Source organism: Arvicanthis niloticus, chromosome 3 (genome assembly GCF_011762505.2).
Source record: "Arvicanthis niloticus isolate mArvNil1 chromosome 3, mArvNil1.pat.X, whole genome shotgun sequence".
NCBI lineage: Eukaryota > Metazoa > Chordata > Mammalia > Rodentia > Muridae > Arvicanthis > Arvicanthis niloticus.
This window is the reverse complement of record NC_047660.1, coordinates 107,100,031-107,172,119: the sequence shown is the minus strand read 5'-3', so window position 1 is coordinate 107,172,119 and position 72,089 is coordinate 107,100,031.

Below are 72,089 nucleotides of genomic sequence, written 5' to 3'. Positions count from 1 at the left end.
TAGGCACTCAGCACATTGTAGTTGCTCAATAAAGCCTCGTTGAAAGGAATTAAGATTTACCAGTGGCTTAGTGCCAAGAAAAACATCTGTGAGGATGGGGCATGCTCAAGTTCAGGTGCTCCCTGTGTGGCTTATTTGGGCCAGGTGTTGAGTAAAGGGACCTTGAACCTCAGTGCTACAGAGAAGTGTAGAAAGATTTTAAAGTTAAACCAAGCACAGTTCTGTCCTACATTTTTTCCTTAAACCACATTGCTAGCTTTCCATCATGCTGGGAAGAAGGCCCCGAAGACAGTTGTCATTTGGCAGTTTAGATCCACAAGACTCAGGACAATAACAGTGACAAGTTACACCTGCAAGATTCACCAGTTGGAGCGTGACAGAAATGGCTAGGTGTTGGAAGAGCCGGAGCTGCAAGAAGCTGGCTATGCTGTGATTCAAACACGAACTCTCTTGAAACTAGACAGCATTGTTCCTGTGCCAGATCTATTTACACCACCTCCACAGAGCTCTCCTTCCCACAAGACTTAATCACTCACTGGAGTACCACGCACATTCAGAAGTCATGTGTGTGGCATTCATTAGGAGAGAAAAACAACAGAAAATAGCTCAGCAATATATCTGCTTCCCCCAGGAAGGGTGGAATGACTCCCACAGACAGCAAAGCCTTAGGGTACAGATGATGGAAATGAGTGAGAGGGAGTAGTGGCCAGGCCAGAGTCTCTCAGTAGGTGGGGTGTGGACTTGCACAAGCTCCTTGCCTCACCCTGTCAACCTCATTACTCACTGTACTCCTCAACGACAACTCCTCCTCTCTTTCTTTTCTGGGCCCAGTTGGCTCATTATGCTGTATGGGGATGTTCGTAAGCTTTGGGGGAAAAGGATGTCCCTAAATACTAGATACATTTCTGTTAGAATGGGATCTGCCTAATCCCTCCAGCACGAATTAAGCATAACTCTCAGTATTCTAGCTGGTCTGTTCACTGGTGTGTGGTGACTGAATTTCTTTTAAGAACAGAGGCTTTTTAGTATTGTACTGGGACAATCAGGAGCCTTTCAGGAGCTCCCTGAAGGCTCCAGTTTTTCTGCAGTTCAACAAAATAATGACAATAATAAAAACCTCAGACCCTAACACACGTGAACTGAACTCCTGAGTTTCCAATATCAATAGGACCTCTATTTACTAGGTGAGGAGAAGAAGACAAACTGGAATTGTGGGAATTCAGCTGTGTCTGAAAACAAGAAACCTTGAAAATGAAGTTGAGCATATTTGGAAACCATCTACCCTGCTTTAGATGTGTAAATAACAACAAAATCCATACCTAGGTTGTCTCTGGAGTTAAGTTTTCTCAGTGCAAGTCTTTCCCTGCATAGGCATCCTAAGACAGATTCCCTCAGCTTCTAAGAGATGGACCCCAGAATCTGGGACCTAAAATAATGATATCATATGAAATGTTCACATGAACAGTCATTAATGTTGTTGACTCCCTTTTATGTAAAGATTTTGACACTCTTTCCAAGGATGGGGTCCTCCTCCCTTAGTTTTGGCAATAACCATGCACTGAAATCATTTGATCTGCATTGCTAGCCACAGGGTTGGCAAGCAAAATAGCATAGGTTATCCAGAGACAGCTAAGGGCAATGATGTGATCTCACACTGAAGCTCTACATCAGGCCATTTCCCAACATTTTTCCAAAGATAAGTGTCAGGAAGTATTGTTTATCTGCTTATCAAATTAGCTATGAGTTACTGTGGCTGTTAGTAACCAGCAAGGACTCACATGCAGCTCTGTGATTGAAAAGGACCAGAAGATAATAATGAAGCTTATCTGAATAAAATCATACTGATCTATTTTGATATCTTTTAGCAGAAAATATAGATTGGGAAGTTGGTAATGTAAGGTGCACTTGAATACTTTCGTTCAGACATAAATCTTATTTTCACTGTAAATAACTCACCATAAATACTCCTAATGAATGTCAGAAAGTAATACATTTAAAAAGGGTAGTAACAGTTGTGCTATGTCAGCTCAAAGGAGTCTACAATCACTGAGGACAGGGCGGAGTATAGTGAGGCTTTTGAGCCAGAATAGAGGAAATAGTGGGGTTCCTTTAGACAGTTCTGAACAGGAGGCATGTCTGTATATGTTAAGAGCTATTTATTAAAACAAATCACACTAATGTAGGTGCAAACATGAGAATGTTATCTGGACTTCAAAGTACTTGCTGGACTAAAAGGATATAGTGAAAACCAAAGTTGTTCTCAGGCCTTATTTGGGATTATTATCAGAGACTGTGATGGCAGGGACTGCCATCAGGATTAAAGTGACAGCTGTGTGCACTTACATGAAGAGACGTATAGAGCCATGATTTCTGCCGTTTTAATCGAGACTTTAAGCAGGACAGCCACTTGCATCATGGTCCTAGAAAATAAAAAAGGATGATGACAAAAAGAACTACAGGCATATTGTCTCCCAAATCAAGTGGCACCAGTAACAGAGTTGGTTACTGAAGTAACAGAAAGAAGAAAGCTTTGCAAGAGGAAATGAATGAGCTTAGCTCCAGGTAATGCCTTAGCGATCACAACTCAGATAATATAACTCCAACAGGAGTTAGAAATCCAATCTTGAAACCCAGGAGAGAGACCAAGATGGCAAATATAGATTTGAGAGTCAGGCACTGCCCAGATGCAATCACTGAACTGACAGATTACATCAGAGTGATAGGGGAATGATCGCCAGGGGGATGAGGAAAAGCAAAGCCCCGGATGCTTTCCTTTGGGGGACAAAAATGCTGGACTTCTAAGTAGTCACTGCTTTTCCAAGGGCAGGCCTGCTTTCATGCCCATGTTGCATGCTTCTAAAAACATCTTACAACTGTTTGTAATATCCTTAGGACGGAAGTCATCAGTAAGTTGCCTAGTGAGAGTTAACACATTTCCTTAGACACCCGAGTTTCTAAGACATCCCAAATATGTTGCATCTGATGGTAGTGGAGTAAATGAGGGTGTTGTGGTTATAGATGTATATGTGTATGTGGGAGCAATACAGATAACCAGGTTTTTCTTAGATAGGAATATCTAGGTAGAGATATGTGTATCATCCTTCACGCCCTGTTGAGGATGTCAGTAGCTGGGCAGCTGGCATTAGCATTTACCAGCACGGCAGCTCTCTGATGTGGCTACTGTCTTCAGTAACTTGAGAGATAAATGCAGGGAACTCTGGCCACTTCAGTGCTTCATCCTTTGAAAACTGATAATTCGCAGAAAAAGATTGTAATTGCAAATACTAAAACCGAGATCTTAATGATCATATTTATGCTTTGAGGCTTTCCTGGGTAATGACTGGACCACAGCGTAAAGATATCTTGCTATATTTAGTTATTCATTTATCCATTGCTCAGTTTAATTATTAAATTAATATGTAGTGAAACTGAAAGGTTTTTTTGTACAGTACTGTTGATTTTTGACACATGTATAGGCATACAGATTATTCACTGCAAACTGGATATAAAATAGTTCCATCATTCCAAGGCCCTCCTGGTATTCTTCATCTGTACTTCAACCCCATCCCTACTGCACAAATCTCTTGCAAATGCAGTTCAGCCACATCTGTCCTCCACTGGCATGCCAGCTCTTATCTGGAGTGGCTCATCTAAATGGAAGGTAAATACAATCTTTAAATGTGACCTCTGCCAGTTGAATCTTTCTCAAAAGGGAAAATAAAATTGATACCGAAGGTGAATGGAGTGAGGGAACTGCATGGAAGAGGAGTTAGAGAAAGGTGCAAACAAGGCAGTGAGGGAAGAGATATGGTGTAGGGACAGCAAGGGAAAGAGAACAGAAATTGATGCAGGCAGGGGTATCTCTAGGATATACCAGAGACCTAGGATGGGGGAGGCTTCAGGGTGACTATACGGGTGATTCTAGCTGAAACTTGTAGCAGTGGAGGATATGGATCCTGAAGTGACCACTTCCTGTGGCCAGGCAGGATAAGGACAGCAGCCCATACTCAAAACCTTTGACCTAAAGTGTGCCTTGCCTACAAATTGTGCATGGACAAAGGTAGAGCAGAGATGGAGGGAATGGCCAACCAATGACTGGCCCAAACTGAGACACCCCATGGGCAGGAAACGGTCCCTGACACTATTAATGATACTCTGATATGCTTGCAGACATGATCCTAGCATTACTGTCCTCTGAGAGGATCCACCCAGCAGCTGACAGAAACTGATACAGAAACCCACAGCCAAACATGGGGGAAGAGAGACGGGTCTTGTAGAGGACTCGGAGAGAAGATTAGGGGACCTGAAGAAGATAGGGACTCCACAGGAAGACCAACAGAGTCAACTATCTTGGAGCCTCCCAGAGACTGGACCACCAACCAAAGAGCAAGCATGGATTGGACCGAGCTCCCTCCACCCATATGTAACAGATGTCAAGATTGGTCTTCATGCAGGTCCCCCAACAACTAGAACATAGGCTGTTTCTAAATCTGTTGCCTGCCTATGGATATCATTCCACTAACTGAGCCTCCTGGTCTGGCCTTACTGAGAGAGGATGTGCCTAGTCCTGCAGTGACTGATGAAGGTAGAATGTAAGGGTCATAGGGGGTATATGGGGTAGAGTAATACCTAGAAAAAAGGGAAATTGGGGAAGAGATGAAAGAGGTGGGGCTGGTATTAGGGTGTAAAGTGAATAAATAGATAAATTATTTAAAAAAAAAGAGTGACCTCTGTGTCAGCATGAGGTCTTTGAGAGCCATTCAAGTATATGTTCATATCACGATATTGTTGCATTGTTTATAATTCATTGATTTAATTCAGTCCATTTGTGTGACCAGTAGTGGGTGGGTAGACATTTGTTTCTCCTACCCAACTTTTTAAAATTATGAATATAGGCATTATAAGCCACCCCATAATGGTTCTCAGATGCATGTAAGTTTTTACCTTCCTAATGTGAATACCCAGGAGTACAATTGCTGGACCCTGCAATAAATGTACTTCTGTTATTTTTTAAAGTATTTAAGTTCAGCCTGTTGATACACCTATGCAAGCCATCTTGGTGATCTCTGAAGAAACACTTTAGAAACTATACTATTGATAAAGGAAAAAGTGGGCCTGCCAGGGCTAGAGAGATGAATCATCCGTAAAGAACATTTGTTCTTCCAAACGACACAAGTTCAGTTCTCAGAACCCATGTCTGGTGGCTCACAACCACCTGTAATTCCATCTCCAGGGAATTCCACACCTCTGGCCTCCATGGGCACCCATACTCACACACACAAACACACACACACAAACACACACACACACACACACACACACACACACACACACACACACAACTAAAATAAAATGTAAACTTTAAAAAGTAAAGAAAAGACAGGGCCTATTAACGGAAGGCTGTGGCAGATGGGAAGTCTAGAGAAGTATCAGTTCCAGAAGAACATTGAAACTGTGCTGCCCAGTCTCCACACTCAACATGGAAGGCAACAGATGCCCACCCCACTATGACCTGTCAAACTGTGAGTTTTCACATTAACAAATTCAAACCAAGTCCTTTGGCTCTTACCACAGTAAAGAACTCTTGTGGAAAACAAAGTCAAACTCTTCCCTCAGGGAAAAGCTCTACCCTTATTGTGAGGAAAGCCAACTAGCTCATGTTTTCAAGATGGAAAATATATGATGTCCAAGTTTAGACTTCTTGGATTTTCCCAACTGCCTCCCCAAGCATGTTTGGCAGAACATTTCCTATTTCAGTGTCCCGAAGTTATAAACACAAATGTAAAGCCTACCATAAATATTTGAGATATAAAAGCAGGTCAAGGAGCTGTGATGAGTTGTTTCCATGCTGGGTATTTGGAGGTCATGAAACGTAAGACAAATGTTTAATGCTAACCAAATACCCTACTGTGTAAATAGCTATGCATTAGGCTATAGTAAACTCAACGAGCTATAATAGCTTATGAAATGTGTATGTTTTAGAACCATGTTCATTTACCATACATAGACTAATTATCATATATATTTCCTATTCGTTGATCTCTTCATGAAGGGCTTTAGTTTAAGGTCTATGGATTTGGAAAGATAACGAAACACACACAAAATACAGTAGAACTTCAGAATAATAGCACATGGTGTTTTGCATGCTTCATAACATATACATATTTTTACTAACTTAATAACTAAAAGTAGTAGTGCTATTTTAAAGAGGAACACATTTTTACAATTCAGAAATAAAACTAAAAGTGATTTGTTTTTTAAAATATAGAGAATCAGCATGCTTCCTGCAGCGGAGAGTAATCCATGTTACTCACAGCCTAAAACAACGCCACAGAGTTAGTGACCTGGCAACTTTCTAACCTCTCTAAGTAATCTGCATTGTTTCAGGATTTTTGCTATTTATGAACAGTGCATCGACCTAATGCTGGATGCAAACGTTATTGAAAATAAAACTCATGCCAATGGCCAGAGGAGGCCCTGAGTTTTCTCTTATCTTCTCTCTAAATTCCAGCATCTTAATCATGTCCCAGATAACTATGTCACTGAGAATAATAACTTGAACAGTCACGATCAATGATGACCTGCTTTTCCTACTGACATCTGTCCACAGCTCACTTGTGCAAAGAGAATACAGAAAGATGCCTTTGCTTGAGGGTTGCACAATATAATGGGTGATGATGATACCAAAGCGGAAACTTTTCAAGGAAGGAAAACAGAGAGGAAATCGTCAAAGTCAATAGGTAACACAGGTACTGCTGACAAGATGCTGGAGTCCTGTGTGCTAGGTACATATACTAGCTCTGGACTTCATAGGATTGTTATTTCCTATTATTTTCCCTATAGAAAGTACTACATAAATACACATTAAGGAGACCAGAAGCTAGTTGGTCTCACTTAGGAAGTTGTGTGTGAAGACCAACAGACCTTGTCTAGAATGCAGTCAAGATGAAGTGTTACACCAGCAAAGATCAGGAAGAATGATTGATGTACATGAGAGGCTCAGAGCAAAAAATCAAAATCAGGTGTCAGAACAAGTACCCATAAAGTGGAAGCTAGTGGCAAATGTTAGCATTAATATTGATGTTGGTAATGATAGTAGACTGTATCTGATTCTTTTTCCCACCTGGCCCTAATTACATAAATCATCTTTAAGCCATATGTTCTTGGAATGGATGCCTGGTTTCAATTCACAGATTAACTGTGGGGTAAGGTTTGTTAACACGGTTAGAACAAAGCACTCTACATGGGCTGGGAGATGTAGGAGTAGGACATTTGGTGGTAAAAATGACTCTCTTCCCTTCCAGCTCTAGAGGCTCAGTGGTAAGTATGGATGCTTATTGTCTAAGGTTCAGATCAGGCATGCTGTGTTCATTTGGATTCTGTTGCTTCAACAAACACAACAATCAAAAAACACTTTAAGGGACGAAAGGGTTTATTTCATTCTACAAGTTACAGTCCATCATCAACAGAAGCTAACAAAGGAACATGAAGCTGAGACCATGGAGGGTGGCTGATGCTGGCTTTCTCCTTTGGCCTTGCTCACTTCCATTCTTATTCAAACCTTGCCTCACCTGCACTAGAGATGGCAACATCCACAGTGCATCAACCCCCTTGTACATCAGTGAGCAACTAAGCAAATTCCTCATAGATATGGCCACAGACAAATCTTATTCAAGCAGTTCTTCCAGTAAGGTTTCCTCTTTCTTGGCCCCTGTATTTGGGTCAAATTGACATCTACAGCTAACTATGACGCGTGCCACATGGTATCAATTGGTCAAAAAGACCTCGCTTTTTTCAAGGATTTTTGTCAGTAGGAAGGAATTGTACTGGCTTTAAGAGATATATCACCTTATATAAGGTGAAACACATGAGGAACAATTGAAATGGCACACACAAACAATGTGTGCACATGTTCACATTCATACTATTTATTCTACAGACACAAAGTAACATGGATAGGCTGAGAACAGATGTATATACAACCAAATTTATGAATGCTGGTCTACAATGCATGAGTATGTTGTTCAAGTGTGGAACTGAGCTGAAGAAGAAAAGAACGTTTTCATCTATTCTCCTGATCATTTTCCACAAATCCTTCCTAAAGGAAGAGGGAGCTAACTTGACTCCAACATTTCTGAAAGGCATCATGTAACATTTTTTAAAAGAAATAATGCTGATCAAATTGAAGACATTCAGACAGTAAAGTATCAACACCATTGAACCCCAAAATATTATTTTATAGTATTTCCTTATCATTGCCTGGGTGGGTAGTTTTCAACTTGTGGGTTGTAATCCCTTTGGGAGTCATACAGCACCTTTCATGGGGGTCACTTAGGAACCTCAGAAATCACAGATATTTACATCACATTTCATAACAGAAGCAAAATTACAGTTATGAAGTCAAAACAAAAATAATTTTATGGTTAGGAATCCCAACAACATGAGCAACTATGTTAAATGGTCACAACATTAGGAAGGTTGAGAACAATGGGCCTAGGTGAATGTATATTTTCATAGACATGACTACTATACATTATACTTTGCCACAGGATAGCAATATTTTTCTATGTTTTTCTTTATTTCATTTTCAGATGTATACTTTTGAGCATAATCAGTAAATAAAGTTAACAATTTCCCACTACTTGAGCAAGAGTCAGGGTACTTATGTATACATGGAGAATAAAATATACAGCTATAAAATAACCATAGCTATCTGCAGCTAAGGCCATTTGCAATGGTAGAAGTCTTTACTGGGATCAATGTTATCACTAGAGTTAACGCTTTGATCCAGGTTTTGGAAATTGATACTACTTATTTTGTACAAATAAGACATTCTGGCTACAGTTCTAATAAGGTGTGAGTCTAATAATGTTAGATATGTCTAAAAGGATTCAGTAATTAATCAGAACCATCCCCAATGTCTAAGAAAAATTACACCTCAACATGTTCGCAATTTGCCCATCTCTGACATCCTCTATGCTTCCTTGTGAGACACCTTTGAGTGCTTGGAGCAATGTTTCAACAGTCAGTAGGCCTTTGTACTTGACTCCTTGGCTGAACTATGGCTGGGTTGATGACAGCTGCTCTTGCAATTAGCCCTTCCGTTGACCTCATGGTCAACCACAACAACCTTGGAGATTTTAAGAAGGCAAACTATGACTTTTAAGGTATCTGGGAAAAACCTGCATGTGTGCAAATAAATAGGAGAACTGTTTTTCTGTGCTTTAGTCTTTTTATTTTCTTGCCTAAAGATTGCCCCCCATCCACATGTGACAGGCACATCTGGTTACCTACTCTAGTGAGTGAAGAAATGGATCCAGCAGGAAGAGGAAGCCATATAATACTCCCCAGGAATGCTTAACAGTGGATTTCTCTGCCTTTCGTGGAAAATAGGAGTCTTGGGGGAGCATCCTGAGCAAATTAAGAAGAATAATTTGCTTGCTTGAGTTGACTCTTTTACTTCAGTAGGTGGAAATATGTAGAATAAGGATAACAAGATGGGTCAAGAGTTGAAGAAGACAATACAAGAAGCAATTGAAATCGTTAACTGATTGTAATGGTGGGTCTATAATAAACTACACTTCTTTCTCTGCTCATCCTCTAGCAGTATCTCATGTAGCAGATGGAGGCCATGAACATCCATGCAAGACCACAGCTGCTGAGTCCAGAAGCAGACTAGGGTTTAGAATCTGGTTTGAAGTCAGAAGGGGATAGGCTGAATGACTCTATGCGATTGAACTTAGCACCCTGCTCTTGGTACAGCCTTTTCACTTCAGCCAGGAAGAGTTAGATAAACTCTGTGAAAATGAGATTGAATTTGAGACCAGTCGGCCAATGATTCACATGATGTACATAGGTTCGGCAAATAAGAAACCTAAGTCATCAAATGCTATCTGGGTGTCAAGAAGAGAAAGATTGCTTTATATCTGTTTAAGTGATGTTGGCACATAAGCAAATCGACCCTTAAGGCCAAGGAAAGAGGTATGACAGAGTTAAATGATATCCTCAGAGGGAGCAGGAAAGTATGCTCAGAGACCTCCCCAAAGGCCTACAAAAACATTTAGAAGAATTGCTCACCATAGTTCTGGTCAAATTCCCAGAATTTCCCACCAGGAAGAGAACTACACATCTAACTTCCTTGATTATATTTGGTATATAAGAACATTCTGGACTAAAGTACTTTCTAGAAAAAGACAACAGTATAACTAAATGTGCTGGCTAGTTCTAAGTCAACTCGACACAAGCTAAAGTCACTTCAGAGGAAGGCACCTCTATTGAGAAAATCTCTCCATAAAATTGGGCTGTAGAGCATTTTGGTAATTAATGATCAATGGCAGCAGGCCCAGCCACTGTGGGTGGTGCTATGCCTGGGCTGATGATGACCCTAGGTTCCAGAAGAAAGCAGTCTGAGCAAGCTGTAAAGAGCAAGATAGTAAGCATCACTCCTCCACAGCCTCTGCATCAGCTCCTGCCTCCAGGTTCCTACCCTGTTTGAGCTGTCCCAACTCTCCCTCAGTGTTGAATGACGGGTGCATCAGTTGAGGCCAAGTAAATCCTTCCTCCCCAACTTGCTCATGGTCATGGTGCTTTAACACAGCAATAGTAACTCTAACTAGAACACTAAACAACTAAACAACCACATCAAGTTGATAAATGAGGGAGGTCTTATGTAGCATTGGAAAAGTCACCCAGTGACCTGCTATAATGATTAAGGCAAGAACATTCTTTGATGTTATAACCATTATCTATTTCAACCCATTATGGCCACTTCACCATGTGTGACAATATAGGAGATTTTTCATATTTGTTTTTTGAGATTGCTTAGTTTCTAAGACACGTAGAATAATATGTGACATGAATAGTATGAATAGTATGACATGAATAGTATGTCTATACCTTACTAAGTACTTATAAAAATATGACAATGGTAACATTCGTATTATTCATATGAAATACTTCAGAAACATTTGATAAAGGAGTCAAGTAAAAGTGAAAAATATTTGTACAACTATTTAAGGATTGCACTTGACGCTCAAAGGAAAAAAATCTAAAAAATAATTCTAGGAAGGGAAAATGCACACCCTGCCTCATCCAGGGGCTTCATGAGGAAACCCCAGCATAGATGGACAAAGTGCAAGTCATTAATGATAGCAGTCATTCCAGGAATTCTTGAAGAAGTTACCATTTAAAAACAGTTCCAGTCAAATTTAAATTTCAATTCTCCTGTGTAACATCATTTAGCAATAGACTGAGAGCCCTTTAACCATGGGGGTCAGAGAGCATTCCAGCAGTCAGAAAGAATAGATAACTCTTTTATCTGGAGTCTTACAAGCACATGGCCAAGGCTTCAGCAGCTGACTCTGTTTAAGCTGCATTAGAGCCATGCCTGAGAGATTTTGAATTAGTCCGAGGGAGCTGTTTTGGCTGTATTAGTGAGATTAAGTCAGTAAGTACATGGCTTATTCAAATTGGTGTCCTTAAATGATCTCCAGACCTTTGACAGGTAATTTCTGAGAACCAAGAAATCAGACTTAATTCATGTTGATGGCATGGCTCCTTAATGAGAGTTTTCCTGTAAATCAATTAATTATTGATTTCTATGAGGCAGAGAGTGAGGTGGGCCACAGCCCTTCTCTGTAAGAGTGAGTTGTGCTCCTTGACACCAAAGGACATATGTCAAGGTCTGGTAGATTTTGTGTTGTCTTACGTCAAGAAAAAAAAAAGTGGTATCTATCAGCTGAGATCACAGTGATGGTCAGCATCCCCTCCCAATAAAACATAAATTGCCCCAGAAGATTTGTAGGGTCACTACTGATAAATGATACAGTGTAAGGATAAAGGTAATCACACAATTTGAAAAGCATCAACCTAAAGACATTTTAAGATTTTGATTTATGGTCATGAAAAATTTCGACATAGTACATTTCCCCTGTGCCTAAGTTACTGTCTAGCAATAAATTAGGTTTCTATGACACCGCATTAACTGCCTGAAGTCACAAGGGAACTGAACTAACAGATACTGCTCTGGTGCCTTAACCACAGCCTGAGGGTGTTTAAGAAGTTACGGGAACTTGCAAAAGTTGCTAATTCACAAGTAGCAACTTTTTAAAAACACATTTAAAAGGATGTAAATGCACTGAAAGGGGAACACATAAACACATAAACAAGTTTATATCTTCAGGGAGACTACAAGACACAGTTCTCAACTTGTGGGTCATGACCCTTCTGTGGATTGGATGACCTTTTTCATGTTAACTAAGACCATCTAAAAACACTGATATTTACATTAAGATTCATAACAGTAGAAATTACGGTTATGAAGTAGCAACAAAAACACAAAAATAATTGTATGGTGGGGTGTCACCCCAACATGAGGAACTATATTAAAGGGTCACACCATTAGAAAGGTAGAGTAGTACTGGTCTAAGATATCTCTCTCTCTCTCTCTCTCTCTCTCTCTCTCTCTCTCTCTCTCTCTCTCTGTGTGTGTGTTAAAGGGTAGGAGTTCATGAGTTAGCAGTGGACCATGATGGAATTTGATTTGGTCTTTATAAAGAAAAATAAAACAGGAGATTAATTAGGACAGTAGTTTTCAATCTTTGTAACGCTGTGACCCTTTAATACAGTTTCTCATGTTGTGGTGACTCCTATTCATAGAATTATTTTGTTGCTGCTTCATATCTGTAATTCTGTTACTGTTATGAATCATAATGTAAACATCTGATATGGAAGCTCAAATTTGACAACTATTCTTTTAGAAAGACCCTGAAGGCTACCCATAACTTCATAATTAAATAATACTTAAAGGCCATGGGGGTGGGGGATTACAATGCTACTTCCTGTGACAGAGTGTGGGGCAGTAAGATGTGGGAAGCAGCTGGGGGCCTGGTCGAGCAGAGGCCTCGAACCCCAAACCCTGGCAGGCTTTCAGCTCTGCTCCAGGCTCCTGGTTCCTTTCACTCAGCTTCAACTCCACAGCCCCTCCCACAGAGAGGTCTACGGCCATCAGTCATGAGGAACAGTCCCACATGCAGATGAGGTATCTCCAAGCTCTCAGACCAAGCCAATAGGCATTATCTGCTGCCAGACCCTGACCCATCCCAAAACTATATAAAAGAACTCTATTCAGAAATAAAGGTGTGTGAGAATCATCCTGTTGTCCGAGAGCTTCTGTCTCAAGAGCTGTAACAATTGGGAATAGATCTGCTCTCCCGAAGCACCTTCAGGACCCTCCCCTCCTGGCCAGCTATCCAACTTCTTACTGGCCCAGCCCAGGCCAGCTCAGCTCAGAGAGACAGGGGCAGCACCAGGGAGTAACTGGGTAGTGACAGCAGAGACACAGATGGAGGTAGCAGAGGAGGCAGCCGAGGCAATTCCCCCTCCCTACTTGCACTCTGTCCCCTTGGCCTGGACTACCCGCACCAGGCAGGGCTGGAGATCGAGTCATGGGATGCCCTCCTGAACAGGGACCCACAACAGGGCCTTCCGAGCTTTCACCTCCATGGTGACTAGAACCCAAAAAATAATAAAGCACTATAACAGTAACCAACAAGCCTATGAGGCTCGGTTTACTGTGCCTACTTAGTTAGATCTAAATGACCAGGTCAAGCACTATTTTAAACGCTTCTGTTGGGAGGTGTTCTTTAATGAGATCGATTTTAAGTGAGCACATTGAATAAAGCATATTGTTCTCCACAATAAGAGTGACTTCATCTAATGAATCGAAGCACTTAGTGGGACAAGGCTGTACTCCCTGGAAGAATAAAGAATTCTGCCAGGGCCGTTTCCAGTCTTGAGACTTGAGACTCAAGCTGTCACTTCTTTCTAAGCTCCTGGCTGCCAATTTGGATATTCTCTCTCTCTCTCTCTCTCTCTCTCTCTCTCTCTCTCTCTCTCTCTCTCTTCTCTCTCTCTGTTTCTCATACACACGCACATTCGCATACACACTAATAAATAAAATAAAAAATGAAAACAGCATTTAAAGTGATAGTAAATAATAAACTCTAGTAAAATTGATAAAATTTTAAGTTGTGAATATCAACATTAAAAAGGACATCACACTTAAACAGTTAAAATACACTAGGGGCTTGATAGGAATCCAAGAATTTGCAGTAAATTATATTTTTATTATTATTTTATTTTATGCATACGACCAATTGGCTTGGCTAAATGACTGTGTACTACCCATATTCCTGATACCCATGAAGGCCAAACAAGGGATTAGATGCCCTGGGACTAGAGTTCTGTATAGTTGTCAGCTGCCATGTGGACACTATGAATCAAGTCCAGATTCTCTGAAAGAGCAGCCAATGCTTGTAACTGCCAAGCCATCACTCTAGATTCTAATTTCATTTATTTTTTAATAGTATAAAGTATAAACATGAGATTTATTCACTATAGTCACATTAGGATGAGAGACAGAAAGGAATCCTAAAAGGACATTAAATTTAAAACCCAAGGCTAACAACGAGTACTAAGCAACCCCAGTCAAGATGTGGCTCTGTCCATTGAACCATCACGGTCTTCACTTCTGTCTCATCTGATAAAGTGCCTGACAAGTTAGAAATGTGTGAGACCTTTCAGACAAGCTCACACACTGTCTGGCACCTTTCCTTCCTCCCAGCATGAGATTCTTGGGAAAACTCCCATTTCTTTTATGTCCAATGTTTGGATATTATGATAGATGGAGAGACTAAGTGTCTCTTTAAAATGTCTTCATTTCTCCCAGGATTGTTATTACAATTCTCACCTCCTATTTCAATGCCTCAATCTTGAGGTGAAATATGTCTAAAACAAATATAATAAATAGATTGCTGGTCGGAATGAAGATTAGAACAGAGTTAGTGCCAGGTAGACATGAACAAAACTCATTCTACGTAAACTCTTGGCCCTTAGTTATTTTGGTGAGGGCTGACATGAGCAACTCCATCTTATTAGGTTGAGAGAAGATCGCATCATGTAGCCAATTCTGGCGTCAAAACTACAATCCACCTGTTTGAACTTCTCCAGTGACTGGATGACAGGAAAACACTGCCACTCCCAGTGTGACTTTATTTCCATTCTGACAATTTCCTTGCATGTCTCTGAACAACATGCTCTAAAGACATTATTTATTACCCATCTTGTGCTTCATTTTTCATGGTTCCAGGATAAGAGGAATAGATTCATGTTGGTTGGTCAAATTTTCAGCCCCTGCTGGGGTAGTGGGAGATGGTAAGTGACAAATATAAGAAAATCAGTGATGATATATCCTTTTTGCCCAATATAAGCAACTAAAACATGGAAAAGGTGACTCCTGGGATCAGGCCTTCCCAGATCCCATTCTTCTTTCCCTTTAGGTAATGTCCTAGCATGTTAAAATTTAGGTTTTTTTTTTTCCCGGTTTCTCTGGTCTTCTTCACTACAAGCTTTATGTCAAGGGTCAGGTTTCCAGAAGAGTTAAAAAAAAAAAAGTCAAAATTCCTTTTTCTCTCTCACAGAGTAGAGGTGAAAAGCAGCTGATGCTGAAAGTGGAAAGAGCTTCGATGTGTCCTTGGAGTGAAAGGACTTGGCAGCTGCTGTGAATTTCCATCTCTCTTTCCCCCTCAGGGACATCTTCCTGAGAATGGCAGAAGACCACAAATGCCAGTTATCATTTTAACATTGAACTTTGCGTCACAATCTGTACTCTGGGTGAGATCTAGCCACCCATCCTTAATAGCCAATAAATAGAGCCAAATTAACAATGGAAAACAGAAAAAAGAGATGTGGGCTTTGGGGAGGGAGACAGTGGATGATTCAGTAGATAAAGGTGCTTGTTGCCAAATCTTACCACATGAGTTCAAGCCTCAGGCTTGACATGATAGAAGAAAATCAATTGATCCTTGCAAGTTGTCTCCAGAACACACACACAAATAAACAACAACAATAATAATTAGTAAATTATAAAAATTTGGATGTATTTTTCTGTTTACTAATACTTCAAAACAAGTATTTAATAATGATAATACTATATGCAAAAGTGGACATGTGTTCAAAATATTTGCACCACAAAATCAAGACATTAGTGACAAATAAACAAAGGTTTTATCACAAGAGTTTGAACTACTCAAAAACATAAAAAGTTTAATTTTTCCAGAATGAATCTATAGCTATGATAAGATATTAATAAATGTCAGAACTTCAAGATGTAAATGGAATTGAAAAAGTTCTTTTAAAGGTAATTACAAATCTGGACATCTGTAATTTCTTTGGAATGAGATCCTGAGGTCTTGGGGTCAGGCAGTATTGGAGCAGGGACAGGGAGACTGAGGCATACAAATCAAAATTACTATCATGATGTAGAATTCAATAGAGAAGATGGTGTTTTCAGTAAACAATGCTAAGGCAACTTGTTCTCCATATGGACTCTAAAAGTGTGTCTGGACCCCATTTCATAGCACACAGGAAAAGTGGTTCCAGCTGGATGACAGAAACACGTATGAATGAGAAACCACCAAGCTCTCAGAGGAAAACTCAAGGGGACATTCCTGTGACCTTGGCAGTGGCAAAAATTTTTAGAAGCAGAACAAACAGGACCTAAGTGAACAGAGGAAAAAAAATGCATTTTAAAAACTGAGAGGTTGGGGTTGGGGATTTAGCTCAGTGGTAGAGTGCTTGCCTAGCAAGTGCAAGGCCCTGGGTTCGGTCCTCAGCTCTAAACAAAAAAGCAAAACAAAAACAAAACAAAAAAAACCCTGAGAGGTTGTAAGACAGCATCAAGAGAGTAGATACCAAATAAAAATTGGCACAAATTATTTATAGTAAATAAATTTGGCAATCTATCACATACCGAGTATGTAAATAATAATCACAACTTTAAAAGGTTTTCAACTAGGGGACAAATCAGACAACTTAAAAAGACTTTTAACAATGCAGAATAATAAACTGCTTATGAGTTTATGAAGAGGTCAGATAGCTCCTGTCTGTAAGAGAAATAGTCCTACGTCCACCACGTGATAAAACTATCCACGCACAGTAATAGCCAAATAGCTCTTCAACAGCAGTGTTAACAAGGCAGAGGACGTCCCATAGGCTTTTATGGGATTGTAAGAGACTTGTCTCCTACTGAGCATGCACAGATTCTAGAATGATGCAAATCTACTCCTAGATACATTTGCAAAAGAAGATTGTCCACAGATTTACAAGCTCCAAGGTGGAAGTGTCTAACAAGAGAAAGTGGGTGATGAAATGATTATACAGTCAAGTTGGACAGCAATGAGAATAACCTGTATGTAAGATATAAATGATCTTTAGCAATATAATGTTATACACACACACACACACACACACCACAAAAGTACACATGCTCTATGCTTTGGTTTTATTTCAGAAGGTACAAAACAAGAGGCTGAGGGAATAGCTCAGTCAGCGAAGTGTTTGCCTCATGGCATAAGGCCTGGACTTGATCTCCTGATTCTATGTAAAAGACTGAGTGTGAAAAGTATACACTAGTATTATTATGCTGGGGAGTTGGAGACAAGAAGATCCTTGGACCCTGTTAACCAGCCTGAATAGTCTATTTGGCAAGCTACAGGCCAGTGTGAGACACTTAAAAGACAAGTTAGAGGGTACTCCAGATTGACTTCTGGTCTCCATATGCATGCACACACACAAGTACACACAGGCATGCACACACATGTACAGGCAAAGGTAGGAGTCACCGCACAGTGATAATTACTTACATCAGCATATTGTTTTCTCCTTACAGAACTGGAGTGGCAAAATCAGGTAGAAAAAGCACTTCTGGATGCTGATGATGTCATGTTTCTCCAAAGGCAACCAGCTCATGTTGTATACAGACTATTCTTCAATTTAAAACAAAACAAAAAATAAACAAAGAGAGAGAGAGAGAGAGAGAGAGAGAGAGAGAGAGAGAGAGAGAGACCTGAGCTCTGCTCAGTAGAGGGTATGCGTGAAAGTTTGACACTTTCCAACTATGTCAGTCACTTGGGACTGTTCTATTGCTATGAAGAGACACCATAATAGAGGCTACCCATAGAAGAAAGCATTTAATTGGGGGCTTGCTTACAGTTTTAGAGGTTAGTCCATTATCATCATGGTGGAAGCATGGCAGCACAGATGTCACTGGAGCAGTAGTAGTTAAAAGTTAATTTTGATCTGCAAGTGGTGGTGGTGGTAGTGGTGGTGATGACATTGATGGTGATAGTATGATATTGGTCCTGACATGGGTTTTGAAACCTCAGAGTCCAGCCCCAGTGGCACATTTCCTCCATAAGGCCACACCCACTCCAACAAAGCCACACGTCCTAATCCTTCTCAAATAGAGCTATTCCCTGACAGCTAATCATCGAAATATATAACCCTATGCAGTGAGGATGTCATTCTTATTCAAACCAAACACTAAGAACTTGGGCAGGTCACTTACCATACTGTGCCTGTCTCTTCATATGATAAACTGCCATAAAACAGCCCCTGGGTTTCAAAGTTGTAGAGATCAATGGATTCAATGATTTCTACACATATGGACTAAATAAAAAGAATGACTCAGTTAGAGATTACCAAAGACTGGCTTCTATGCACATTGAGCTAGAATATAGGTGGAGTCTGTTTAGGCACCCAAATGGTTCTCTGAATAACAAGGTCTGAAGATGGTCTGTATGGCAAACTAGGTTCATTTTCTCCTAGGGACAGTTGATAGACATAACATCAAGGAAAGTGATTTTTTTCCCTTGTCCTGACTTAAGAGACACTAGGGAAAGACAAACAATTATGAACTGATTTTCAATCTCTCCTGCTTTTATAAATGGAAGGCTGGACAGGCTCTTCAGTGAACGTACTCTTTTAAGGCTACATAGGAAGCATCTTTTTCCAGATTCTCTGTGTCCTCTTTCAGTCAACCTCAGTTTCCAAAGTAACTAAGTTAACCATAAGGCTATACATCATTGTGTGTGTTTATAGTATTAGAAAGGGGATGAGTTGAAGACCTGGCACATGCTAGATACTTCTACACTAGAGTACTAACTCTACAACTAACCCACACCTCTTAAGTTATCATTCTGGCTGATTTGGAAATCACTATGTAGCTCAAGCCTCACACCTGTAGCTATCCTTCTGCCTTCTAAAAGATGAAGTTATAGTTCGCCATTTTTAGTCTAGCATCCATATTTGATCTATTTGATGTACTGTCAGAATTTCCCTCAAGATAACTGCTGTACCCTATCTTAAAGCATCCAAAAGTCAAATAGAGAAAGGCAAACAATATGAAGGGCATCATGAGAAATGTTTAAGACTTTCTTTGTTTCCTGCCTTTTGTTGTTGTTGACTTACCCCTAACTAGAATAATAGTCCCTATGATCCCTTTGGCTGACCTTAGGTAAGTAGGTGACTTTTTATCTCAATTGATTAATTGATTACTCTACTTCTTGGATTGGTTTCCCTGAAGAAACGAGATATTTCCGTAATTGCACAGATGCCATCTTTGATGGCCATTAATGATTGAGAGCAACTCTTCTTCTGTTTAGAGCCATTTTAATTGATTAGTATGTCTAGTCTATTAGGACTCCTTGTTCTATGCTGCTGTTTTTGGTTTTTTTTTTTTTTTTTTAAATCTGGGCCACAATCAGGAATAAATCAGAGAACATGTAGTTTACTTTGAAAAGTCCTAATTAAGGTAAAATTTTGTGAAAGTCAATATAGTCAGTGTTACATGAAATAACTAACATGGCTTTATGTTAATAAAATGTAAGCTACCTGCTCCAGGCTAGTGAACATGCTCACATACCATGATGGTGGTGCATCCCAATCTAATGAGGACAGAAGCTCAGAAACATCCAGCTTTGTGTCACATGCTTCACCTGTTCGTCTGTAACTTACACACCATTCTTTAAAGTGATTCCCTGAGTCCCTTGAGTCACCAAAACAAATTATCAGATTCAACATGGCAGTTTATGGGGACCCTTGATTGTAGCTACTTAGAATAACAGGACCAAATCTTGGATTTACAGTTGGCCTCTTTCTTAGTTGAAGACTGTATTATGGAACAGATCCTTTAACCTGCTAATCTGATGTTTTTGGTGTAGATAATACAGATAATAACTAATTACCTGTTGGTAAGGAGAATAAGACAGAGATTTAGTCACACAGCCATTCCTTGCTGTGTTGACTGGGTGTAGAAAAAAACAGTTTGGGATTTCATACCTCATACTCAGTAGAGAAATAAAATAAGAAAATGCAAGAGAAAGAGAATAGAAAAGCAAATAATATTATCATGGTCATGAATTTTGATCCATGTGTGATCTTGATTTACAAATAGTCATAACAACTGTTTCCATCTGTAATGGAACACTCTGCGGCATTTTAATGAGCCTTGAAGCTAGATTTTCAGTAAGGACAAATATTCAATTGTAAGATCTGTAGTAACTCATACTGGTAACCATGGATTCTGAGAAGGTAGCCCCAGACTTGAAGAATTGGTCACACTCATTAAAATCTTTATTTCCAATGTAGTGTTCAGATGGACTTCAATGTGTCTCTTGCTCTACACCGCCAAATCTTCCAATTGACTACCTTGTATGGATGAGTCCAGCTGCAGCCCTCTAGAAGGGCATTTGTATTTACTGAGCATGAGGATTATTTCATCATTTACCGATGTATCTAACTATATCACTTCAGAAGGCAAGTTTGCACATATTGAGAATGAGACTGGGTACATTTTTGGGTGTTTTCAGTTGTGTCCATCTAGAAGGACAGCCTATACTTGTTGAGCTAGATGTCGAGTGTAGCTGGGTGTATCCTGTATGCATATGTCCAATTTGTGCAGCATCTCTATAGAAGAATATTTTATAATTATTGAACATGAAGCAGAGTTGCAGTGAAGTCCTGAGAATGCACTTGGTTTGACATGACCATGAACATGTCAAGAACTCTAATTTCTCACCCCATGCCAGTGGCAAAGTCTTCTCTAGGTAAGGCTTAGAGGGATGGCAAAATCTTTTTAAGGCCAACAAACAAATGTTGACAGCATGTGCATAATGTCCTTTGTAGCTTTCTTCCTCTAGACATTTACAGCCTGAAGATTTCTCCCTTACAGTAATGGCTTCTACCAAGGTTAGCTGAACTTGTCTCATTGTTCAGCTGTGTACAGTACTCCTGCCTCCCTGTTCAACTGTACATAACAAATACATGGAGATTCCAGGGTGCTTCAGCCTCTCTATTGAGAGAATAACCCTCCCAATCACAGCTTTTCTGTGTACCTACTATTTCTTCATTCCATTGCCACCCAAGGTAGTTCAATCCCTAGAACCATGTAGAGCACGACACTGAGTTTATCATGTATGGATATGGACAATTGTATCTCTCTATATAGAAAGATAGCTTATAGTTGTTGAGTGTGAAGCTAGGTACATATTATTTTGTAATGTCTAACAAAATAAAATAAGAGAAGTTTTGACAGAGAGAAATTCTTCAGTTGTTACTGCTGATGACAATCAAGAAAATGGTCGTAGTTACTGTATTCATGTCTATGACCTGATAGAAGAAACTGAAATAATGAGGGGTTTATTTGTCACTAAGGCAGGGAATGCATGGTGGCAGAAACATCCTGGGTTGTGGGAGAGAGAGCCTGCTGCTGGTCATGTTGTGGGCATAGAGGGGAAGCAAGAGAAAGCTACATTTGAACCCTTGAACCAGAGGTTGGCTACAATACTCCTTGGTATCCTATGTCCAGCAACTAGGCCTTACTTCCTGAAAGTTCCATAGTCTTTTAAAGCAGCACCACCAGCTGGGAACCTTATGAGTCTCTATATGGGGACCAACTGGGGACATATGTGCCTATGAGGAACATTATGAAGGCAAATCACAACATCAGTTTACTACATAAAGCTGTCTTATTCTCATGTTGGAGCAGGAATTCATTTTTCCATAAACTTTCCTTTAATGTAACTGTCCTTCCAGATGAGCAAGGTGAAGATAGCTTAAGTAGCCATTTTCCCCTGATATTATGGGCATCATGAGCTAGACTAAGAGGATGTTCAGAGCTGTCCATTCTCACCACATCAGACAACTAGAGCCATGTTTCTTTGACCTTGATGGTTTCTCTTTGTGGCTTTGTCTACTGCGAGGTTCAACCTCCCTACCAACAGGAAGCATGATTGCCAACTGCTCTGGTTAACTTAATCAGGAAAAAACTACATTCAGAGTGTGATGGGTAGCTTATAGAATCAACAGGAAACTAAGGAACTTGGCTCCAAAAGTGTGCTGAAATGAAAGGCAGCCACAAATGCTGACAAGAACCTATAAAAACAGACCAGCTGTAGCTCGGGGATGAATTCCACACTGAAACTAATGCTGCAGCAAGTGACCAAGACTCCATCCCTGTTGATAGTTGTAACCTCTGCCACAAAGTCCTTGGGTACAAGATGCTTCTTTTTGTCTGTGCAATTGAATATCATTTAGTCACATTTCAAAGTTTGGGCTGGGAATGCTGGAGTGGCTGAACGGAGATTTTACATTTCTATCTGCATGTCTCTTGTTTGGGAAACAGCATGAGAGAAAATTTTCACAAATATCAGAAGAAAATTCATATCTTAGTAGGGAAAAACAGTATGACAAATTTCTATTGCGCAACCCACAAGCATTTATGATAGAAAGATGAAGATACATAAATAGAATTATGCATGAGTGCATACATATATTGCAAAGAAGAATGATTTCTGTGTTTTGAAGAAGAGCCCTAGAAAGGAAACACGCTTCTTTTATTTATGTGGCTTGAATTATTTTCTTCTTCTCCTAGCTTTTATGGGTTTATTACAACAAACAGTCCTAGTAGCATTGCAATGTCTAAAGAAAAGAGAATGTGTTGTAAAAATCCAGTGTCCTCTATAACTTCACATAGATGGTATTGGAAAAAATATGTTCTCAAAAAGTAGCTACTGATTTATTGACCTTGCTGGTCAATATCTTCTTGAGTACTAATTGATTCATGAACAAAAGGAAAGGCTAAGATGTCAGCGGTGACCCACAGCTATGACAACAAGTGGCTATCAGACAAATTCAGTGTGTGGCATTGGACCTAGTAATAACAAAAAGGAATGGTGGACTTCTTTTCTCAGCATTTAAGGCAAACATTGGTGGAAATTATTATCATTAAGTCTAATATTCACCCAGAATATTTAATTCCTTCAAAAACATGTTCAAAGAATATTGTCTACTGAAGATTATACTATATTTGGGCTATCTTAATAATTCTAGCTTTTTCTCAAGAGCAAATTTTTTAATGATACTACTTTTTTTCAAAAGCTTGTAACAGATTCACTTCCTGGTATATATGTATTCATTTACTTACTAAACCTTCTAAGTAGAACAGTCTTGTTTTACCTTGCTGCATGGTCCCTTTTTGGTGCTTAGAATTTGGGATTAAACAATATCAAAATTATGCAGTCCACTGATCATAAGAAAAGTTTTACTCACCCAACTAGAGCAAAACAATAGTGAGTTATTTCAGGAGCATGTCCAATTACATTTTTCTAGACCATTCTGAGGGGACAAACTCTCATAAATGTATTGAACTCTTAAAAGCCCGAGAACACTTCTTAATTAAAATGTCATTGCTGAAAAATTCAATTATGCTTTAATGTTTACTCAGCTGACTATATTGACATATAGAGATGTATTTCATCATAACGGCAATGTCGAATGGTCCAGAATTTTAATATGCAGAACTTATTAGTTATTAGGTGCAATAAAAAAAGCTCATTCATGATCTCAGTAACCTAAGTCATGAATAAAAATTTTCAATATGAAAATGTTAAGATAAAATGAATCTGGTTTTTGTTGTTGCAATTACCTTTATTGGTAAAGGACAAATGAACAGGGCAGTGTTACAACATTCATTCTATTATTTACACCCCTGGAGATCCATGTGCATATGTATTCAAAGCTGGTTAAAAGTTGAACCTGGTGTGTAGAGATGAGATGTGTACATAAAACCAAGCACTAGTCTAGCACCACCAACCAACTGTGTCTTTAGGAAGGATCTTCTTGTGTTACCATGGAGATGGAAATAATGCTTCCTGTAGTCAGTGGTGGTAACTCTCAGGATAAGAGGCTCATTTTCTGTTCCTTATTCCAATACTATATCTCTCTAGGACAGATGGAGAGGATGCTTCACGAACATAAGATATCACTGACTACTAGATAACATTGTACAGAATATGTTCCTGATATAATTATCTTCTGTCAATATCTCATTCAGTACCAATTCATTCATGAGCAAAAAAGAAAGGCTGAGATGTTAGTTGTAACACACAACTGAGAAGACAACTGTGGGTATAAGTTGGTTGGCAAGATCAGAGTATGGCATTGGAGCTACTAGGTATGAAAAGGACCATAGACTCTTTCTTTGAAATCTAAAGAAGACATACAGGGGGCATTAAATAACTGAGACTAAGAATCAAACCAAGATGTTTAAACATTCAGTGTTTAAATTGTTTTATTGAAAGTTCTAGATCAGAAACAGGTTTGACTACCTCTTATCCAAACCAGTATCTGGGTAATATATTAGTTCTCTGTATCTCTACACTGGGAGAGCTTAAAAGCAAAAGAAGCAGTCTGAGCACTTGAGCTCAGACCTGAGACAAGAGTAGTCCTTGTCACTTGTTTCCCACAGACCTTCCTATTGTTTACTCTGTCTGCTGGGAGTTTGAGATTCTGGATAATCTATATAACTGTTTCTCCAGGTAACTGTATGCCACCTGGGGAGACTTTCTAAAACTGCTGATGCCTGCCTTTCCCTTCCAAAGACTTTTGTTTTATCCGGTCTCAGTCATAAGCTCAGCCATTCTTAAGCATCAGTAGATAGATCTGTAGGTGGTACAGCTAAACCATTCATGGCAAGGAAAATGGATCTAGGCCACTGTTCAAATAGTAGTCAGACAATGGAATGACCATTGAGGATAGAAAAGATGAACATGAGGAAGGCAGGAATTGCAGGAGGTGGTAAAGATCTTTGGTTTGTAGTATCAAGATCTAACCCTGGTAATTCAAACACTTATGACATCTGGATAGGAACTCCACTGGAACATTTAAATGAGCCTCAGAACTGGATGTCCAGTGGGAATGAGTATTCAGTGGCTAAAATATTTTTAGCAATTCATCGAGAGAACTATGGATCCAGGGAAGGCATGTCCCAAAATTGAAAAACTTATTTAAGTAACCAAAATGTTTCAAGACAGATTTCAATTTGTATCTTTTTTAGGCCACCAATCTTATGATTTCTAAACCCCTCTTCAAATAATAAATAGATATTTCTACTATCCTCAGATTTAGATATTTATATATTTAAGTGCTCCATTGTTGACCATTTTGGATTTATTTAAAAAACAACAAAAATGTTAATTTGCTACCATTGTTTTTTACAATAAAACCGAGGCCCAGTTAACCTAAATAATAAGAGAAAGTCCTATTGTAGAAGACTGATTTTCAGCAATTATGGTGGAACTTCAGAACCTTCCAGAACAAAACTGTATTAGACAATTTCTAGTCCATCCAACAGGACCCAAGCTCTGTAGAGAAGCCATGGCTACATACCATGGAACTGTAAGGACAGGAAGGAATGTTCAAACTTTGAGTGGCGAGGAAAAAAATGCAATCCCAGTCTAATCAATAGAGAATATGTGTTGGCTTCTATCTGTGGAAAAACTTGAAGGAAGTTTTTAGTCGTGGCTTTATGGATTACACATCAATTTATCTGCTGTTTTCTGAGTTCTGGCTACTTTTATCTTGGTTGGTGGTTTTCACTTGCAGGAAATCTTACATTCTAGGCTTATTCTTCTGAAAAAAGAGTCAGCTTATATTTATATTTATGGTTTCTAGCAAACAGAATCAAAAGCACTAGATGGGTTCTGAACCAAATGCCCATCCTTGATCCTATCACTAAGGTGGGTAGAGTGGCATAGGACCACTGAATATAAGGCTGGAGCAGCCCCTGGACAATCAAAATAAGTCACAGATGCAAAAGAAAGAACAGAAGAAGGAAGAGAAGGGGGACAGAAAATGGGGACAGAAGAGTAGTGGGAGAGAGGAAGGGAAGCTGATGCAGGGCACAGGTAGGTAAAATAGAAATTTCTACACAAGAATCAGTATAGTCGAGTTCTAGTTTAAATTCTCCCAAGGACATGTGTGTCCCTGGTTAACAAGTCACTTTCATCATTGCCACAAGCATAGCAGAGAAAGTGATTTCTGATGCTAAAATTCTGAACTTCAGATCTCTCAAGTACCTCATGCCCGAACTATCTGGCTTCCAGCCCTTTTTTTTTTTTTTTTTTTTTTTGAGAATCATTTAAATGAACAGAACTGATTTATGGTTATGGGCAAAATTGTTCAAGGAAATTAGAAGAATGTTTCCACTTTCCTCTGCTAATATGGGAACTGTTGGTCCTTGTAGTGAGCAATCATGGTACCAACGCCTGACTTCTTTTCTGCTGGTTCCCTGGGCGACAGATAAATCTGCACAATTCCTCCAGCTTGTTTAACAATGGATTTTCTTGTATTTGTTTTAAAACTTTCTTGAATGATTCACTTTGCTCCCAACATCCTCTCGCACCTTCAGAGTGTTATATGACACCAGAATGGCAAATTTACTGAGGCTTTCGATTTTAATTAGTTTTTTTCTCATATTTTCCCTGAAAAGTTAATCCTCTTTTAATGAAATTGTAAAATATAAGCAAATCTTACATGACACTTTTATCACTTGCTCATTTGAGATCAAAAGTCTAACTGTACAGCCTTCTAAAGTTAGACTAAATTCTAAGTGTGTATTAAAATAGTAGTTTTTATCTCTGATCAATGGCTGAGCTTTAATTTGTTTGAGCAAAATAAAACAACACAGATAATGGTTCAGAGTTGTATTTCAATGTGTTTTAGAGAATGATGCTATTGCTATAGTGATTTTTACTACTGTTTGAAGTATGGTAAGAAGCAGATTCTTAGATTAGAAACTTAATAGGTTTATACTTTTTATCAGAAGAGAACTTGCTATAGAACTTCTCCATAAGGAAAAGGATTCACTCTTATATTTTTTGCTATGCTTTATGAAGTAAAATAGCACCTACTGTTACCTCTGGGTGATCGTAAAAAACTAGTGCATGTGTGCATGTGTGAGCTCCCAGACTTGTGATTACCTCTGCTTGGGGATAAAGAAAATTACTGATCTTTTATTTCTATTCTGAGTTTTCTAACCAACTCTTTTAAGGGCTGAAATGTCTTTTTTTTTTTTTTTTTCATTTTCTTTATCATTGTAAGACAGTACTCTCCATTTAATTTAGGTGCCTTGGTTTATACTGGTTTAGATCTAGTCTTTATTTATGATCAAAGTATAGGCACACTTTGTAGCCTTATGCTGAGAATTTACAACCAGCTTATAAATGTCCTTTGTCCCTTGATTTATGAGAGGGCTCCTTCTAGGAGCTCATGACCTCTTTATCCAAGGTCTGTACTCATTGCTCATCTCAGGCACCAGTTAAAATCCATTAACCTGGGTACCTGTGGAAATAAGCAAACCAACATGGGGACAATGTCAGCATTATCTTCAGCTTCCCTGGTCCAGTATGTCAACACAGTGAGAGGCAACAACGTATCCTGCACAAGTCTCAGCCTTGCTTAGACTAGAATTAAATTTTGTCCTGGAGTTGAGAGATAGAGATAGAGATAGAGAGAGAGAGAGAGAGAGAGAGAGAGAGAGAGAGAGAGAGAGAGAAACACTAGTTTTGAGTAATGAAATTAATTGAGAAAAAGCCAGTCTAGCTGTCAAAAGAGAAGAACCTTGGGAAGAAAAGCAGCTTCTAAAGGTCAGTGCTCAGCAAGTTGTAATCTTTACCATCTGTGCTCGGGCTGGTCGGATTCTGAGGCTGTCATCTGCAGTCTTCTTGGAAAAGAACAGACAAGGGAAAAACCGGCTTGCCCAACAGGGAGCCTGGATGTACTTAGCTGGATGGAAAATGAAAACACTGCATGGTATAAACTCAGGGTGACCCATACCTTCCCTTCTCCTTGACCTACGCTGGTCCACAGTTTCCACCAAACACTGTGACAGCAAATTGAAGGGACTCAGACTCCAACAAAATGCACTCATCTATTTACAAGGCTAGTTTCTGGGTGGCTGGACTCAGGGTGGACATTCTTCCTGTCTGACTCTGTGTTCTCATGCCAGCAAACATGGCTGGCTTCCTTTGTGTCTAACAGGAACTATTTTAAAAGAGACAGGAGCAGGCGGTTGGGTTCTCTTTGTCGGAAGGTTTGGCAGGCATCATGCAATCGAGAGCGCTGTGAATCTGTTTGGTTTCCCTTTATTCTATTCTAGGCTGTAATAGAGACTTTGCTGTAATTGTAGATTTCATGCTTCTAAGACTTTTACCCAATATACAATAGCTTTTGATTACCGAACACGGTAATTACTTTTACATACATTACTTCTGAACAATGAAAAATGAAAACTAAAAAAGTATTTATATATGTGTATATATCTATACATGTGTTATACATTCATAAACATTGTGTATAATATTATGAATATACTCAATGAGTTCCCCTATGTAAACTTCAAATGACTACTAGAATAATGTGAATTATGATTAATTTTTTAAAAAGTGCAAGACATGCTATTTTATCTACTATAATAATTTACAAAAACAAGTGTTTTCAATATTAGTGTAACAATATCAGTATCTGGGTTTTTGTTGTTGTCATTTGTAAAATTTCAATTTATGACAGGTTCTTAGGACTTGCTAATGCAAATCGTTCCCACAGTAGTAACCTCGGTTATGACAGTCCTCTTTGGAAGCATCTGCACATGCTCATTAGCTCCTGTTCTCTTTTTCTCTCTTCCCTCTTTCTCACTCCCTTCCTTTCTCCTCTCACTCCTTTCCTCTGCCTTTCTTCCCCCTGTTCTTCCATTCCTCCCACTTTTCCTCTTACACACTCTTCCTTCTCTCCCTCCCTTCTCTCTGTTTATCCTTCCTGTTGGTTACTAATGTCTTAAGAGATAGAATATGTATCTTTGAAAAAAAGCTTCAGTCACTGGATTCTCTAAGGGAGGGTAAAAGATTTTATCCTTCAAGGAAGCATTTACTTTCAGGAAGTAGACAAATCAAGGGCTTTAGGAAGTCCCTGAAAGTGACCAGGTTTACTAGTTTTTACCCTGAAAGCACATATAAGCAATAATGACTTCTGAGAGACCCTCTCAGGGAATGTGAACTTCATGGAAAATTTCAGATAAGCTGGGCTGCCTAAAAGAGGCTCAGACATTCTCCAATCTGGTGAGTTGTCTGCAAGTTGTTCTTTCTAGGTCCCATATATGTGTGTGTTTATGCATATATATAGATATATATGGATATATTATACACACATATATATGTAACCTGTGCTGGCTGGAGTTTGGGTGATGCAGCTGCTTTTAAGTCATTTCTGTTCCTGTAATCATCTGCTCCTCCTTATTCCTGTAAGAATCTCCAATAGCACTCAGGTTCACCAAGTTAGACTTTGGTCCGTCACCAATTTCCCATCTAGGGTGAGAACCATTTATTATATCCCCAGAGGCATGGTATCACATAATACCTCCTTTTACCCTTCCTTCTCTGTTTCTTACTTAACTCTCTCCTTCTCTTGTCTCTCCTCATTTCCCTTTCTTCTTCTCCCTTCCTCACGGTCTCATCCACATCTTCCAACCTCCCTCAGGTTACCTTGTTCCCCCTCCCATCCTCCTTTCTTCCCTCCCCTTTGTCTTTTGTTTTACCTTTCTTATATGTACAATATCTGAAAAATTAATGAACACACATGATTTCAATGACCCAGCATACTTACATACTGCTGGATAATTAAGCTTCTTCTTGCTACTTTAACTATGGTAGGAGCAGAAGGTTTTATGAAGTGTTCTAATATCTGAAGTGTAAGGCCAAAACTCTTTGACTTATTTTTCTCATGATTTCTTTGTTATGTTTCAGAAACACCAAGCAGGAATTTCTTGTCTCTGAAATGTTTGTTTGGGCTTCTACAGCCTCCCAGGAACAGGGACCATAAAGCCTTTGGCATAAAACATAATAACACTCTCCAAATGCTAGTTAATAAAACGTTCTACCTCTTTAGGGGAAAGAGATATTTTATTTGCTTTCATTAGGGTGACCTAACCAGTCGCTGGTAGCCTTCATTTTGTTTCTCCTGGATGGTGCCGTGGATTGGAAAGAAAACCTGGGCACTGGGCTAGGCTTCCTCGCATCTTTTAGGATGTCCTAAACACAACTATGGCTTGTTTCCCTCTCTCCACTTTTACCTCTTGTTTTTCTTCTGATCTGCCTCCTCTCCTTCTTCCTTCCCTTGCCTCCTTGCTCAGCCCGTGTATTATTCTCCCCTAGCAATCTAAAGGCAATCTGACAGTTAAAGGTCCTGTGAGATTTTTGTGTGGGACTTGGTTTTTACACTGTTGTTTGGACATTTCACATTAATTATTGTATACCTCAACTGATTCATGTTGTTCTAACATAAACAAACAAACAAACAAAACAACAAAACAAAACACCTCTTTCTTTTTTGGAAGGATGTGTCATTGTTGAGTTAATAAGTTAATAAAAATTATTTTTAAATATTTACTGTTATTAAGGCTAGAAATTTAAAGTAGTGATAGAGTGCTTCCCCCCAAAAGCCAAGGCCCTGGGTTTGGCTTTTGGGTCTGGAAGAAGAAAAGAGATTTACTATTATGTTTTATTGTGTGTTGGAAGAGGGATTGACAGGTGTGCGTGCGTGTGTGTGTGTGTGTGTGTGTGTGTGTGTGTGTGTACCTGAGGAGCTTAAAGACATTGGGTCCTACAGGAGCTGGAGTCTTAGGCAATTTGTGAACCACCAAATGTGGATGGTGGGAACTGAACACTGAACTCAGGCCCTCCATACAAGCAATACAAGCACATAATCATGGAGCCATCTCTTCTGTCCAAGGAAGGAGAAGAGTAAAAGCTGGCCAGAGAGAAAGAGAGAGAGAGAGAGAGAGAGAGAGAGAGAGAGAGAGAGAGAGAGAGAGAGAGAGAGAAAAGCTTTGAAATTTAGGATGGTGAGCGAAAGTCCCTGTCTCTGACTTTGGGGGAAAGGACAATGACCATTAATGACACTGCTCCAAGCCAGTTGTAAGGAATATCACATGTTCCAGCCAACAACCATGCAGTCCATAGGACAATAATTCTCCACAATAACTGCCAGCTCCAGCTAATATATTTGCATCACTTTACTTCAGAGGCTTATGAAATGCAAATGAAAACTCTATTAATAATGTCTCTCATTTAATTAGTTCTACCTGGTGAATGTTCTCTTCCTTTGATGAAGACTTCAGAATCAGAATTTCTGTTCCAAGGCTGACAGAGCCACCTGTCCATTCTTTGTAAGAATGGCCTCTTTGCTTCAAACTTGTTGACCAAAGAGATGAATCAGTGACATATGAGATTAAACTCTTCTTTGAAAAGTATACTATATGGGAATATTCATTCGGCATTATTATTTTGATGCTCAGAGTAAAGCATTACCCCATCATATTTTATACCAATTTTTTAAAGTGTGTTCAAAAACAAATATTATTTTCTATTTTCCATCGCAGATGCATCTACTGTGAATGTGTGGCTAGGCCAGGCCATTCTACTACATGTGTTTGACATGTTTGCTCAAGATCCCTCACCTTAGGGAAACACTACTTTTCTTACTCCAAGTTAATTCATTGTGGAGCTTTGTTTCTTCTCCCTTTTTTATTGTTGCTTTATGACAGGATCTCACTCACTCACTCACACACACACACACTCATTCACTCCTGTCTCTGCTCTCTCTAGTGCTAGGATTATGGTGTGTACCACTGCCACCTGAACTCCAGGTTAATTCTACTTGTAGTTTTTTTTTTTTTTTTTTTTTCCTTTGTACTAACATCAAGTGTAATGCCGCATAGTATATCTATGGCACAAGCCTGGCCAATCAGAACATCTCTGCATTCTGAGTACAGTTAGGAATGGAACCTGCTCATCAGGTAGTACGTGAGCTCTTAAGACCATTCTCAAGAACTGCCCTCCTCTCTGAAAAGGAGAATCTCACTTACTAGCCTGCCATCATTTTGCCCAACTTTTAGCTCTGTGGAGCATGACTTCACATCGGCCTTGCCAGTGACTCAAGGCAGCTGAATTGCGCTTCAAAAACCTAAGCTTTAAATCATGAGGCTGATGTGTTCACAGACAATTGGGAACAATGTGTTTCACACACATGTGCTGTTCACGAGTGTTTTATAAGACATTCCAATCTATCTTCACCACTGCTGTGCCATAGTATTAACCTGATTTATTTCTTTGGATTAAGGTAGTGACATTCTTTCTTTTATGACTCCTCTATAACTTCAAATCTCACATGAATTCTAGGATATACTTTATAAATAAGCCAAGCTGCTGTTACACAATAGACAAGATTTTCTCTTTTTCTTTTTGCTCGACCTCCCCATTCTGTAATATCTTGCACTTTAAGTGTATCTGAAGTGTATTCTACAGAGACCTACGTACCTGTAGGAAAACAAAAGGCTTGAAAATGCCAAGACACTGAATTATTCAGTATATAAGCAACCGTCCCTTCAGGCTGTATCAGTTCTTGTCATATTTGCCTATGTCCTCAGAAGTACATGCATTATTGATTTCAGTTCCTATGGATTGATTCCAGTTATACATATTGTGGTGGTTTAAAGGTTCTTGTGTACCCAGTTGGTGGCACTGTTTGGGGAGATTTAGAAGCCGAGGCCTTGTTAGAGGAAGTATGTTGCTGTGGGGAAAAGGCTTTGAGATTAAAAGTATCATGCCACTTCCAGTTTGTTTTCTCTGTTTCAAGGTGTGAGTGTTCAGCTTTCTGCTCCTGCTGCTTACCGCTATGCCTGCTGCTTACCGCCATGCCTGCTGCTTACTGCTATGCCTGCTGCTTGCTGTCCTGCCTCTCTACAATGATGGATTCTTAGCCCTCTGGAGCTGTAAGCCCACATACACTCTTTCTTCTTTTAAGTTTCATGATCAAAATGTCTTGTGGCAGCAACAAAAATGTAACTAATGCATACATATATGCATGCACATGTGTGCGTGTGTGTGCAGATACACTGATAAAAGTGGGAAGGGGGTTACAGCAGCCTAGAGGCTTGAGCAGAGAAGAGGTACTCATTCCACAGTTAAATGAAACACCGACCTGGTAGGTTGGCACCATGAGAGTACATTCCTGAAACGAAGACAGGAAGGTTAAGAAAAAGTAGGGATTGCAGGTAGAGTTAGGGATGCCCCTTAATGTACCGCCTAGCTTCACTAAGGGATGGGTCCATCACAACCGATTTCCTCCCTGACTTGGTATTATACAGCTATTACCATTGCTGAAAATAAGAGTGTATCCATTTTGGGCATTAAGACACTGCCACCCACACCCATATGTGCTAATTTGTTTCCTGCCAAAACATGTCTTTTGAATCATGTAGGCTTGTGCAAAGGGAAAAGAGACTGGGCGGCATGCTCAGTGGAATGTAGAAAAACATTCATGAAGTCATGGCTCTGTGACTTCCCACAGGAAGTTTTGGCTCTTGCTTTTAAATTAACCTGTCCAGGTGCTGCTTGGACACTGTTAGATTATAGACATCAAGTCAAAATGCCCATGGGGATGGCTTTTGTAGTTGAGATTTTGAGTAAGAGCAGATTTCTATGTGGTTAGCAGAAGAGGCAGAAACTATGTATCTCAGCGAGCCATTTGTTTATGAGACACGGGAGTCTAAAGTCATTGCTCAGACAGGGACAAACAAAACAAGAATGAACCCTGCAGATCACACCTGAACCTTCTGGGTAAATCTGAACAAAGCACAGACTATATTCTTTTTTTTCCTAATGCATCAGGGTGTAAACCTTCCCTCCACTTTGCCAGAAACCATCATGTTTATAGGCACGTTTTACTGGGAATCCGCTGCTTCTCACAATGTTTCCTGAACAACTGCTGGAGCAAAACTACATCTGGAAGTGACAAGCACACAGTTGTAGATCTGGAAGTCGGTATGTTGTAATAGCTTGCAGCTACAATATGGCTGTCTTGCTGAATGCCAGAGAGTTCTAAAGACACAACCCAGCTGTATTCCTCTGAAAAGAGTGCTATTTTCCCCACAGGGTAAAGGATGGATTTTAAGAGGTTTACTGTATCTCCTGACAACCAAATAGACCAGGATAGATTGAACTCATTGCATCTTGAACAAACCAGTTATCTTAGAAACTTTGAGAACTGGCTTGGAGCTACCAACACTGATACATGGTCTGAAAACAAAGAAATCTGATGAATATCGGTCTTCCAGAATATGACTGAGTATTGGGCCTGAGTCAAGTGACTCCCTGGATGATGAACCACCCACCCAAAGATTCACAAAATGCCATCCTTGGGAATTATCTTGCACATCTCTGTTTTTGAGCCCAGGATGGGTGAGGTGACACCCATGTGGATTCCAAAGGGAGTGATCCATGCAGCAAGAATGTTGTCGTCCAATGTTCTTGTTTCACTGGGTTTCTTCCAAAATTCATGCATTAGAGCCTTGTGGCCAGTGCACTGGGGCCTTTGAAAGGTGGGGTTTCTAAAAGAGGATGAGGTCTTGAGGTCATGATGGGGTCTTTCTCTCTTTTTAATGGAATTAAGGCCCTTTATAAGAGGGTCTACACAGCATTTAGTCCTTTTTACCTTTGGTCCGTTGTACTGTGAGAAGACACAGTGGATGCCCCCCCAGAAGATGAAGTTTCAAGGTGCTCCTTTAGAAGGAGAGACTGACTCTCTCTCTCACTAGACATTAAATCTGCTAGAGCAGAGGTTCCTAACACTGTGTCCCTTTAATTCAGTTCCTCATGTTGTGGTGACCCCCCCAACCATAAACTTATTTTGTTTTTATTTCATAACTGTATTATGAATAGCTGCTATTGTAATGTAAATATCTGACATGCAGGTTTTCTGATATGTATCCTCCCCCTACCCCCAAAGTCATCGTGACCCATAGGTTGAAAACCACTGCAGAAGAGCTTTGATTTCTCCAGCCTCTGGTCCCATGCAACATTGTTATGTTCTTTATGAATTGCCTAATCTATGATATTTCTTTATTGTGGTGTAGATAAACTAAGATATTCCACAAGTGTTTCTTTGAGTCTTTTGAGTGAATGTGAGGAGAAAAAAAAACCAGCAACAGTGAGTCATTAAATCTACTATGCAGCAAATCCATCCACCAGCAACAGCAGCAATAGGTGGATAAACATCATTTTATAGAGCATAAAAATAAAACTAAAAAATCAGTAAAGTCTATATTTATTATTTAAATCACATATTATTTATTTATTTATTTATTATTCAGGGCATGTCTCTAAGTTTGTGTTTATCAACAGGGATATTTGAAATAAAAAAAGTATCTTACCTCTTCATTCTTGCCTCTCTCCTCTGCATGTTTCTTTTTTCTTAGAGGCAGCACGATGTGTCCATTACAAAGTCAACTACCTTAGCCTTTCCTTCCCTTTCTTCTCATTCACATTTCCAAAGGGAACTCTGTCTTCTATCATCCCAATGTTCTTGTATCTTTATTGCTTGGATTTCCTTTGTAAGCATTTTCCTCCTTGTTTTCAATCATGCACAAATATCTCTATGAATGAATTTTTAAAAGAACTATCCAGGTTCTGAATCTATTCAATTGGCAGGGTGTGGAGTTGATTAAACATGGTTCCCTATAAGATCTGAGAGGGTGGGAGTACTATCTTTGGATAATAGTGACCCCAAGTTTCTCAACAAATGCCCATCCACTTAAGGACTCAATATGTATTTGTAAAATAAATAAATAAAAACAAAGAATGAATAAACAAACAATAGATGTATGTATATTTTACTTCAACCCCCTCACAATTTATTGGTTATTTTTCTTTTCCTCACACCAGAATCCTCAAAATCACCCTAATCTGCTGGTTTGTCATTATCCTTCAGTTTATCTTTCTATAGATTTTAAACATGTGGACTACCTTCCTAACAGCATCAGTAACAGAATGCACACAGGCACATAGACACACATGCACAGACACACGTCACAGATACACACATACACAGATACACACATACACATACACACACGAGAGAGGGAGGAAGAGAGTTTTCTTTTGTAACTTTCATGACCAGATACTAATGTCATTCTTGTCCAATTTCATTATCTATGTGTTTGGTTTCTTCAATGTTTCTCAGTTTTCCAGGATGTATTTTCCCTCTCAGTTCCAGGATTTGGATTTGTCTCATTTTTCCTCTTAGTGACTTAATGGTCTCTTTTTGAGTAAATACAAACAAGCAGGGGAGAAAGAGGAAAGGGATGAAAGCTTTAATTAAGAGTTGTAAGTTGGAGATCATCTTTTTAAATGAAGCCAGTGGACTCCTTTTTCTCTGACCACCACCCGTTTCTCAGTTTGTAGCCTTAATGCCGCCATTTTGTAGTTGTTCATGTTGCTCTTCAGACTACTTTAGTTTCTTACTCCTAGTAAAGTAGAATCTGGGGATTAGGTCACCCAGGACTATAGTAGGAAACAAAAGACTCAGAAAAGGATTTGGAGCATTTTCATCATGAAGAAATGCTAACTGCTTTTAGACATAGGTAAATTTACCTTAATTTCAAGTTTATACAAGTATTCAAATACTTATATACAAGTATAAAAACTACTATATGTGTCTAGCCACATCTGTTTATTTTATAGTTTAGTTAAGAATTACATATATAGTAATGGGCTAATTTCTAATCTTTCACATAATAGATGATATTTCTGTATAACTAGATGTCTATGGTAGAAAGAAAGGGAAAGATGAATTGATTAATAAGTAACACGAGCTCATTAGTCTTTGTTTCACTAATACATTAATTTTCTTCTGCCACAGTCCTTAGAAACACAGTATTCACAGACTCCATGGTCCCACTTCCAACCCACTTTCCAAGTGCCCTCTTCTTCGTTGTTCAGCAGTGAAAGTTCACTTTAGGGACTGTGCTGTGTCGTAACTTCCATGCATTTGTTGGGGGAGGATTTGCAAAGGGCACCAAACCAGCATTGAGGACTGTCTGTCATCAAATCTACCTCTTGGTCAGGATGCCAGAGCTCTAGTTACAGACAACTGTATCCTTCATGCTTTTGACTGTGCATATTGCTTGTTGTTTGTTTTATGATTTTTTTAAAAAATTTTTCTAAGTTCCTTCTCTTTGGGAGGCCCTTTGCTGATAACTGGTCTTAGACATCTGAAGATAGAAATGATCATCCCAAAATATAGAATGGATAACAAAGGAGAGATGGATAACAAAGACTGAAAATCCTAGGAAGCTCACAGGCCAGCTGGCTTCGTGTATATAGCAAGACAATGGCTATCCAGTCTGAAATACAGTGGGAGGTGCAAGCCAACACCCAAGGTTGTTCTCTGACCTTCATGTGCACTCTAGTACCCATGAACCTCCATTCGCACATGTAAGTATATGGGCTTTGTGTAGATAAAGATGCAGATGTATATGTAGATATAGACATATATATATATGTGTGTATATATACATATATATGTATATACATATACACACACATAATTTTAAAATATTTTTGAAACCTTCACATTTTATAGAGCTTATTTTATGTGCATGAGTATTTCACTTGCATGTATGTGTGTGCAACATGTGTGTGCCTGCTGCCCACAGAAGTCAAAAGAAGTCATTAAATGTATTGGAATTTAGGTCTAGATTGTTGTGAGCTACCACATGGGTGCTAGAAATAAAACCCAGGTCCTCTGCAAGAACAAGTGCCCTTAACTCTGATTCAGTTCTCCCACCCAAACTTTTAATCACCCTGTTCCAACCAGGATAACAGGAGTGTGCTACCACTCTTCCTATGCAGTACTGAGGCCTCATGAATGCAAAACTACTTTGCCACCTGAGGTACATCCCCAGCCCCTGTGACTATGATTTTAAATGCAGATTTTAAGGAAGAAATCCATACCTGATATTGTAACCCTCATCAATAGGACCTGGATGTGTATGGGGAGGACTTAACATACTGTTTAGTTAAATTAAAATAGCATCAAACCTCCTAAGTACATATATTTAGGCACATAGATAATTACTATTCTCAGCCTTAATCAGAAAACTCCCTTTTCCAGTGAGGATGAAGGCAGGGACACAGTTGCACAAGGTATGAGCATAAGTCCCATTTAAGCATCTCTATGGTCTCTTGTATGGCTCATGGAATATTGTAGATGGGCGGCCCAAAAGTCTGTAAAAACCAAAAGATACAATGATAGATGGTAAAATGGTATATTTTGGAGAGAGCAATTGCAACAGTGAACTTTCATCAACTATGGAGGAGTACACAAGAACTGTGTTCCAATTAGTTGGAACATTAATAGCCATACAGGGATGAAAAGGCACTCATGGACCCCATTCCTCACTATTGAACTATTTTCTGTAGATAGATTCATGAAAAGGAGGAGTCATTGCCTTCTATTGCATTCTTCTTGTGATCCCACCACATTCCAGTGGGTAGATCCAATCCAATGATTCAACCACCTGGGTCATACAACAAAACCCAACATTATTAATCATAAAAAAGAGGGGTGTAGGATTGAAAGGTGTAGTAGGGAGATAAGAAAGGCTGGGACAGTAAGAATAACTAGAATTTATTATAACCATGTACTAAATTGTCAATAAACTAACTTATTGAAAAAACTTCTAAGTAGTTCTTATAATTAATATCTTAGTGATTGCATGGTATTCACATACATATGCATATGTATGTGCTATTATCTCCTAAGCCAAATCATTTTATATGTACATGAATAAAGATAAGGAGCTACTGTAAGAAAAAACTATTTGAATATTTCTCAATATTTAATTATAAGCATCTCTCATTCAATCAAGAATTCAATAAGTATATTTTAATGGTTCCATTGTCTTCTACTCAATGGCATTCATATATATAATTGAACTGAACATTTTTCTCTTCAGGAATACTGACAGTGTTTCCATAAATTCAAGTAGTATATATTTCAAAGAACAACAGAAGGAAACATATTTGTTTATGTTTTCAACTGGTTTGTTTTCCCATGGCCTGATCGCTGATGCAGACTCTGTGAATCAGAAAGTATTTTTATGGCTCTCGATGCACAGGACTCCTTCCCATTTCCAAGCATGATGATGGTTCGTGTTTACCTGGTTCCAGATTGTTCTGACTCCCTGTAGTCAATATTTATTTATGAGAATTGCTAACTAAAGGAAATGAAAGCAATTGAGGAGAATTTAAAGGAGGAAGCAATTTGCTTGAAACTTCTTGAAAAAGTCCTTTTGTCCTTGATCAAATTGTATATGAATTTTTAATTTTGCTCTTCTAACTATGGGGAACATGCCAGAGCACTTCAGTTTTGCTTTAGAGATAATCTTTAACTTTGCCATTGGTTCTTATGTCTGCTCTCTCATCCACTTCTTAAGTGAATTTCCACTCTCTTGTTGTAGTGGTGCAAATATCTCTGGGTCTGGACAAAGGGAACACCTTCTTTTCTTTCCTTACTCATTGCCTGCCTTTCTCCTGAAACAATAAAGCACAGGTCCTTCCTTACTTTTTCAAACAGTTTGGAACTCTCAAATCTGTTCTGCCCTCCAGGTTCTGTTTCTGAGGTTTAAATCCTCGAAATTCCTTGGCTCAGAGTCACTTCCCCTTGATACTTGCTACATAAGCCTGAAGCCAAGCTGGGGTCAGAGAATGACAGCAGCCCATCACCCACAATTTCACATTGGGACCCCTCAAAACGTGCTAGAGATGGTGATCCCATTATCCCTGCATTCATATCATCCCCAATGTTTTTCTCTATTCCTAAAATAGGACCTGAGTCTTCTGGCTGAAGTCCCATGCAGAGGCCAACTCCAGCAATGGATCTAAAGGGTCAAAATTAAAAGATGTCCTTGAAGCAACAAAATCCTACACAGCAAACCTGGAGTGAGTAAACTCATCTGCCTTGTGACATCTGGGTTTTGTTTGTCGGTATGAATTCAGCAGATAGGCTGGAACATCACAAAATAGCTAGAACTTGTCTTGTTATTGAGAAACAGGTCATTCAACTAGAGCAGTTCTGCATGGAGCCATGTTTCCTAGCAAGTTAGAACCTGCACAAGGACTGGTGTCAAACTGGAGAACATCTTTGGGTTTCTGTGTAAGTGAGGAACTTACTGAGTAGGGGAATGTGAAGCATTTGACTTCCTCCAAATGCTTAGGACTCAGATTGGAAATTGTGATCTGTGCTTTAGGTCAAAGGCAAGACCATGCTTTCCCTGATCAGCTTCCTGCCTTTGAGCGATCAATCATTTATTTCCCTGGGGGCGTTGTAGTTCATAGGTCTGTGGCCTGTTTTCCATTGGCTTCTATTATCATTTGCTAATTAGATTACAGCCTAGTATTTACCTTGGTGTTCCTCACAGAGCCCTCCCCCTGCCGTGTTTTTCTGTTAGCTTTAGAAATGTGGCTGATCTTGATGTCTCTTGGCCTTTTGTGTTAAACCAAGCAGAGGAGAAACTTCATATACCACTTTGTTTGGGAAAGCCAGAAGAGGTTAATAAAAAAAAAAAAAAATGGAAAGAAAGAAAAGAAGAGAAAGAAAGAAAATTCAATTACTCTGATTCATGTTTAGATCTAACTTACCTTTGAGAATACACACTTTGGAAATTTTAGAGATTTTGGCATCCCTGGGTTGCCTCAGGCTTTAAACTATAACTCTCACCTTGAATTCATATCTTGCTTATGTTTAATAAAAAATTTGTTTTCTAATAGAAAATAACATCATGACCCTCTCTGGTGGGTACTCTGTGTGTCAGCCCAGCTAGGCTGTAGAGCCTAGTTATTTGGTCAAACACCAATCTAAATATCATTATGAAAATGCTTACTTCTGTGTGTGATTAGCATTTAGATTACTGGAATCTAAGGAATGCAGATTATTATATCTAATGTAGGTGAATTTTTTGAGTCAGATGAAGTCCTCCAATGACTGATGATTCCTCAGAGAGCAGAAGTTATGTCTCCAAATAGCATCGAAGAAATTCTGTTGTAGGGCCACCAAGATGCTCAGAAAGGTACCTGCTGCCAACCCAGATGACTTGAGTCAAATCTTAGGACCTACATGGTAGAAAGAATGAGAAGGGATTGCTAGGAGTTGTCCTTCTACCTCCACTTGTACACTGCGACATGCATATACATCACAGACACACAGACACAGACACACACACACACATATTCACACACATATACATGCTCATGGACACAAATATATAACAAATAAGTGTAATAAAAAAGAAAGAAAGTGCTACCATTGATGCAATCTGACCTTCTGGGGTCTGGTTCTCTGTCACCAACCTAGGAGTTTAGTCCCTTCACAGAAAACAGATGATGCTGATTCTTAGGATGATCTCTTACTATAAGCAAATACATCAATTTCATCTTAGAACTGTTAATATTTTGGATTATTCCATGCCTGTCTTTGAGTACACATTTACTTGGGTTATGTGTCACTGAACACCAAATTGAACAGTGCATATTAACTCTATCTCAAATAAAGTTCTACTGTGAGTTGGCTTCAATACAGGTAGAAACATCTTATTCCAAGTTTTGTAGGCACAGAATTTACACTAAATGCATCTAAATGCTAAAGGTTAAGAAACCCTGCCATACACACACTCATACATACATACAAGCATAAACACACACACACACACACACACACACACATATATATATATACAAACATACATATGTGCATATACACATGTACACACATACAAACTCACACAAATACACACATGCCTGCACACTCACACATCCATGCACACATATACACATACTGGGGAGGGGCAACATAATCTGAGTTTCAAATTATCTTCCCAGGTGGCCCCTGTTCCCCAGTGTTATTCTGAAGTTCCACAAGGTAACTGATGAAATGATTATTCTCTCTCTGCATCAGACAACCAGTGCTTGGCTAGCGTCTCAGTTGTTTTGAGTAATTGACACGGGGCTCTTGTATGGCTTGCTGGTATACAGATCTTGCAAGCTACAGTAGAGCTCTCCTCACTTCTAGCCACTGTCTAGTCCCATCTGAATTCAGAGATTCTCTTGCTTTTATCCTATCCCAAGAAAGAAAGCAGCAAGAACCCCATAGATGGGTGCTTTGGCTTCCAAACATTCCTTATGTGGTCATCATATAGTCTAGGATTTCTTTTTTAAATTTACACCATGCATGCATATGCATGAGTGTTCATGTACATGTGCATGTCTGTGTATATGTGCCTGTATGCATGTATGTATTTGTGTGTGTATATATATGCATGTGTGTTTCTGTTCACTTCTGTGCACGTGTGTGTATGAGTGTCTATTTGTATTCTGCATGTGTTTGTATGTTTGTGTGTGTGTGTGTGTGTGTACATGTGTCTGTGTGTCACTGTCTTTGTGTGCATATACATGCTATCATGTGTGTGGAGGTCAGAGGACTTCTTGCCAGAAACCATTTTCTTCTTCAACCATAAGGGATTCTGGGATTGAACTCAGGTCAGCAGGATTGACAGCAAGCTACTTTTCTACACTGAGCCATCTTGCTGGCCCTAGTCCAGTACTAAGCCAGGTAGCTGTGATAAACAGTCAGCCCCTACCTCCATAGCTTGTCCTTGGGCCACCATGTTCACAATCAGAAAAGAGAAAAGTGAACTACCAAAAATGGCAATGCCATTTCTGGGCCAGTGGATGTGAAATTACTCTGTCAGGATCTCCTAAATGTTATTTGTTAAGATCTTACCAAAGATCATTGACACATGTGAGCCCTATTTGTTTTCCTTCCCTTCACTAGCAAAAATCTAGTCCTCATTTTTTGCTTGAAAGAATCTTTTCTGAGAATTAAGTAGTAAAGAAATCACATGAATTACTAAGAAGAAAACAATACTCATGATGTGTGCCATATCCTGCTGAAGGTATGAAGCTCTCTGAACATTGTTTTGAAATCATTAAATGGAAGATTTACCAGAACCCTGGATCCTCAGTCAGCTCATCTGGAACATACCTATCAATACTCATAGGGATGAGAAAATTCCTTGAGGAAATTCCTGGGGCTTCTGGCATGTCGTGGGTGTTAGGGAATGGTGGCTATGACAGACTGTGTAGCCAAAGGCCTGGGATGAATGGAGTTATGGGTGAAAAGACTTTACTATCCACTTCAGGAAACAGGTTTTACAAAATCAACAACAAAAATGATTAGAAATGTTTGCTTTGTTTTTTTGAATCTCTCATGGAAGTCTAAGTTCTTAAGTGTACCCTTCTTAACTTTGTCTGCACTCAAGGGGCAACACACACTGCAGTGTCGAATAAGCTATTAGATCATGCAGAACCAGGAGCCCTACTACTTCTGTAGCTCAGATACCCATCTCCTTGATGACTTCTAACCATGGGGAGTTAAAGGAGGCTCTCTTACTTCTAATTTTGAAAGCACTGGTGGGTGCTTGTGGACTATGAGCACTGTAAGAAAGTCTGAATTGAAATAATAACATCATATCCTTGAAATGTTAAATACTCCTACATACTGGATTTTCAATAAAATCTAAGCAAACAAATCTTGAAGCTATCTTTCCTGGTAACTAAAAATGACACAAATTTAAATTAATAAGTGATACAACAATAAAGCTGCTAAAAGATAGGATTCATCGTGCATTAAGCACTAGATTCTTTATTTAGGCCAGACGTGATTATGTGATAATAGGATAAATGCCTTGCTAAGTGCATAAAAACGAAAATGCTCCGTATATCACACAGGCATATTACATTTCCAGGGCATTAATTTACTTCATTATGCAATGAAATTATACTTTTTAAGTGAAATCTCAAGGAGAAATCAATTTGCTGAATGGAACCCAAGATATATCCACCTTAGATAAAGATCAGCATTTACCACCCATACTGTCAGGCAATAACCTTCCCAGATTCTTTTAAAATGAGGAAGAATTCTAGAAAACTCCTAACACATCTTGGCATACATTCAAGCATTCTTTCTGACTCAAAGTTTTTCAAAGAGAGAGAGAGAGAGAGAGAGAGAGAGAGAGAGAGAGAGAGAGATGCTTAGTTCCTAACGTGTACAGCCAATCTCTAAACTGCCAGCGTGAACCCAGGTGTTTCTCTAAGTTAATAGCTTATCAATATATTCAGAAATACATTTGAGTGACTGACTCCCACTGACAGCTTTCTCACGACTCTGTAACATCAGATCTTCAACAAACAGAAACCCTAGTCATAGCTTGGGTCACCATAGTCTATTTCATCTGTTTGACTTCTAAATTCATTCCTGCCATATAGTCTCTGTCCAGATGATTGTAGAAATGAGTGGGAGCAGAGTTTGTGTCCATGCTCAAGGCTAAAGAGTAGCTTATCTATCTATCTCTCTTTCCTCTACCCTCCCCCACATCTAACCCGAAAGTCCATCGATCAGTTCAATTGCCAACCTGCATTTCAAGTTCATCCACTGCCCTCTATTTGCACAGAAACCTAAGCCAAGACTCCATTCATCACCCTGATATCTGAGCACTTGCTTCCTAATCTGAGTTCCAGACCCCTCTCACTCACAACACTAGAGTCTACTCTACACATAGTAGACAGAGAAATATTTTAGGAATGCAAATAATGTGTCATCCTACCAATTAAGCTTCCACTGTATTCTATCACAGAATCAATCTCTGTGATTCTCTAGATCTCATTGACCCCACTGTACTTGGTGTGTTCCATTTCTTTGCCCTTTACCATAATAAGCCAGCTAATCTGCTTCCTTTCCAAACCTATTGCCACTTTAGGGATGTTATACACTTTGTTTTGGTAGAATGTTTTTATTTTCATCTCTTGGGACAGACTTCTGGTGTTTTTTTTTTCTTGGAAAGATTTTGGACCACACTGTGTGTAGTGACCTTTCCAAGTCACTTTCCATTCCTTTGGAGTTGTTTGTTTGTTTGTTTGTTTGTTTGTTTTGCATCATTGACTACAAGGAAGTATATCTGGTATCTGTTGTGATCTGTTTCCTTGGCCCAGAGGCTCCAGGGGAACAGTGATCATATTTGCTTTGTTGTTATTATACCTCCAGAGCAAGGACCATGCTTGTCACTCTCCAGATTCTCTACATTTAGGGAATTGATTAAAGTGTGTAGATTCTGATACAGTCCATGCTGGATCATAAAGTGTTCTTCTCACCTGTGCAAATAAGAGATATAAAAAGACAAATATTCAACCTATTTGCATTGTCTTAATGAGCCCTTGCCAAAGACCATTTTTAAAAGAGCACATTCATTAAGAAGTGATTGGTTTGCTAAAACCCTTTGAACCACCTCTAGAGGCTTAGGATTGAGTGATGACATTTTGTGCACTTTTATAGAGGTGTTCTTAATGTTCCTATGTGCTCTCATGGGCTATTTCAGCAATCTGCATCACTATGTGACATTTTGATTTTCACCCCATCAAGTACACAAATCAAGAAGGATGTTGCTATCATGGATGATAGACATTTTATCAATTCTTGCTGTCAACATTAAAAATAGTGTTTGACCCTTCCTCCTAGTGTGTATTTAATTCTCTTGATAAATTAAAGCCTACTTTTGGCCTCTGACAGAGTTCAATCTATGCAATTAGTAAAATAAGATCCTATACATTCTTACTTCAGGATTCACTATGCTGATAATATGCTTTGTACAGTTTCTGAAATATAGATGATAGACAAGAAAACAATCCAGATTGCTTACTGTCAAATGCACTCAATTTCCCTTAAATAAATAAAATTGAAATGAAGTTACATGTGTCAGTTTCTCGGATCCAGAAACTAAGACAAGAATAGTGCAAGACTTCCTGAGACTATGGTAGAACAACTGAGCAAATTCTACACTGAAGTAGAAACTTATTCTTTGGAAAGTTGGTTGGATGGTGTTTTGCTGGGACAAATGTGTGAAAGGACATTTCATTAAAGTGGACATAGGTGTGAAAGGCTAAGGCAGACTCATGAAGGAACTTTCACTGAAGCAGACACAAAAGAAAAGATGTTCTGCTAAAACAAACACATAAAAGGACATGTGATGAAAGATTCTTTGCTAACAATACAAATGTATTTGTTTGCCTTACATTACATACATTAGGTGAGCTGTATTTGTCATGACTCCACAGAAAGAGTATATTGCAGTTTGTTGCTGCTTCTAAAGACTTGGTTGATTGAATGCATGTGCTGAGGCAAGACCCGTGCTGAGGCAAGGCACATGGTGGACACATGATGTTTGGAAGATCTAAATTGGACTCCAAGGAATGATGAAGACAAAGCTTGGCTTGCTGGTACAATGCTTATGGGTCTCCCATATTCACTGATCTTCACTTCCCCGAGAGAAACGCAGATGAGAACTTTTCCTGATGTTCCTCCTAGTCCCTCCTGATGACTGAAGCTAAGAATGAAGCCTGGCTATCTCTGCTAGGTCATGTCACCCACCACTGTTGACCAAACTTGACTGCTGCTGTATCCCTTAGGTGTTTTCGAGTGGATAGAGCTGTTGCTGCCTACTAACATGTGAACTGAACTGCTGATTTTCAGACAACACAGATGGGAGTTGCTTCAAAGCATCTTTGTAAACAAATCCACTTCCCCGATATCCTTTCTTTCCAACTACCTCTGGTGGGTTGTGGCCTACGAGGAAGGGTTTTAAGAACAATCATTAAAAATAAGATTTGACATTTTGGCTGGGGAAGACACCTAGCTGGTCTGCTCTCATGACGACATCGTATCCTGAGCCATCCTAGAGAAACCTCTGCACCCAGAGCAGCAGGTAAGAATCCTCTCCCACTACCCTACACCCCAGAGCTACAACTGGGAGCCTGAGGCACTCAGGACCCATCAACCACAAAAAACCTGCCCCTCCGGTATACCACCCCATCTTCTGCCCCTTGCTTGGTCCTTTTGACTGGGGTAAACACCTAGCTGGCCTGCTTCTGTGAAAACACCATATCCTGAGCCATCCTAGAGGAACCATGGCACTCAGAGCAGAAAAGGAACCACCACACTCAGAGCAGCAGGATTTCAGGATCCCAGAGGTGGCCTGAGTCCCAGGAGTTCTTCCACCCAGGAGCTCAGGATCACAGAGACATCTGGACTCTGAGGAGTTCTGACATAAGCAAGATAACTGAAAAGACAGGCTCCAGTCAAAGACAGTGAGTGCAGGTAGCACTAGAGTTAACCAGGTGGCAAAAGGCAAGCACAAGAACATAAGCAACAGAAACCAAAGTTACTTGGCATCATCAGTGTGGGGAGCCTACAGAAGGCGGTTATCATCCTTGCAGCCATCTTGAGCCATATACCCTGACAAGAGACTTGATTACAACAGCCTACAACAGCTGAGCACACTTTGATAACATCTTGTTTTAGATACCCAGGATTTTCCCTTGGGTGTGTGAGACTTAAAGGTGTGTGACTTAAGGGTGTGACTTAGAGATCAGATTTAGAGAAAAGACCTAAGGGCATGACTTAAAGGTGTGGCTTAGAAGTGAGACATATAAAAGGCAAGAGGCAGACAGAAGAAATTACTAAGTATAAGGCACTTGGGAGTAGACACTTGAGTCTGGGGACTTGGAAGGGAGCTAGGAAAGAAGCTTGGAACTTGGAGGCACTAGGGACTAGGAACTCAAGATTTGAGACTTGGACTAGGAACAAGAGATTTGGAGAGAAGAGAGACTGAAGAATAAATGGGATTGAATTACATTCTGTCTGGTCTCCATTCTTTGGGTCCGTCCTCACTCTCTCTCTTGCTGAACCCCGACCTGCAGACCAAAGCAACTTGGGGCAGTGCGAGCTTTAACAGTTTAGCCCCCAAGGCTTTTGGCAGTCTGGGTTCCAATATCTGACAGAGCAGTCCGCAATATTTTGGCCCCCAAGGGTGGGGCAGAGCAGCTCTCAACACATCAGAACCCAGTTCTCCCACCATAGCAAGCCCTGGACACCCCATCACACTGGAAAAGCAGGATCCAGAAGTAAAATCACTTCTCATGATGATGATAGAGGACTTTAAGAGAAATGTAAATAACTCCCTTAAAGAAGTACAGGAGAACACAGGTAAACAGGTAGAAGCCCTTAAAGAAGAAACACAAAAATCCCTTAGAGAATTACAAAAAAAACCCACAACCAAACAGGTGAAAAAATTAAACAAAACCATCTAGGATATAAAAATGGAAGTAGAAACAATAGAGAAATCTCAAAGGGATACTACACTGGAGATAGAAAACCTAGGAAAGAAATCAGGAGTCTTAGATGCAAGCATCACCAACAGAATACAAGAGATAGAAGAGAGAATCTCATGTGCAGAGGATAACATGGAAAACATTGACATAATTGTCAAAGAAAATGCAAAATGTAAAAAGCTCCTAACCCAAAACATCCAGGAAATCCAGGACACAATGAGAAAATCAAACCTAAGGATAATAGGTATAGATAAAAGTGAAGATTCCCAACTTAAAGGGCCAGTAAACATCTTCAACAAAATTATAGAGGAAAATTTCCCTAACCTAAAGAAAGAGATGTCTATGAACATACAAAAAGCCTTCAGAACCTCAAATAGACTAGACCAGAAATGAAATTCCTCCCATCATATAATAATCAAAACATCAAATGCACAAAACAAGGAAAAATACTAAAAGCAGTAAGGGAAAAAGGTACAGTAACATATAAAGGTACACCTATAAGAATTACACCAGACTTCTCACCAGAGACTATAAAATCCAGATATCATACAGACTCTAAGAGAACACAAATGCCAGCCTAGACTACTATACCCAGTAAAACTCTCAATTACCATAGATGGAGAAACCCATATATTCCATGACAAAACCAAATTTACACAATATCTTCCCACAAATCCATCACTTCAAAGGACAATTGATGGAAAACTCCAAAACATGGAGGGAAACTACAACCTAGAAAAAGCAAGAAAGTAATCTTCCAACAACCCCAAAAGAAGATAGCTACACAAACATAATTTGACATCTCATAACAAAAATAACAGGAAACAACAATTATTTTTCCTTAATATCTCTTAATATCAATGGACTCAATTCCTAAATAAAAAGATGTAGACTATCAGACTGGATACATAAACAGGACCCAGAATTTTGCTGTGTACAGGAAACATACCTCAGTGCAAAGACAGACACTACCTCATCGCAAAAGGATTGAAAACAATTTTCCAAGCAAATGGTCCCAAGAAACAAGCTGGAGTAGTCATCCTAATACCAAATAAAATCAACTTTCAACCAAAAGTAGTCAAAAAAAGGTAAGGAAGAACACTTTATACTTATCAATTCTGAATATCTATGCTCCAAATGCAAGGGTACCCGCATACATAAAAGAAACTTACTAAAGCTCAAAGTACACATTGCACCTCACACAATAATAGTGGGGGATTTCAACACCCCACTCTCAGCAATGGAAAGATCATGGAAACAAACTAAACAGAGACACAGTGAAATTAACAGAAGTTATGGAACAAATGGATTTAGCAGATATTTATAGAACATTTCATCTTAAAACAAAAAAAATATATACCTTTTTCTCAGTACCTCATGGTACCTTCTTCAAAATAGACCATATACTTGGTCACAAAACAGGCATCAACAGATACAAAAAGATGAAAATAATCCCTTGCATCCTGTCAGACTAAGGCTTGTCTTCAATAATGACAAAAACAAAGGAAGGCCTACATACACGTGGTAACTGAACAACTCTCTACTCAATGATGACTTAGTCAAGGAAGAAATATAGAAAGAAATTGAAGATTTTTTAGAATTTAATGAAAATGAGGACACTACATATCAAAACTTGTGGGACTCTATGAAAGCAGTCCTAAGAGGAAAACTCATAGCTCTAAGTGCCTACAAAAAAGAAACAGGAGAGCGAATACACTACCAACTTGACAGCACACCTGAAAGGTCTAGAACAAAAAGAAGCAAATAAACCCAAGAGGAGTAGACGGCAGGAAATAATCAAATTCATGGCTAAAATCAACCAAGTAGAAACAAAAAGAACTATACAAAGATCAACAAAACCAAGAGCTGGTTCTTTGAGAAAATCAACAAGATAGATAAACCCTTAGCCAGACTGACCAGAGGGCACAGAGACAGTATTCAAATTAATAAAATCAGAACTGAAAAGGGAGACATAACAACAGAAACTAAGGAAATTCAAAAAATCATCAGATCCTACTACAAAAGGATATACTCAACAAAACTGGAAAATCTGGATGAAGTGGACAACTTTCTAGACAGATGCCAGGTACTAAAGTTAAATCAGGAGCAGATAAACCATCTAAACAGTCCCATAACCCCTAAAGAAATAGAAGCAGTCATTAAAAATCTCCCTACCAAAAAAAGCCTAGGACCAGACAGTTTTAGTGCAGAATTCTATCAGACCTTCAAGGAAGACCTAATACCAATTCTCTTCAAACTATTCCACAAAATAGAAACAGAAGGAACATTAGCTAGTTCATTCTATGAAGCCATAATAATGCTCATACCTAATCCTCAGAAAGATCCAACAAAGAAAGAGAACTTCAGACCAATCTCCCTTATGAATATTGATACAAAAATACTCAATAAAATTCTGGCAAATCGAATCCAAGAAGACATCAAAATAATCATCCATCATGATCAAGTAGGCTTTATCCCAGGAATGCAGGAATGGTTCAATATCTGGAAATCCATCAACATAAGCCACTATATAAACAAACTCAAGGGAAAAAAATCACATGACCATCTCACTAGATGATGAGAAAACATTTGACAAAATTCAACATCCCTTCATGGTAAAAGTCTTGGAAAGACCAGGAATTCAAGGCCCATACCTAACCATAGTAAAAGCAATATACAGCAAGCCAGTAACCAACATCAAACTAAATGGAGAGAAACATGAAGAATTCCCACTAAAATCAGGAACTAGACAAGGCTGCTCACTCTCTCCCTACCTATTCAATATAGTACTGGAAGTCCTACCCAGAGCAATTAGACAACAAAAGGAAGTCAAAGGGATAAAAATAGGAAAGGAAGAAGTCAAAATTTCACTATTTGCAGATGATATGATAGTATATTTAAGTGACCCTAAAACTTCTACCAGAGAACTCCTAAACCTGATAAACAACTTCAGCAAAGTGGCTGGATATAAAATCAACTCAAACAAATCAGTAGCCTTCCTCTACTCAAAGGATAAACAGGCTGAGAAAAAAATTATGGAAATGGCACCCTTCATAATAGTCACAAATAATATAAAAACACCTTAGTGTGAATCTAACCAAGCAAGTGAAAGATCTGTATGACAAGAACTTCAAGTCTCTGAAGAAAGAAATCTAAGAAGATTTCAGAAGATGGAAAGATTTCCCATGCTCATGGATTGGCAGGATTAATATAGTAAAAATGGCTATCTTGCCAAAAGCAATCTAAAGATTCAATGCAATACCCATCAAAATTCCAAATCAATTCTTCATAGAGATAGAAAGAGCAATTTGCAAATTCATTTGGGATAACAAAAAACCCAGGATAGCAAAAACGATTCTCAACAATAAAAGAACTTCTGAGGGAATCACCATCCCTGACCTCAAGCTGTACTACAGAGCAATACTGATAAAAACAGCATGGTATTGGTACAGAGACAGGCAGGAAGATCAATAGAATAGAATCGAAGACCCAGAAATGAACCCACACAACATGATCACTTGATCTTTGACAAAGGAGTTAAAACTGTTCAGTGGGAAAAGGACAGCATTTTCAACAAATGGTGCTGGTTTAACTGGAGGTCAGCATGTAGAAGAACGCAAATGGATCCATTCTTATCTCCTTGTACAAAGCTCAAGTCCAAGTGGATAAAAGACCTTCACATAAAACCAGATGCACTGAAACTAATAGAAGAGAAGGTGGGGAAGATCTTCAAGTACCTAGGCACAGGGGAAAAGTTCCTGAACAGAACAACAGTGGCTTATGCTCTAAGATCAAGAATTGACAAACGGGACCTCATAAAATTGCAAAGCTTCTGTAAGACAAATGACACTGTCAATAGGACAAAACAACAACCAACAGATTGGGAAAAGATCTTAACCAATCTTATATCTGATAGAGGGCTAATATCCAATATATACAAAGGACTCAAGAAATTAGACTCCAGACAACCAAATAACCCTATTAAAAATGGGGTACAGAGCTAAACAAAGAATTCTCAACTGACAAAACTCGAATGGCTGAAAAGCACCTAAGGAAATGTTCAATATCCTTAGTCATCAGGGAAATGTAAATCAAAACAACCCTGAGATTCCACCTCACACCAGCAGAATGGCCAAGATCAAAAATTCAGGTGATAGCAGATGCTGGCGAGGATGTGGAGAAAGAGAAACATTCCTCCATTGTTGGTGGGATTGCAAGTTGGTACAACCACTCTGGAAATCAGTCTGGCAGTCCCTCAGAAAATTGGACATGGCATTACCTGAGGACACAGCTATATCACTCCTGAGCATATACCCAGAAGATGTTCCAACATATAACAAAGACATATGCTCCACTATGTTCATAACAGCCTTATTTATAATAGCCAGAAGCTGGAAAAAACCCAGATGTCCTTCAACAGAGGAATGGATACAGAATATGTGGAACATGTACGCAATGGAGTATTACTCAGCTATTAAAAACAATGAACATCTAAACAGAACTGTTTCCCTCTCCATCTTCATAAAGGCCCTGATCAGGCCACTGAGAAAGCATACCCACTTTGTCATCAGCTGGTCTCCTGCTCCTGGGAGATTCTGTATTCTGGTGTGCTCTCTTTATTGGTGATAGCTGTATCCTGACAGCCTCCACTACGAAGGAGACTATAGATCAGGCTGGGTTTCCTCTAGCTCCAGAAATCACTATTCCTCAATTCTACAACATCTGCCTCTCTCTACCTCCTGCCTCTCCCTCCTCCCATATTTCATGTGTACCTGACCCAGAGAAAGTATTGATGTCTCTTAGATACATCCCTCTCCTCCTTGATCCAGTTCTCCTTGTCCCTCCTCTGCTTTCTCCTTGAAAGGAGGACTCCATAAACTGTTGGATGAAGGACAGAGACAGCATCACCTATTTTGGTGCCTTTATGCAAACCAACACCACACTGTTCAAGGAGTAAGAATCAAGCAAAAAAAAAAAAAATCAATTTAGTCTTTTCAGTTTTGTTTAATAAACATGAAAGCTATTTTCAAAAGAACTTAATTGGCTTTTATGAACCTCAACTCTATCACATATCCATGCAGGGAATGCCAGTGATCAGAAGTCCCAGAAAGAAATGGTAGCATAGTCAACAGAGTCCAAGTAGAAGCAGGGGTAATGAAGACCGGATATGCCTTTCCCTTGCTCCAGTCAAGAGTTGCCCCTGACTGGCTTATCCCAAATACAAACTTTCTTCTCCTTCTCACCAGCCTTTGTCATGAACTTTCCTTGGCTTCTTAATAACCAGCCTCTACCCGCCCATTCAGACTGAAGAACCGTAACAGTTTCTCTATTGAACCACCCGTAAATCATCCTTCTTTGAATATGATATTTGCTTCCTGTGCTTGCCAGGTAATTATTCTCATCCTGGTAACCTGCTGAATGGCCAAGACCCTGAGATAGAGCTGGGGAGATGGGAAGAGAAGATGTCACAGTGTTCTGCTTCAGGGCATGGACTTGTTCAAGATGATCACCACCTGGCATCACTCAGGCTAATAAGCCTGTGAAATATTTTGAAAAAAAAAGTTTGCCTCCTTTTGGTGTTATTGTATTGTGATTTATGCTTACATTCAGAAGGCAAATGAAGGGCAAAGGAGAACAATTAATCTTTGTCTATCTTTTTTTTATTAAGTACCTATTATGGTAAGCAGAATGTGGGAATAAGAGAAGAAAAAAAAAGCAAAAATGATTTACCAGTTTATTTTAAGGACTTCAGAGGAAACAAAGCTAAGTGTAGAAGCAGGCTTCCCATTTGCGGCACGCTGAACAGGGAAACCTCAGAGAATGTGTGTGCTTTGAATTAAAGGGAATCAGGAATAAGTTAAGAAGGCCACAAGCCATTCTCAACCCACAAAAGGATCCCTCTTTCCAGAGACTGTTTGTCATTGTGTAGGAATGTATTCAGTTGTCATAATGACAAGGTGGAGGAAAATGAAAAGAAGAAACATTTCTGTTGGCAATTTATTGATAGACTTTAGGTAGCTAGATGTAGTTGTTTAACAAAAGATGCCAGGTAGAGTTGCATATAAACAGCAAGGATGAAGTTTTTGAGGCTGGTACAGGCCAACACGTGCCTACTGTGTGTTTTTCTTCACTTAAAGCAGGCTACTGTGGACCACACATCTTCACATCTTTTCAAACCACCCTGCAGCCCTGTGGTCCCCATGCAGATCAGGCTGTGGTCCACCCCTAGGTGGTGTGGGTTTTATTCAGGACCGTCAGTGGAGCAGAGTGGAATTGCCCATTATAAGCACATATGTGGTTGTTCTTTAGACTTGACGGTGAGCTTACTGGTGGCAGTTGGCTCTGATGAGAATGGAAAGATCATCAAGAGAAGAAGGATGCTGTCTAGTGTACACCTATGCACAAGTGGCTCTGCCTGGAGGGTAATTTGTAGGAAGGAAAGAGACTATTGATATTCCAGTGGTTTTGAGATTCACTGGAAGCTCCAAGAGAAATCAGCTTAATTTTTCATAGGTAATTTAAACTCAAATTAATCAGCTTATGGACTATATTTATAAAGAAATGTTACTTTTTTAAAACAAATTTCTCTTTATAAATGTGTTAATAATTTCTTTGAAAGAGAATTCATCTGGTATCACTGTTGTACACTTCAAATATATTTAATGTTTTCTGTCTCATTTTATTACAAGATTCCAAAGAGATCAGGATGAAAAATAATAGACTGTACCCTTAATAAATTAAACTTTTTGAAAAAAAATACATTTCCTATTTAAAATGGCTTGAATATAATCCTCCTGCAATTATTCAGCCATTCTCCCCTTAGCCATTGAGAATCTTACAAGCTTGTGAATGCTACTGTTTTATAACCTTTGGATAAAAGCAGAGATGCTTCCCATTTTGTTCAATAATGTATTATATTGAGAAACATTCTGGAAGAGGTATCAAAATGATAGCATCCAAGTAAGGCTTGGATGCTCTAACAAATTAGCCATGTACAACCAAACTCCAGAAAGTGGTTCTGGGTCTGTACTATGGTGTGATTTGTTCATAAGTACTAGCTGCAGCCTGACATCCTCCACTATAAGATGTATGAGTACAGTACCTTTAAGTTCACCACCATGGAATTCAGAAGCAGGTGGATTTCAAATGTGAGGGCATCGGGGGCTGTATATTGAGTCCCTGTCTCTCCACTAGAGATGAGCTTCCAGAAAACACAAGCCTCTTCCTTGACTGTCTCAATGTTTTGTTTTGTTTTGTTTTTAAACAAGGTGACCTACTTTGTCATAAGCCAGAAGTAGGTAGAATGAGGGAAGATCCTGGTAAGCCATTTTTTCACTTAGTCTAAGAAAGTGTTTTCTTTCTCTGGTGACTTCTAGTGCCAACACTCTAATGACACACACAAAACCTGGGTTCTACCTCAGTCCTCTCTTCAAGTTCTAGAAGACATAAAAATTCATCTTCTGCAGTACTGAAGAAATTGGTTCATTGCATATATAACTTGAGTGAAATTTAAGATCAGTTCCTGGGAAGGAATATTTAAGATATACTTATCAGTATCCTGGGTATCAGTTGTTTCATGTACTTCTTTGAAAAGGCAAGATACCCATAAACATGCTAGTTAATGATTTGGGGGAGCATAGGGCCCAGAAAGCTAAACCATGCTCTATCTTTTCCTCTCCAATTGATGATGGTCATGTAAGCATGGTCAGAGGAGCAAAGCATTTTAAGAGTTTAAACTTCTCTGTGCATAGGAACAAATAAAGCAAATATTTCATATATATATATATATATATATATTAAAAGCAACCCTCATTCTTTTCTCAGTAGCCTTTCACTCATCCTTGGAAGAGATCCTCACAGACGAACATGGAAATATAACGAACACAGAATAGCTCTTTTCACAGTCAGGGTATACCATACGACTTAGATCACGTTTTGAGATTCTGAGTGATGTGCAATAATACCACGAAGAATCTGCTGGTGCTTAACTTTGTCATTAGCCTAAATATCCAGGAGGAAAACGGTTTCTTTGAGATCACATGCTCCACAAGTGTACCCTATAATTCCCTCCACTTCTGAGATCCCATTGAAATGAATATACTTCTTGAGTTCAATTCACTTTTTCCTCTGAATTGGATATATTTGCCCCTTCTGTATTTTGTTATTTTCCTCCTTCCCTCATCTCTCCATGATATGTGCAGTGAGAATAAACTTCTACCAATAGCTATTAACTGTGGAATATATATATATATATATATATATATATATATATATATATATGTATATATGAATTCAAACCCATACATACCTGCATCCAGCATTGTTACTGTTTCAAGAGTCAGGAAGAATTATCATCCTTCACCAGTGAAGGCAGACATACATGATTTTTATTGTATTCCATTTAAAATTTGATCACTCAGTAAGGTTTATATTTAACAAAGCAATAAAATATTGTCTTGACCATACAGCCTTTTTTGCTTGATTCCTACAACAATTCAGGAATCAGATCTAGAGCAGTGGTTCTTATCCTGTAGGTTACAACCTCTGAGGGTTGAATGACCTTCCTCTGGTCCAATATTAGATACCCTGTATATCAGATATTTAAGTTATGATTCACAACAGTAGCAAAATTATAGTTATGAAGCAGAATTGAAAATAATTGTATGGTTGGGGTCAACACAACACGAGGAACTGTATTAAAGGGTTGCAGTATTAGGAAGGTGAGAACCACTGATCTAGAATGTGTCCTGGGGGCAGCCATTTTATTTCCTTTAGGCATTACATGGGTGATGAAATGCTACTATGTTGGCAAGTTACATTTGACATTATAAGAACTCTATATTTTTTCCCCAATTTTTATGCAAAATTTCTTTGATTCTCTTTCACTCTTGCTGGCATAACTTTAAATTTTAGAATAAAATGCATGGCTTTTTGAGGGTAAAAGCAACTCTAATATACAAGCATGAAATACCACACGTAAAGACAAAATGCTGAATGTCTTGTCTCCTTGAAAAAAAAAAAAAAAAAAAAAAAGCTTGCCTTTTCTTTAAGCTCCATGTTTGTTTTGTATATCCCGTTGGAACCTGTCCATGAGACCAGCTGGAACAGAGGAGTAAATTAGTCAAGTAAAGGTAGAGCATAAGCCTCAGAGTAGAGATGTCCCTTAAGCAAAGAACATGATAGTTCTAATCATTGTGAAAATGACTGTCTTGACTTGACCTTGTAGCTAGAAACTCCACAAAAAAAAGAGTCTTTTGATAAAAGAAACTTTTACAGACATCCATTTATACTAAGGAAGTCTCTCTAGATGAGTCTAGGTTTCAATAGGCCATGCATGCATTATAAAAGAAGGAGTTTTGGCATAATCTAGCATTGAGCAGTTAGCATCACCCATAGATTATATAATATTTGGCATGTAGAACAGCCCAAGAGCATAGTTGCTTGTGTCAAGGCAGCCTTAAAGATGACTCATAGGGAAAGCTGTAGCTCAACAACACTGTTAGAAGAAAACAACCCCTAATGGCATCTCAAGTGAGAGCATTACCCATTCATGGACAGGCCAAGATGGAGAGTAAGGAAACATTAATTCTCAAGTATATGAAGATCCTATCTCAGTTTTCAATCCATAAGCCTTGAGGCTGTCTTAATTTGTAGGGATTCATGACTGAATGCATGAAATAATCAGTTCCTGTTAGACCATCAGTGAGCTACTGAGTGACCATCAGTGAGTAAGCCACTCAACCTATAAAGAATGGTGTCTCCCCGAAGCTAGCCTCTCAGGTAATTTCTACCATTTCCTAAAAAGATCGTGGCTATCAAATACTTACAGGTCAGCCTTATTATTGATGTAGTCACTTTCATGACCTATGTATGAGTTGATACACAGCAATGGTATATGAATTGGCTAAGGTAAATTAATGCCGGGATGAAAGCACACTGAGGCCTCTAATACCATGTGTCTTTTCCACTTCTCAAATGACCTTTCAGGTCACCATGTTTGATGATTATACTGTGCTCCATCTGACCATGGAATTTCATTCTTTTATTTGTTAATTCTAAGTAAACTCCGTACATAGCTGGCTTCTGGTTACATGTTCCCACAAAAAAAAAAAAAAAAAAAAAAAAAAAACCTTAATAGAAACAATCACAATATTGGAATTTCCAATAAAATAATCAACAAACCAACCTAACTGCAGAAGGTCTATTAAACATGGCACTTAGCAACTGAAGCAGAGTGCCATCTTCTATTCAGGATATAGCAATTATGTGGTTAATTTGACATGTAACCAAGATGCAGCATCCCAATGAATAATCCCATTTCTTTGAAATTCAACTTGTTACTTTAACCTGATTTTCATAAGTATTCATTTGTAAGTTAAACTTTTTTCCTAGGTTGCTTTGGAAACCATACAGTTGAGTGAGATTCAAAGATCCATTTAATGGAATCTGACTCTGTCCTGTCGTTATTCTACCAAACCTGTCGTTTGGTTAATTCTTGATTTAGTATCCAACTAGGAAGACATTGAACAAATGTCCTTCTGAAGAAAAGGCTGAGTAAACTTCTCTTTAGTGAATGAAGAAATATTTTGTTTCCTTGAAATGGTTCCAAAATAATAGAGTTAAAAAAAATCACCCTGAGAGGTGATTAAAACATACCAATTCCAAGGCTTTTAAGAAACACACTTTGGTAAACATCCAGTCCAAGAATCTGCATTTTAATCAGTATACACTACTAAATTTTTAAAATGTGTTCCACAGAATATATTTGGAAATATTTATCCTTTATGAACCAATGGCATATTAAATACATGCAAAACCCTCTCCATTTCCTTCCTTCTGCATTTATGGCATTAAGCAAATATGAATGGATTGTCACAGACTATGGGAATTCCAAGAACTGAAAGTTTCTTTAGTCTATATTCTCAGTGAAAATAGCATCTTGAAACTACTACATCATCTTCAGTTTAATCTCTATTCAGATCTTCAGTTTAATCTCTATTCAGATCGAGGCTCAGATCCTGCTGCACATTCATTTTGAAACCTAATCATCTTTAACCATTTGCTTCTCTTGATGTAAGTCTTATATTCATAGCTTCTGTGTGTCTCACCAGAATAGGTGGACCCTCTGGTCTTCCACTAGAGGACTGATTTCTGTGTATAGAATAGTTAGGCCCATTGAGAGCTTCTGGGACACTGTAGAGGTTGCTGGATAGCAGCCCGAGTTAAAAGGGAATGTAGGAGAAAGTGCATGAGGAGCAGATTTTCATAGTTTTAAACACGAAATATCACAGAACTTCCATTAGTCAGCAAGATATGGCTCCAGAAGAAAATGAGAAAAAGACTGAATACATGCTTTTAGAGAAAGGCTCATCTGTCTTTTTAACATGCAACTGTGATATATGGAAAAAATCGTTTCACAACCCAAAAATCATTGGGACAAACTGAATATTGGTGTCCTTCAAAGTATGCTCTAGTCTTCTGTTTTCTCTGGTGAACGTATCTGCCTTCTAGGCCAGCCTCTGGTCAGCATTTACAAACAGGTGTGGTCTCCAGACCCATCTTCTGCCCGGAGCCCATTCTGGCTCAGTACACTTGGAACCCAGATCCTGTTTTTACCCAAGTAACCTATAAAAGTGGGATAATGGCAACTCTGATGGTAGAGTCCCTGAAGCCCCATTCTGGGCTGGCCCAGCACCTCATGTTGGTCCATGGTGGTCTTGAACTCCCTAAAGGCAGGATCTCATGACTCCTAAGGAAGTATTGTGCTTCAGTAACTGTAACCTCCAAGCATAACACCAGTCTGACAAGTTCCCTAGATCACTCTTCTGTACCATAATCTTAGAATTCCTAAAGGCTGTTACTATAGAACTTTCTTATATCCATAGTGGGATTTTAGGATGACAAAGATTTCACAATCTCTCTATTAAATAGAAAAATAGGCCCACTGTACCTTTAAACTAGCCATGCCATTTTAAATGCCCATCATCCCAAACCACAGGCATGGGGGCTCTCAGAGAATATTAAACCCAAGAGCAATGCTTTTCAATCTAAACTTGTACAGCCTCAGCCTCACCTGGTGGGCAACCAGGGACTAGGTAAGTGTGTAGGGTTTATGTATTCCCACAATAGCAAATTGGCTTAAAAATGTAAGAAGAAAAAATTTTATGTTCATATTAACATCTGGATATTTTGGAGTAGGTTACAAATTTTTACTTCATTTGCAACATGAAAATAAGATTCCAAAGTAATTCCTGCTTGCATTGGCCTCTTAGACCTTTGTCTATTAATTACCTTGGGGAACATGTTCATTATTTCCTTTCATTTGGGGTGTACATCTGGAATTGGAAATCACTGCTTATTTCTTCGTCTTGCAGAAGAGAGAGACTGCATGCAGCCTTGATTTTGTCAAGGTCAACAATAGTCTCTTTTCAGAACTAACCAAACTTTGTAAAAGTCAATCTTTATATTTTTTTTAAAAGCTTACAGTACTAAAATCCCCGTGAGTATATAAAATATTGATATATTTTTTAATGTATTGATCATTGATAGGTTATATTCTTTCAAAGGAGAGAGAAGAGGCCCAATACAATAGAATATTGAGGTGAATATGATAGCTATCTAAACTCTGTGTGTGTATGTACACTCATAGAAACAAGTTTTTATGTATAAATATCATGAATCTAGATTTCTGAGTTTTGCAGTAAAGATGCATCAGAGCAAGAAAAATATAACACAAAACAGACTGTTCAGAGCACTGAATATGCATTTCCCCATTTTTTCAATTTGGTATTCAATATACTAGTATTCATTAAAATACAAGTGTAGCTCACCTAACCTCAGTCTTTTCCTTGGAAAAAAAATCATGCCTTCTTAAGTGTTTCCATCATTCATGTGAAAATCTAAAAGGGCTAAACATCTTTCCACTCACAGCTGCCTGCAGTAATGGATTATGCCTTTGAACTTGCCAGTAAACTTCACGGTCCTCGTATAAATATCAAACTTGTCAAGCTTGCTTTCCAGGGAAGACTGGTAATGAAAGGCTTATCTGTTTGGGGAGTAACTTAATGCCTCAACTTCACCTCAAAGTCCCATCCTGAGAAAATTTCAATGCTAGGGAAGTTCCTGTCACATATCAGGGTCATCTCTGGCTAGGCCTAGAGGCTGCATTCACTGAAGTTTGGGCCTACTGTTCCCCCCACCTTCTACAGAGCCTCAAGCATTGTGCTGAACTCTGTGCCTCTCTATGCTCTCCCCCATCCCTTTGAGTCAGGGCACTTGAGGATCAAAGAAGTCCAAATACATGAGGTACAGTGGAAAGACATCAGTGAGGGTGTGCCAGGATCACCCCAGGGACCTAGGGGTTACCCAGGGATGTGAGGTGAATAGCCAAACGCTGCCCACCTGGCTCATTACAGGACTCAGGTTGCTTTCCCAAAGCGGCAAAGGGCAATTTCTCTGTCTGTCAGGAGATAGCTAACAGGTTTTTTTTTTCTTTCTAAGAAATCTGGATATATATGCAGAGCAAAGCCCCAAAACTATTTATTTGCAATCTGATAATAATCCCTGCCACCACTTTTCAATGTAAAATTGCAGTGAGCAAAAGAGTATGTTTTAAAGATTTGGAACAGAGCATTCTTCAAAATATGAAGAATGACTTGTGCACGAGCCGCCTTCTGCTCTCGCCCCTCACAAGCGTTCCCATTGTGATTTCTTAACACAAAGCTTGCTTCATTCTCAGATGTCTTGTTAAATTCTTAACAATCCCCACAAGGTACTGACCACTTGGGCCACATAAAGAGCCCTCCATGGGAAGATCAGGGGTCTTTGTTTTCCTCGTAGGTAGTTGAGGAATGAGCTTCTAATGAGAACCTTCTGGACTTCTTCAGACATGAAACTCTGTGATCTCAAATTTCTGCAACATGCCCCAGAGAAAGGGCTGTGGGTTTTAACGTGTACAGTGATGCCAGCTAAGGGGAAATACAGGGACCAGTCGTGGCCCCCTGGAGCCACCTCTTGAAACAAATGTTTCTACCTGGCCCTTAATAGAGACATCAGACCTCTTGTGATTTTTGCCTCCCCCACCTCCTAACCACTCCCAGATCTGTGGCCAGCTGTATTGTAGTTAAATTTCAAAATCCTCATTTGGCAGCTTTGTACAGTGGTGCGGTGATGGTTATAAAGCCCGTGGTGCAAGTTGGAAAGTGGCAGGCACAGATATGCACTTTAAAGGAGGCATAAAACGAACAAAAGACATTACCGATGCAAGACCCAGTATTAACCACATTCATATGAGTTGTATGTTTGTTTCAATAAACCAATAGTACCAGATGCAAAAATTAGCCTGTAAAACTTTCCACTTTACCATCTACCGCTGCTATGCTCAAACACCAATGAACAAAGGTGACATACTTCTTTAAACAATGAGTTCAAACAGTGCACATGACTCACGGCACACGTACGTTCACAGTACACCATATATGTCAATACATATATAACACTTAATGTATTGCTGTACCTAGAAGGTAAATGTGCTTATATAGAGCAGGTACAATGATTTTTATTACTAGGGAAATTGAATGAGATTCTCGGTGCCACTGTGACTTATGTCACAAATTAAAGGAATCTTGAAGGCTATGTGTTCCCCACGCTGATCCCGGAACACTGCTCTAGAAAGAGAACTGAAGTTTTGTGGTAAAGTTCTCCGGTGTTTATTCGGCCAGTGTACTTTATCTACTCTTCAGACAGAAACATCCGGATTTTCCCCAGAGACCCCACCTGATCAAGTCAACTGAACTCAAGAATGAGCATAGAAGCAAGGCCTGGATAAGTGGGTCACTTGGTACTCAGTGATCTAGGTAGGTTTGCCTAGAATGTCATGTAAGGCAAACCAGCACTTTGCGTTGAAATATAATCTTCTTTTGTTTTCCTTCACAGTGCTATGGATTGAACCTAGTGTCTCACATGTGTTAGGCATGCAGCTGACTGCCAAGCTATAGCCCCAGGCCTGGTTCAAAATCTGATTAGAAGCTTTGGGAAATCAGGCATAGCAGAACATGTCTGTAAGCCCAGCACAATGGAGGCAAAGGCAAGGAGAGCTTGAGTTCAAGCCTTCCAGCCTGGGATCTATTAGAAGGAAAGGAGGGAGGGAAAGGATAGGAAGGAGAGAAGGAGGGAGGAAGGCAGGGAGGAGGAGGAAGAAGGACGATAGGAAGGAAGGAAGGAGGGAGGAGGGAGAAAGGGAGGGAGGAAAGGGAGAGATGGAGGAAATGGAGGGAAGAAGGAAGAGAGGGTGGGCGGAAGGGAAGGAGGGTGGGAGAGAGGGAGGGAGGGAGGGAGGGCAGAAGAAAGGGAACATCTAGAAAATGTTCTGAACCAGACCTGGTGCTATAGCTTGCCTCATCAAACCTGAAGCTGTGAACATGCTTTCCTGTTACCAATAGGGGCATCTTAGGAGAAAGGACCATCTAAACATCGGACTGACTCAGGAAAACAGAATTAAAGCAGGAAGAAGAGCTAATATACAGGACAATTATTTAAGCATCTGGCTCCAAGTGTGGCTGAAGTCCTCTTTGGACTTCGAAGTTGATTTGATAAATCATTTTTATTACATAAATACTATATTTTGTTAGGTTTTCTGCCTGTCACTAAATGGTTACTGATTGAAGTGTCTTTGTAGAGTATATTCACATCAGTATTCTCATGATAAATCTGTGAGACCGATAGTACCTTCATTTATCAGATTCTAAGTATCTAAGGCTTAAGGAGACAAGTTAACTTATTTACCTAAGACCACCCAATTATGAAGTCACAATTCCAAAACTTGCCTTTTAATGTAGGTAAACCTAGGGTTTTAATGTGTCTTTAAATGTAAATACCCTTGAAAGGAGAAATAATTTATTCAAGTTATAAATAATTTAAATCTCAATTAAGTGAAAGAGCTATGTGTACTCTCAGTTCAGAAATGAACTTCAAAGGAAGAGGAGGCCAGATGTGAGTCTGTATAAGGGGTAAAGCCATAGGAAAGAGTGGACAGTCATCAAAGACACACATATGGGCCGATACCATTCTCTACCAAGTACCATGAGATAGGTCCAATCTGTACTGTCATTTCAAAACCAAAGGTGTACAGAGGTGAAATAAGAGACTCAACATCACAGCATGCACATAGATGTAGGCACATCTTCCCCACCTGATTCTCTCCAGGTGTACACAGACAGGAGACAAGAATGCATTGCCTATGCTGACAAATACTCATTAACTACTTTGGCAATGAACTCCGCTAGAATCCCACAGCTTCAGGAAGCTGGTTTGAGATGATGCATAATCAGACAAACGACTTCACTTTGAGACTTTAAGGAAAACTTGCTGCTGTGTAGAAATGCAGCACAAATTCTTACTTCCCACTTAGATATCTAGAGACAGATGGAAGTACTCTAGGAAGTTCAAGATTGCAAGATCTTTTACTGTTGAAAAACTTGTCTCCCAGACTCTGAAATCCAAAGATGTTTATAATTCAGTGAGGAAAAGAATACCAAAGACCTTTTGTGTCCTAACTGCTGAAGATGTTAATGGTTGTTTGATAATTACAGACTTGGTGCCACAGAACCTGGGGTAATCAGGACTCTGGGCAGTTGTTTTTCATGATTCTGGAGAAGTTAGGTAAGTTTGAAAAGAAACAAAGCTGGAGTGTGGAAAGGTCTATTCAGAGGTGACATACCTGAACTGTGATCTTCAAATCTTCAGAAAACTTATTGATAAAGGAAAGGAGGAAAGGTCACCTCCAATATACCTTTAAGCCTTGTGCATCCGAGTGGCCCTGTTCTTGGCCCGTTTTAAATGGCCTGTGGCTTTTAGACAGTTCTAAAAAGAGCTTTGTCTAAAAGGAGTCTTTAGACAGTCTTGTGTGACCCTACCCTAATTTCCCAGTGACATTGGACTGGCTTCTCTTTTGTGCCGAAGGTCATACAAGAATATCTTAAAAGAAGATGAAAGAGAGGTTGAAGAAACGAAGAGAATGTAATTCTTTCAAAGTCCTACCATAAAGCTACCTCTGTGTGCTAAGAATAATTTCACATTATAGATGCCTACTACTTTCAGGGCTTTTATGTATAAATAGTAACTTTAGAGAAAACTTGTATATGGTCATTTTTGTCCTGGTTTGCACTGCCCCTCTTATTAGACCTTAGATCTCCAGCCAGGGCTTTCTTAGACCTACCAAAATAAAAAGGGAGAATCATTTGATCTATTCATGTGTGACTACATTTAATATATCTTAATGGATTTTGTTACTTGCAGGAGTGTATATTCAAGACATGAAGAAACATTGTCTAAAACTTTTGAAAACATTCCATTTAATTATTCTGTAAGAGTGTAAAGTCATTGGATATGATCTACTAGCTGGGGTGCCTTGTCTTGCCTCAATGGGAGAAGAAGCACCTAGTCTTCTATTGACAGTCTGCACCATTGACAGGTGCAGAGAGGGGTCCAGGTTTGCCACTCAGCCTCCATTAACCCCTCAGTACTGAGTGGAAGAGTTTCTCATTACTGCTGGGCAAAGGTAGGAGTTAAGGCTTACCACTGAGCTATTCCAGGCTGGGTATCTCCTGGCTAGGTATCTTCTAGAGAAATAGAGATAGATATATGAAGAGAGAGAGAGAGAGAGAGAGAGAGAGAGAGAGAGAGAGAGAGAGAGAGAGAGAGAGAGTGTCAATCTCCCAAAGGGAAAAAAAATCACTTCAGAAATGGGCGTAGAATTTTCTACAGGTGTCTTCTAAAATTTTTGAAATCATAGCGTAGAATCTCAAGTTGCTGCTTTTGTGCTGAGAGGGTTCTCAAATATGAAGGAATGCTTTTTCAATTTTTCTATTGATTTCCCCCCACTTCACTAATGTAAGGGAGAAAAGAAAATGAGTGAAGATGTGGGTTTGATTTGAATCCAAATCAAAGAACTGCTTTGTTCGGTAGGACGCTTACTTACATCAGCCTGGATGGATCAGAAATATAATCTGTTGCTAGAAATAAGATATCTTCAGCCACTTCTCAGGCAATGGTTTACTATTTGAAGTGTGTGTCAGGTGTTCCTTGGTACATCTCATTCCGAGCAACGTTTTCGTTCTTGTTTTCCTCCCAGGGGAACAGGAGAGACTCTCAGGGCTGTAAATAGGGAAACAGCTTGCCATCAAATCCTAGTGTCTGGAAGATCCACACTGGCATAAGCTCTAGGCCATCCCAAGCTATGCTGCAGATGGGTCTCAGCAATGAGGAGAAGTGGCCCCAGCCATTGTCTACTTTCCCTGTATGAATTTTGTGTCATACATATTTTGGTTCTCCTTCATTTGAGTGGGTAATGGAGAACAGGCTGTAATTGTATTCAACTCGGTGCATCTCAGGGCTAAGGTCATTAGCTGGCTATTATTTCTTGGCATTATAAATTTCCCTTCTCCTACGATGAGTGTCCTTACACACCACAGATGCCTGGACTTTTTAAAAGTTGAATTTAAGAGTTTTCCTAATACTCTTACAAAATAAAGATTAATAAACGGTGCCCTACATTAGATAAATCAAGCATGGATAATTATATTCATTTTAATACTTTGCCTTTATAATAGTCTCCCATAAAAATAAATCAAAAGTACTTAGATTTGATTACTAATCGGCATCTCTCATACAGAGCACACAATAAAATGTGATTTACTTAAAAATCAATACTTTAATGGGAACCAATTCTGGAATACCAAAGCATATAAGAAGTAAATACAATCCCTGGGATATTTCCTGAAACCTGCATTTTGCCCAGGACGCTTTCTGTGGTGTGTCCAGGGCTGAAGCTTCCTTTAGTTAGAAAATGAGCTGTCAGTCTAATGATTGTTTCCTGGAAAAAAATATGGAAATTCATTTTGAATATCTACTCCTTTAATGTGCTGGTCACCATAGTAAATAGACACCTAAAATTATATAATCTACTTTACAAATTTAACTATATATCATTTCCATTATACCAATATCTAGTGAAACATGTTGGCTTTTAAATATATGTGTATGTGTATGTGTAAGTGTATGTGTATGTGTAGATGATGTATATGTATATATACGTATATGTATATATGTATATATGTATATATGCATATATATACATATATATTTACCATTATCCTCCATCTTCACATACAAAGAATTCTTAAGATTGATAGCATAACTTTAGTATATAGAATATATACTAAGCTATATAGTCTGCATTTGCATTTAGTAAACAATGCTATAGTCTTAGAATTGGAGGTATTCTAGATAGATCCCTTATTTATACAAGTCACATAAGAACCCTTTAAATTCAGCCAGAAGATATTGACAGATGTTCAGGTCTTTCAACTTTCAAAATTTGAGAATGGGTTATATTAGCTTCACATGGCTTTGAATATTCTATGGTCGTTTCTAAGTGTTTTGGCAATTTCAACTGCCTTTAATTATGTGTAACTTGCTGTATATGCAATGAACTCTCATTTTGATTGTATTTTCTAGCATGATTTTATTGGAAATAATGAATTTTAATCTTTAGTGAAAACTCAACTGCAAGTGGAGCCACTGTTGCCAAAAATCTAATTAAGGTGACAAGAGAGAGAAAGTCACCTCTACACACAGCTGATCTCACATATGTGCCTTCAAAGATCACTGCTTCGCAACAACTCCCGGCATGGTACTGAGAAGAACACCAGATTCTGTATCTCAGTAATTTTTTTAAGTGAAATAAAACTAGTACCTTGTATGTGGGTATTTTCATTTTTAAACTGCTTAAGCCCCTCCCCCATATTTATTATTAAAACATCTATGAATTTTTCAAAGCTTCTGTATCCTCTGGCAGAGTAATTTCTTTCTCCTGTAACCTTCTTTAGTGCATTTTATTGCATAGTTATCTATGCATTTGTCTTATTTATTCTACAAAATTGTAATTATTGAAGAATGCATGGAGGACCATGCTTCTTCATGAACACTTGACTTGGCTTCTGGTGTTAGCCTGTTGCATATTCCAGCATTGTTCAGAAGTTTTGTCAAAATTTCTTCAATGCAAAGTATAGGTATGATGTCTGTGGCTATGCCTTATGCCATAGCCATATTGCAATTTTAGAAAGTTCTAATTTGTGGAATATTTTTTTCTGGAAAATAATGTGGAAAATATTTAGTGATAGCCCTGGGTCATACCTTGTAAGGGATGCAGCACTGAAGTGGCAGCCTAATACAGACATAAGTGATTACTCAGACCATGGCCTCCATTTTAGGAAACAAAATAGGTACCTCAAAATTTGCTGAAGGACACGTGCGTGCTCCTATTGTTTGTAGTCAGTGCAGCAAGTAGTGAGCCCTGCTCTTTCCAGCTCTCCTTATGACAATACACTTACAGTCTTCAGATGCTCTCAGTTCTCTACCTCCTTCCGTTTGGCTGGTCCAGCATCCTCTCACAGCCTTGCAGGTCGGACTCAGATCTCCAGGCAGCAAGCTTCCGTATCAGTTTCTCTTTGCTCTAGCTAAGAAATTAAAGAATCATTGGTAATTTCTTTTATTTTAAAAAAATGCAAAAATTGAGACTGTGGAGCTAGCTGTCAGTAAAAGCGCTTACCTTCCAAGCACGAGGACTTGGGTGCAGTCATTGGAACCTCCACAAAAAGTCAGGCACTGTCACTTATGTAATTAGTGTGATTCTAGTGCTGGAGAGGAGATAGGAAGATCCCCGGGGCTTGCTAGGCTGCCAGTCTAGACTACTTGCTGAGTTCCAGGCCAATGAGAAACTGTCAAAAAAAAAAAAAAAAAAAAAAAAAAAGGATAAAAAGAAGAAAGAAAGAAAAAGAAAGGCAGTGTAGTTTTCCTCTGTCCTCTGGCTTCTTTATACATATGCACAAACATCCACAAACACCTACATGCATGCATACACAGAAAGCACAAATTGAATCTGCGTGAATTTCCACCCCTATATTTTTTCTGCAAGCAAAACCCTGTTAGATGATGTGGGACCAGGAAAGGATAGCTTGGTTCTTTGTGTGGCACAGGCCTCAAACCCTGATCCCAGTGGGGTAAAGACAAGTGTTCAGCCATGCCCCCAGAACCCAGGGTCCTGACAATCTAAGATCTCCATTGACCTACACCTTGCAGTCATGTAGGGCAATGCAGCCCCTCCCAAAGAGTGTCACCTAATACAGGTAGAGGTAACTACAGGCTTCAGCCTCAAGAGATCTTCATATTAATGAGGGGACCAGTCGAACTTCTCACGCATACTGCTTCTGCCTCTTCCCAAGGGTAGCACCTCCTTGAGCCGCCCAGGGCAGAAGACACGCGGGACCCACAACACAACAGAGATCCACACCCGTGCATGAGCCATCATTTTCCCTGAAAGATGATGGTTCACAATCCTCTCTATGTGTAGAATGTTCTATGAGATTCAGGAAGGAGACTTTGCATTCATTCTTAAAACAGTTTCCGAGTTGTTGTTACTGCTGTTGCTGGTGTTGCTTGTGTTGTTGTTGTTGTTGCTGCTGTTGTGTTGTTTTCCCCTCTTTTTAATCTTCTTGCTCTCTCTAACCTTCCTGTTTATTTAACGGTGTCTGTTTTGATTGTCCACTATGCATACAAAGAAGGAGTATTTTCTGTTCCATTTGTTTCTAAATCAAATTCATGAGAATCCTATTGGGGAGTCAACAGAGTGTGACCCAAAGTGCTCAGGTTCTAACCCAGGCTGAGTCTTGAATTAGCTGTGCAAATAATGATTCTTCCTTCCTAGCTATTGTTAGCAATGAACAAATACATAAAAGATTTTGAGTCTTTTAAGAGTTACCTGTTCTAATTGGCCAATTACTGCAAATTTATACACAAATGTACACAGTCTCTAGGGTTGGGAAGGGACATGGACTTGAACCTAGTAGATCACTGAATGAGCATATAACTCTGACTAACAAGTAACATTACTTTAATTGACTTTATCTGTAAGCAAACAAAAGGCATTCTCTGCAAGTAGAAATTAAAGTGAGTCATAAAATCTATTTTTGAGTTAGTATTGTTATCTTAGTGTGTGAATTGTTAAGGCTATAGCTACTTCATTGAGTCATGATAGAGTGCATACATAACATGTAAGAATTCTTCATACAATATGGTTCTTACCGAAACCAAACAACACTGGTGGGTGGGGGGAGATGCAAGTAATCCACAGAGAGGAAAACCCTTTTGTTTAAGTCAAAAGGTGAGAGACTGACCACCCAGAAATACCTGTCATTAGCAAAACTGCTAGTGGTACCTGCTAGAAGGAAGCCTGGTGAGGAATTAGTGTGGATAGGTAAGAAATAAAATCACCCAAGGACTGTAATACAAACATGTTCAAGACATCATGAAGGTGTCTTAGGGACTTACAGAAGTTATGAATTTTCACATAAGTTTTATATTTAATTATTTTCTAGTACCAATGGGTAGCTTTCCTATTTGTCAACTGTTCCCTTCATATACCCTCCTTCTGCATACACACACACATACACACATATACACATATACATACACACACACATATATGTACATATATATACACATATATGCATACATATACACATACACACATGCACACACATACACACATTGGCATATGGTTGCATAAAAGATTCATAGATTCATAAAATAAAGAAGAGGAAAAGATATCATAATTGCTTAGGGCAGATATTTTTGAGGGTTTTCTTGTATGTTTTTTTAACGAAAACAGCATTGTGTCAATTTCTGTTACAGTTATGATGTTTAGATTTTCACCTTTGCTCAAGCAGTGATTTGCACGGAAAAGCAAGTTTCCTTCAACTTTTTGAACCTGCAAGAGATCCACTGCCAAGAGGTGGCATATGAAGGTGAATTCCTCAATGGACAATTGCATTGATGGAGGCAGGAAGCATCCCATGGGTAGTCCCAATTCAAATCCTTTCAGCTCTGACTGGTTCTGCCATCTCTCCTCTCCCTTCTAGCACACACATGTGTATGCTGTAGATGAAGCATCTGCAAAACATTTGGTCACCAGGAGATTCAAACACATTGAGTCAAGTGATTGCCAAGAAACCTGATTTCTACTCTCATCTTCTATCAGAAGACCTTGTGATCATCCCAGGATGGTGAAGAGAAACAGACAGGTTTAGGACCCAAAATGAGACCATTTCCAACTCCCTGGGCCACTTCTCATTCTAGTTTGAAATATGATGGTAAAGAGATGCAAATGGATTCCTTGGAAAAAAAACATGGCCAGATTGGCTTCTGGCAAATGTATAAGGAAGATGGGAGTGGACATTTCAGACTATTCAGTTTATATTTCATGCTATTTCAAAGGAATGAGAAAAAAATCTCCCTTGAAAAGAAAGGAGTGATTCAAATAGGGTTGGTAGGCATAGAATTTTTATTACCAAACTTGGGTGTATAAATGTGCGTAAATCACGTGGGCCAGAAGAGGGAGGGACCCAGGAGTGAGTCAGATTCCATTAAACGGATCTTTGAATCTCACTCAACTGTGTGGCTTCCAAAGAAACCTAGAAAAAAATTTAACTTACAAATGAATACTGATCTCCCAATCTTGTCCTCAGTCCATATCGTGACTGAGGGCAGCAGGGGACACTTGTGGTCTCAGGATAAAGCTCCATGCACTTAAACTAGGAACAATACACTGATTCTGTCTTCAATAGTCTTAATTTTAAGGTGTTCATTATAAGAGTTCTCTTCAGCCTCCATCTTTGTCTTTGTCAGTTCCTAGGAGTTTTCAAAGCTTCCTAGTTTAAACGTGTTCTTGTCACCCTAATTTGACTATGA